At 35.1% G+C, this 52,929-nt stretch overlaps 4 protein-coding genes across 4 annotated transcripts; all 4 read right to left on the minus strand.

The window, feature by feature from the left end:
- Positions 1-2,533: 2,533 nt before the first annotated feature.
- On the minus strand, positions 2,534-14,629 carry LOC136799135 (uncharacterized). The gene is made up of 9 exons (XM_067055828.1): positions 12,974-14,629; positions 10,858-11,034; positions 10,113-10,278; positions 9,578-9,829; positions 9,220-9,347; positions 9,000-9,067; positions 8,544-8,704; positions 4,461-4,531; positions 2,534-3,735 (listed from the first exon to the last, which is right to left on the minus strand). Exons 1-9 carry the CDS (start codon positions 13,166-13,168, stop codon positions 3,523-3,525), a joined length of 1,431 nt encoding a protein of 476 aa, XP_066911929.1. The 5' UTR covers positions 13,169-14,629; the 3' UTR covers positions 2,534-3,522.
- On the minus strand, positions 13,749-14,627 carry LOC136799136 (glyoxal reductase-like). The gene has a single exon (XM_067055829.1). It carries the CDS (start codon positions 14,625-14,627, stop codon positions 13,749-13,751), a length of 879 nt encoding a protein of 292 aa, XP_066911930.1.
- A 246-nt stretch (positions 14,630-14,875) lies between the features above and the next one.
- Positions 14,876-15,397, minus strand: LOC136799044 (small ribosomal subunit protein mS23-like). Its single transcript, XM_067055722.1, has one exon. It carries the CDS (start codon positions 15,395-15,397, stop codon positions 14,876-14,878), a length of 522 nt encoding a protein of 173 aa, XP_066911823.1.
- A 12,554-nt stretch (positions 15,398-27,951) lies between these two features.
- LOC136799137 (endothelin-converting enzyme homolog) lies at positions 27,952-39,519 on the minus strand. Its single transcript, XM_067055830.1, has 13 exons — positions 38,631-39,519; positions 38,118-38,309; positions 35,886-35,975; positions 35,528-35,661; positions 33,257-33,479; positions 32,391-32,567; positions 31,839-32,001; positions 31,223-31,342; positions 30,265-30,392; positions 29,931-29,996; positions 29,454-29,549; positions 29,027-29,103; positions 27,952-28,601 (listed from the first exon to the last, which is right to left on the minus strand). Exons 1-13 carry the CDS (start codon positions 39,480-39,482, stop codon positions 28,502-28,504), a joined length of 2,418 nt encoding a protein of 805 aa, XP_066911931.1. The 5' UTR covers positions 39,483-39,519; the 3' UTR covers positions 27,952-28,501.
- Positions 39,520-52,929: the final 13,410 nt, after the last annotated feature.

Consider the following 52,929-nt stretch of genomic DNA (forward strand, 5'->3'; position numbering starts at 1 on the left):
TAAAGGATCCTAAAAAGCCCTAAATCTCGAAATTGATAAATTTTTCACCAAATTTCAAAATCTCATATGACTACCCCCTTAATGGTAAAAGTAATATCAATATCAAACTCGCCTATTTTAGATTCAAGATAGTATAAATGAAAACAGCTCTCAAGTTAAATTGTTGGCCTACCGAAACGTTTGTATAATTATATTGAGATATACAAAGCAAAGCGTGATTTAACGAACAACGAGACGCTGCTTTGACATACACAAATTAATTCACAAATGATCATTTAACAAACACTAAGGTTGCCCAGAATCTGATACAATTTACCCTCGATAATATGCTGCTCTTCAATTTTCGTTTTTTTTGTTTCGATTTTTCAAGGCCATTTAAGCACTTTAAATGGTATTTCGCATTAGCTGGCATTATGTCTCCTGAGCTGAATTCCACAATCTAGCACTCGTTATTGCTAAACATCAAAATCTGTTGAAAATCTACTGACAAAGTAAATACTGGTGCCTAAACAGCAAAGAACATACCTCTCTATTTTACTGGGTTAACCACTTCTTCCTTTTGAACTTTTTGACAAATCGCACAAAGCTTCCAATCAATAGCGCTCCGCAACGCATACATCATAATTATTACTTTTCACTTATTTTTGACATTTGTACGAGTTGCAATCCCACAATTCAATGCGGCTCAATTAAAGATACGTGCAAGGTGTTATATATCTTTTGTCAAAATGATGCAATTAACGTGCAAAAGAGCCGAAAGAGATTAACGCAGAGGTTGATGGGATTGGAACTCGTACAAACACATTGAATAAAATATATTTTTAGATTCAGCGCGGTGCGCTATTTCATCCAAATCGACTTTTGGTTCCACTAGCTCAAATTGGCTCATTTTGATATCTTATACCTTCTACATTATTTTCTAATATTTCAAAATTCTAAATGAATAGCATAAATAAAAGAAAGATTACATTCTAATACTATAATACTTCACATGTGCAAATTGGTTCCTTCCAAACAACAACAAACACTTTTTGAGGCAATGCAATGTCTTTTAATCTGTTCTGTTCTACAGCAATGTAATGTTTTTCTAACATTTTAGCAACAAAGCAAGTAAAGATGCATTTAAAAGCATCCTCTTTCGTCTTTATACGTCTATCAGTTTTGTACCCTAAATTTTTACGATTTTAACCATGTTACAAAACACACTCAATAGCTTTTATTGACATTATCTTCGTGACAAATTGTAAGCAAAAAGGTTGTTCAGGATGAAGTTTCCTTTCCAACGGTATATAATACTTGATGGTTTGTAACTATAAATTTTTTGAAAATTTTTGATGACGTCACAAGTCAACTTCAGAGGCTTCTAACTTTTATTGGCTTCGTTTTCAGCAAAAATTGTAGGCAAAAAAGTTTTTCAAAATTGAATTTCCTATCCAATGGTATATAATACTTGATGTTTTGGATACCTTCAAAAAATTTTCATGACGTCAGCAAAAAAGTGCTGACGTCAGCAGTCACGTGGTTTTCAGACGTGTCTCTGTCAATTTTTTTGTTCAGAATACAATTGTGCATGTCTGTGCAAAGTTTCATGCTTTTTTCACAAACTGAAGTATTGTTATGATATTCTGGTCTAACAGACTAAACCATCTCTATTGAATAGTAATATTTTCACACTTCACTGATACTGATTACTCAAATAAACGCAGCAATCATCTCGTTAAAAATTTCAAATTTGATGTAGAAAAAAACGAAATTTTACCACACCATACTACTTTAACGAAGTTAAAGTCACCCATAGCATTCAGATATCGACTTCATTCTTTTTTTATGAGATTCCCAAAAGATCAAACTTAAAAAGTGTCTGAGGATTTTATTTCTAACCGAGTTGTTTTTCCTCAATTTACAGATAACTGAAAAAATCACATTTAAATGTACTTTTTTATCGATATTTTTACAGAATTTAGGATTTAAAGAGTTAGAGTCAATCCGAAAAAAATCCCAAGACTCTTTTTTAGTTAAATCTATTGGGAACATAGTGTCGAAATTATTTTTTTCAAAATTCAAAAGCTATGGGTGACTTTAACTTCTTTGAAGTAGGTAAGGTTAAAATTCTTAAGATTCTAATTATATCCTGCCCAGTTTTTTAAATTCAGCTGAAACTTTTACCATTAGAAAGAGCAGAATATCATTGGCTTTCAGAGAATGAGAATGTGTCAAGAAAGGTGAACACCTTAAGGTGAATACCTTAAGGGTCAATGTAGTAAAAACTGGGTATAAAGCCTAAATATAATACCTCAATTTCACCCTATAATTGAGCAGTTTAAGAACAATTTGATACGAAGCTCAATGTGCCAAAAAATAAGAACAGCGGAGCCTCATCAAAATCATCTACTGGTTCTTATAAAAAACATATGTCGTTTTGTGACCTTTCTCGCTATCTTCGATCTTTAATATAAGGCAAAATGAATTATCATGAAAGTTATTTTAATGGTAGAACCAATCTAGGGTAACGCGGCATTAGCAATGTAAACGATTAAATTTCATTTTAAAATATTTCTTTGAACTGAATGAAATGGATACTTGTAGTAAGAATTCTTTATAAATACAAGGTATTGGTATATAATTTGAATTTGAAATTCTCTAAATTTAACAGAAAAATCTACACTAAATTTAAATTAAAAATATTTTATCATGGACTTTTCTGAAAAGGAATGATTGAAGTTTCAGCAAAGGGTCTAAAAACCAACAACTTTAGTAAAAAAAATTATAAAAAATTTATAAAAATTAAATGTTCCCGCCTGCGATCACATGTCCCTTGATTTGAAACCATAAAGACGAAAAGTTTAGCCCATAATTGGTTGCCATTTTTAGTGTTTGGATTCTCAAAAAGAGAGAAGTTCTTTTTAAAAATACTGGGCATCCTCGGAATATCAACTGTATGTATTTGAAGCTAAAAAAGACTCATTAAGGTACCCATCACTAGAGCATACAGTGAAAACCCTCCAAAAAATAAGAACATAGTACGTCTTCAAAATTACATCACGAACAACTCCTGATCTCGAAGAGTACCTAAGAATTTTTTAGAGGTACTTTTTCATTAAAGAGTGATGAGAAGTCTCTAAGAAGGCAATCAATCATTTTGATAAACGTTCAACGACGAGGCAGTAATAATAATTACTCAAAAACACGAATAAGTCATTTCCTACCAGCACGATTATAAAGCCAAAACATGGCGTAAATCGTACTCAATTTGACCAAAAATGAAAAAAGGGGAAAATTAAAAAGTTGATTCTCCCTTTTGATATGATTATAACGAATATTTAAACCTTGAAAGAAAATCAACTTTTTGTTGCAATAAGACTGTTCAATTCAGCCAATGTTTCACGACAGAAACAAGCATTTCGGTCACATTATAGCAAGTCAAGATAACATCATTTTTCAAATCGCGAACTCCAAAAAAAGTATTATCGAGTGTTTCGTAAGAGCAAAATGACGCGACCTTTGACTTACGTTGGCTGTTTCTTAGTGAGAGAAAACGTAAAGCACAGAATAAAGGTCCATCAAGTGAAACAATTTGCTTTTAGTGAAACACAGCAAATCTTCATCATCGATTTTCATCTCAACAAAACCTGCTTCTTTGAGTAACAGTTGAGCTGACGGTGTCGCAGTGAAGAACTTCTTGATCGGGCCACGGTCGTCCATACTGTTTTCTTTACCTTGGATTTCATTCAACACCTATGGGAATCGTGGTAGGATTTTGAAAAGAGGAAGAAAAAAAGTAACCAATTTAGGGAAATCATAGCTTCAACATACATGATACATGGCATATTTCCTTCATAAGTGCTGCTTGAAAGCGATGAAAGTTTTTTTCTTTACAAGCAAACTAGGTTGTTAACACGCAGCCATGGAATCAGCAAAATATTTTTTACAATAGACCTTTTCATAAATTACGTCACGAACATCACTTGACTCGTATTCAAACAATTACCATGGTGATTATGTCCCTTGAGACATTAAATGATTTTTTTGTAAATAGAAAGTAGTTCTAATAAAATCCACTGGGAGGTAATCACCTTGGCAATAACTTCAAAACGAGGCAAGTGATGTTCGTGACGTAATTTATGAAAAGGTCTATCCAGCTAACGAAAAGCTTTTCAGACAATGTATAGCTGAATCGCAGACCTCTACAAAACCGCAGGTAGCGTAGGACCACGAATCCGTTGGTGGATGCCAGTAGACTAAGCACAATACGGTATAATATTAGGCATGGTTATAGCAAATGTTTCAAAAAATTAGCTAGAATGCTAAGCAACCATAGACTTTAAGCTAAAAATTAATTTGCTTATTAAAAATGTGTTTTCAATTAACATGAAAATTCGAATGAGCGGGGCTTAAAATTTCCGAGAGTTCTAATTTGTTTAATTTGCCAGGTATGAAGAAAAAATGAAAGGCTGACTTACGATGTTCAAAATGGATTTAGTATCTGTCTGACTCAAGTTACCAAGTAAAGTTCTCACGTTCGCTTCGATATCTGAAGAAAGTAAAATCAAGAAATTATTGAACAAATGTCCTTGTTGCCAAATATTTTTTATAAAACCACCAATTTTTCAACAATGGCAAATTTAAAGCGGGCGAACTAAAGGTAACCTGATAACAGCTGTTCATAAATTTCTTACGTGCACGGTAAACCTCTGAAGACGCTTGAAAATTATACATCTGAAGAAAATAGTCCTCCCGCGGAAAATTCTACAACAAGAATCTTGTTGTGCGCCGGAAAATCAAAAACTGATATGGCGCACTATTCATAAACACAAACACGCAACTTTGTTGTCGTTCCTAGTCCTTTTAGACGAACGCGGTCCTTACAATTTCGAGATTGCATATTCGTCAGATTGTATGTTTCCACCCATTCCTTTAGAGCTTTAGTGTGGTGCGCAGAAAACATTCACAATCTGATCTCAGGTTAATTAAAGGTGTCTTATCAACTAAGGTTGTTATCCAACTTGGAATAAAGGTCCTAAATGTGACTTGAGACTAGCTGTGTTTTAATAGCTTGAATAAATTCTGATAAGAGCACAAAATATCACATTAAGGATATGAACATTGCTTTACACTTTTTAAACTAAACTTAATTTCTCGTAGATTCCCAAAATGCCCGCACCGAAACAAAACCTATTAGTCAAACCCAATACGTCAAGGACATTGCTCAAAGTTTTGCCACGAACTACTTTAAAACAAGTGAACCTGCCGATAATTACGGAACAAAAAAATATCAAAGATATCTATGAAAAAGGATTTCGAAACTTGCGACTTCGTTGCAGAGCTGATCTTTACGAGACCCCGTATAGTGATGACGATTCGAATCCAAGGTTTCGACAGTTTCTTGACAAGCTTGAAGAGGTAACTAGCTAGCTTCTCACTTAACATTGATTCACATTTCTTGGTATTTTTTCACCAGTTATTATCAAGAATCCATTATACCTAAGTTCGATTTGCATAATGCCTCCACTGTATATATATATATTAATGATTCCATCTAGGTAGTTGATGAATGTATTAAACAGAAAGTCCATCCAATAATATCATGGGTTCATCACGAAGCTGAAGCAAGAGCAACAAACACAGACAAAACAAATTATCTGAAATGGTGGCAATTGGTTGCTAAGAGACTCAACAAAAAGTTGTATATGCTGAGTTTCAACCTCTTCACAGAGCTTGGTATCGATAAGTGTAAAGATGAAGGGGACTGCAGTGAAAGTTTGAGAGGTAACAAAATTTTTGCTCAATCAATATAATTTTTTCAAATTAAGTTCACTCTGAAAATTTTTTTTAAACCGTATAGCCCAGAACCCGGAGCTTAACTTTTTTTTGCCTTTGATTATTCTGATGTCGATTTAATTTTTAATTACAGACAACCACGTATTTTGCGCAAATTTAAATTATTTCAAAACTTGATGCATGTGCTGACAAAATCAGAAAGCGAAGTTAGAGTCAGTTTTTTGACTATAAACCATACGCAAAATTAAAATTCCTCTGAAATCTTTTTCAAACAACCCGCCAAATTAAATTTGCTGTGGAAAATCTTTTTTAAGCCTAGAAAACTATAAACTCCTCTGAAAAATCTTTTTCGGCCATCCACCATATTAATTTGAAGCCTATTGAATAGTAGAATGTCAAATTCGAGAGCGTTAACTGCATTTTAATATGTCCCTTTGTACAAAAGTCAGTCCAGCAACAAGGATCGAAACTGAGCTACTTATATACCCTTACGTTTGGGAGAACGCCCTTCTTTGGACTGCTTGGTATGACCTACGGGCATGCCTACAGCACAGTTGTGTGCTCTACTAGTATCAGGTGTTCCCATGTTTTGTTCCGTAATTTCTTTTTGTTTTGCTTTTTGTCCTGAATAAACCAGAAGGGGACACGAGCATTTAATTTTCCGTTTTAATTTCCACTGCGTTTACTGTGCTAATTCGAAACCTTTTTTGTTTAATTTTTAGTTTTATTGTTTTCGACGATTATTCCCCACGGGGTTTTTTTCATCAATTTTATTGTACTGTTTTAACGTTGTAAATATTATCGCTACGCACCTATTTTTATTAAATCTTTTTAACATTTTCTTTGTTTCATTCCCTATAGAATTTTTTCCTTTGTTCATTAGAATTTTTTATTTCTCGCTTTTGATTTACGCATCACTGATTTTGTAGCATTTAAAAATGTGTTAACGCTTGTGCAGTACATGTTTTTTTTTTTATAAGCATAACGCTTATAAGCATACGAAGGCTCAGATTTGCAGAATTCCTAAGCATAACATGAGCATATATGTCAGCCTAAAATATTTTTCAAGTGGTCATTTTTATCTGTTTTTGTTTCATTTTTATCTGGTTTGGTAGAGGTCAAGTAAAAAATAAGACATTCCACGGCTAGCTACATTCCACTGCTCCCAAAATCTGAACAAATTTTTTACAAAATTTTTGAAATTTCATTTAAAAACTTGGCTCGGGGTGAATCATAAGCATAATTCTTAAGCATCTAATAAGCATAAACTATGCCTGGATGCTTTGAGAACTTAAGCATACACGAGCCTGACCAAGGGGCATACACTTGCTTATAAAAAAAAAAACATGTATCATACCTGATGAAGTTCTGAAAATAGAACGAAATATCGTAACAAACTGAGTTGATTTTACTTTTTGTTCACTTACCCTTACAATATTGGTATCAAATTTTTTCCTTGCATTGTTTTTTTTGTGTTCAGTTGTCATACATTTTCTTTTGGAAAGTGGATTTTGGTTTTCATCAACAGATCTATATTGCTTTTTTTCATACTTCAATTCCAAACAGAACATGGTAACGCTCATGCAATATTCTAGCAACTACACAGAGTTTTCAGACCTAATTAGCCTGCAAACCTTTAAATATTTTTCGATAAGTAAACGAGTAAAGGGTGAATCTTGCTGACGTCATCTTGTTTATTTTCTTCTTTCTCTTTAAACAGCGATTCCACGGTCAATGAATGTGCTGGAAAACTTTTACGATACCAAAAACAGCCAATGGAAGAACGAAGACGAAGAATTTACGAACAGCGAAGGCCAAAAAGTCACCATCAATTTTGGAAAAATTTTACAAACAATGATTAATAGCATAGCATGGCCAAAAACAGACTAGCTCACTACTTGGCTTTTCAGAAGAAAACCATGCCCCCTATTTTAAGGAAAGGGTTCAAGGGGGGGGGCTTAAACTTTCAAATATGGTGTAATTCTTTAGGGGTATCGAAACCCTGAAATACCGGTTGATTTTCTTGAATTCCATTTTTCGCGTATTTTGTGAAAAAAAACAAAACATTTTCATTGGTTATTGTAAAGGTCATAGTATTTTTTGCCTGTTTTTTAATCTCCTTAATTAAAAAAAAATACTCAAGCATACTTTGCTTTGGAATCTCCCACGTGTTAAAGTGAGTGTAAAAATCCAATCACAGACTTGTAACGAACACTTTTCACGGGAGGTCAGTTGATTTAGCGAAACCATAGTCCGTATAAAAAACCCTGGTCTGGGAGATTAACTTTTTGTTATCATCAAAAGATGAAAATCGATTTGCTCAGTTTTTGATCACGTTACCAAGTATTCCTCTTGGGATTGGTTTAAGATTGAAACGATTTTTAAAGATTTATACACCTTTTTACAGTTAGCTGCTTCGTATAAAGGGTCACCAAAATTTCGAGTAAACAAACCATCTCATTGGCTAAAAGCAAAAACATAAACAAAAACATGTCCGGAGTAAGAGCACAGAAAGCGCATTTTTCTCATACTTTGCACATTTTTTTGTTTATGTTTTTGCTTTTAGCCAATGGGATGATTTGTTTAATCGAAATTTTGTTGACTTTTTATATGCTGGGAACTCATTTTATGGTCGGAACCAACTTACACACCATGGTGTATGGAGGTATATCAGCTAAAAAGCTTGTTTCTATTAAAATTGAATGTAAAAATCAGTAAAGGTTAGATTAAATTCTTGAAATTGAGAAATAACAATAAGTACTTACCCATTAAGGCGTCCAGAAGGGAGATGACAGATTTAATAAGTTCATATTGAGCATCGGGGAAAGTGATAACACTTCCTTCATCCCAAGTCTCTGGCAAAGCGAATCCCAAATGTTGGAGAATGGCATTGAACTGTGCATCTTCGCCTTCTTGGAAAAGTTTCCTGTCAAGTGAAAGTAAAAAGCACTCCTTTTTGATTTCATGTGGAAACCATACTAGCAATCAGGCTGAATCCCTTGAGAGTGGTTCCCACAAAGAATTCGATATTTCATCGTACGCAGACTCTGATACACTTTCAAGTTTCTACAGAAAAGGCCGTTCTGGCCTTTCAGGGGAATTATTAGGCTATTTTTAAACGATAACCAGTTCTCCTCTCTCTCCTCTCCTCTCCTCTCCAGATTTGGCTGTTACATGTGATCATGAAATAGGAGGGTTTCTGTTTTTGATGCAATACTCACGTCAAAGTTGAAGTTGATAAAGTCTTTTCTTCACTTTTATTTTCAATCTTGAATTCTGCTGCTGCAAGCTAAGAAATAAGAATATAATGTGAAGAAAGTCTAATGGGACATGATGATAGATCGATAAAATCATAGTTTTCGCTTGACCATTCAAATTCACTGCGACTAAAACTTTCTCAAAACAGGCAAATCTTCCAAGATAATCATTTGATTATTATACCAGAAGATGCATGGATCCGATCAAATCATTGTCTGGGTTCTTCTCCAACAACATTTTCAACTCGATGCGAATGCGTTCAAACTTGTCACATTTTACCAGTGGTTGAAATTCCACGCGCACTGCATCCACTGAAAAAGAAGGGATTATCTATTAAATCAATATGATCTAACAGAAAGTTTTAACAAGTATTATACAGTTAGATGGTTCGAGATGTTTTCAACCTCTTAGCTACTTTATTGAGGCTATATTCAGATGATACTTACTGAGTATTTTCTCAAAAATTGGTGGGTAACACAATTATGCAGCTAAAATTTTGGTTTGAATTAATACTACGCATAAACAAAAAAAATAAACTAACCTGGGTCCGAGTCGCCACCATTTAAAGTAAACAATGGATCACCAGATGTATCATTAACATCAACAGCTGAATGAAGAGTGGCCATACCAGATGAATCAATGGAGAATTCATTACATGAATATGCTAGGACGGTTGCTGGTGGGATTTTGAATGAATTGGTGTGTTTACGCTCCACGTCTCCTTTACCGGTGACGTCTACAGAGATGATTGACACCTTCTTGCTTTCCATATCCCCTGTGTCGTCTGTTTTGACTGGAAAATGAAATCGATGAAGTTTCTAATAAGTTATTATCTGTAAAACCCATTGGTCAAAGCAAAGTTTTTGTCTAACACGGAAATAGAGTAGAACTCTTACACTTCGGAAAACTCCCATCAAAGAAAACAGATCCCAAATAGAAAGTTATATATGAAAGTTATCTTTTAATACCTAAAATTGTTTACAGGAATAGAAGAAGGATAGAAAATTTGGAGTAAAATTTACTATACTAATATTCCTTTCAATAAAGTGCAGCTTTAATATTGCATCATAGCCTACCTTCAATATCAGTGTCCTTGCTTAATTCTCCTTCACCTTTGGTGACCAGAGATTCAAGTACTACACACAGCGTGCTTCGTTTCGATTTCTTAGTTTCTTTTAATAAAGGATGATTGGTCTTGATCCTCTGTTTCTCCAAAGCTTCTTGGAGAGATTCCCAATCACACTAAAAAAGGAAATTTGTTTTCTTTACCCTTGATTGATTTTTTCGCAAGCTAGTATTGAAATCCATGAGAATTTCTAAAACATAGTTTCTAGAGGGGTCAAGACCCCCCCTTAGGTAAGAGGACCCCCCTTAAGTGCTAACCCCCCCTTAGGAAATTCATTTCAAATTTCACACCCCCCCCCTCAGAAAATCAGTATAAATGAAAAAATTGAAATTTCGCATAATTCAAGGAAGATCCCCCTTATCTAAGAAGACCCCGCTTAGGTAAGAAGACCCCCCCTTAACTGACAACCCCCCCTTAGGAAAGTCATACTTTTAACACCCCCCTTGCTTTTTAGTTCATCAAAACCCAAGACCCCCCCCCCCTAAATGTAGGGGGTGTAGTAACTATGTAAAAGTGGTCAAACCAGTGATTTTTTCTTGACTATTTCTTTGCAAAAAAAATAACGACATGGATGAAAATTTCTTAATAATGGGAACTCTGTGTTGGACAGAACTATAAACAAGCGTACGTGAAAAATTGTGTAAAATTCATACTACACTGCATCAAAAACTGACAAGAAATGAGAATGGTGATACCTCATTTTTGACGATATCTCCAAGCTTAATGGTCATAGTCATGGTGTCACTGCCAGACAAATTCAAGTTGAGTTCTTTAGCTATTTTGGTACCAATGCTACCGTTAACCTTTAGAGTTGGTGTCTCTGTAAAATCTTCCATAATGATTGACGATTTCGGTTTGGGAACTTTTAAATCCTACAAATAAAAATGTTAGATAATACTATTAGCAAAACATTGATGTCTATCAATAACGTTACGAGACGAATATGTGTTTGGTGCTTTCCATGCAGTTGCATATATCCCCAATTTAATGAGACAGAACTCCTTAAAATCTTATAAATTTGTGAATGCAGAGACGACCCGAAGGCACCTCCCTCGACAGCTACCTATCCAAAGGTAGGGGAGGGCGCCACACTTTCTCCCTGGATTGCTCCACTTGCTTCAATGATAAAAGAATCAAGGCCATAAAATTTGATATGATAGATAACAAGCTAGATGCTGAATGGACCTACCTGATGATGAAAGTTAGATAGCAATGCGAGGAGAAAAAAATCAGTCAGAAAATATATCGTTTAGCGAAAATGCATAACGCAATAAATTCATCATTGATTGTTGATGGGGGGAGAGGGAAGGGTTGTAGGGAAAAATTAATAGAAAGTTCTGGTCGCAAAAATCAGTTTTATTGACAATTGAATCATGCTTGATGGTGAGCATTGTTATCAATAATGTTTTTGTGTGAAGAACATAGAAATACAAGGAAAACATATAATGAAAATCTGCAAAGACGGCGATTTCCGGCATTTTCAACCGGAAAAAATTTTTTCTTAAAAATCGAACTCGGCCATGTTTTGAGCATTGCAAATACGCATCTTTCTGCAAAAAATCAGAAAAAGCTAAAGATGAAAATTCGAGAAAATGTAAAAAAAAAACGGTTTTCCGGCATATTTCTGGCATTTTCGGCCGGGAAAAAATATTTTTCGAAAATCGGGCTCCGTCACATTTTAGGTATTGTCATTTTGCATCAGTGTGCAAAATTTCATGAAAAAATATAAAGTACAGCTCGAGAAATTCAAGAAATACCGTTTTTCCGGCGAAAATAGGCTGTTCCGGCGATTTTTAGAAAGTTCCGGCTTCAAAAATCACTTTTATTGACAATTAAACCATGCTTGATGGTGGGCATTGCTATCAATAATGTTTTTGTGTGAAAAAACAACGAAATATAAGGAAAAAGTCCGATGAAAAATCTGCAAAAACGGCGATTTCCGGGATATTTCCGGCATTTTCAACCGGAATAGAATTTTTTCTCAAAAATCGGACTAGGCCATGTTTTAGACATTGTTAATACGCATTTTGTGCAAAAAATCAGAAAAAACTAATGATGAAATCTCGAGAAAAATGCCAAAAAAACGGTTTTTCCGGCATATTTCCGGCATTTTCGGCCGGAAAAGTACGTTATTGAAAATCAGGCTCTGTCATATTTTAGGTATTGCCATTTTGCATCAGTGTGCAAATTTCATGAAAAAATATAAAGTACAGCTCGAGAAATTCAAGAAAATACCGTTTTTTTCCCGGCGAAAATAGGCGGTTCCGGCGATTTTTAGAAAGTTCCGGCGGCTTCAAAAATCACTTTTATTGACAATTAAACCATGCTTGATGGTGGGCATTGCTACAAATAATGTTTTTGTGTGAAAAAACAACGAAATTTAAGGAAAAAGTCCAATGAAAATCTGCAAAAACGGCGATTTCCGGGATATTTCCGGCATTTTCAGCCGGAATAGAATTTTTCTCAAAAATCGGACTAGGCCATGTTTTAGGCATTGCTAATACACATCTTTGTGCAAAAAATCAGAAAAAACTAATGATGAAATCTCGAGAAAATGCCAAAAAACCGGTTTTTCCGGCATATTTCCGGCATTTTCGGCCGGAAATGAATTTTTTTCGAAAATCGGGCTCCGTCACATTTTGGGCATTACCATTTTGCATCTTTGTGCCAAAAATTAGGAAAAACTAATGAGCCAATCCCGAGAAAAGCTGGTAACGAACGGACGAACGGACGAACGGACGAACGAACGAACAGAGGTTAATTTATAGGACCTACAGCCCACCGGGGTAGGTCCAAAAAGTAGTGGCATACCTCTTCAAAAAGATCATTCAATCGAATCTGTGTTGCAACCATCTTTGGTTTCTTCCAAAACCACAGGCTAGTTTTACGTTTAACCAGACATAAGTTTTTAAAGTGATTTGCAGAATTCAAGTCTGGTACAGGATGAAGAGTGGCACTGCCTGAACTCTTTGCCACCTGTTTCACTGCAACTTCAAATAATGCCATTGTTAAAGATTTTATTCTATATATCTGTTCTTATTCTGTTCTACTCTACTAAAAAGAAAATTTCATAGAAGTATAGAATAAAAGCAGATCACACACAATCAGCATAGAAATTCTATCAAAAAGTCGTAGCTTTGATTTTTAAAATAAAATTAATTAATTCAAAGATGTACATCTTTTGAAAATAAAGAACAGTGGAAGTAATTATTTTATCTCGAGATTTCTTAACCAAAATTTAAGTAAATTATTATTTACAATATTATGAGAATCTATTTGTGTATATTGAAATTATTTGCTTATATTGTGATAAGAAATATATAGTTTAATAAGAATCAAAACCATTTTCTTGTGGCTGAAAATGATGTAAAAAAACTGCCGACTGGACTGGGCTGGAAAGAAAAGCCAAGGAACTTATAAAAAAAAGTTGATTATCATTAACTTTGGTTAAATTTTGAATGGCAAAGAATTACTATTAATATTACTAGAACAGCAACAAATTTGATACCAAGTATAAAAATTATTCGAAAATGAATCAAGATAATGTACGTAAAAATCAAGAGTGAAATCTTGTCATCTAAATATACTAGCCAGTCCATGGCTCATAGATAGAAGTTATTGCAGCAATCTGATGACCAGAATCCAATGTATCTATTGAATTCATCTCTTCCTCAGTCAAACAAAAATCAAAAATTTGAGAATTTTCAATTATCCTTGATGGTGTCGAAGATTTTGGTATGGTAACAACTTTACTCTGAATGGACCAGCGTAGAAGGATTTGAGCAAATGTCTTATTGTATTTCTTAGCAAAAGTATCAATAATTGGGTCTGTTAGTTGCATTCTCGCTAAAGGACAATATCCCATCACAGAGATATCTAACATCTTACAGTATTCCACTATTTTTCTATTCTGATTCCAAGGATGATATTCGATTTGGTTAATATCTGGTAAGGTTGATTCTCCAGAACTTAGTAAGCAATCTAAGTGATGAGTATTGAAATTCGATACCCCGATTTCTCTGCAATAACCATCATTTTTAAGCTCTTGAAATGCTTTCCAAGTTTCCATGATTTTTCCTCCACTTGGTGAATGAATTAAATACAAATCAACATAATCAAGTTGTAATTTTTCCAAACTCTCCATAAGGGCTGTTCTTGTTTGCTTATATCCATGGTCTTCTGTGACGAGTTTTGTTGAAATAAAAAACTTATCTCTTGGAACACTTAGATTCTGTATTGCTCTACCAATGAAAGATTCGTTTCCATAACTCTTGGCGATATCAAAAAGACGATAACCAGCCTTAATAGCTGTTGAAATTACTTTGTCAGCCTCATTTTCTTGGATTTTGTAGCACCCTATCCCAAATAAGGGTAGTTTTGTTTTATTGAAATGAGATGTTGTTGAAAGCTTTCTGTATTTTGAACATTGTGTAAAACACGCTTTAATTTTAGTAGTATGTGTCATGTTATTTGTTTCTTGGAATTCTTAGAAAACAATGAGAGGAGAGAATTTTTTTGGCTTTTCTGGATTAAAAGCAGAACCAGCAAACTATTAGTTTAAAAAAAATGGTTCAATGCACAACAACGATGATAGAGTAGAAATAAAAGGATACGCATAGTCTCATTTCTAATCTTATGTTATAACAATTTATAAAATTTCAAATTTACACTCAAATAAAAAATATGATCCAATTGCTACACAAAAGCTTTATGTTACTTTTGTTTGAAAATATCAAAAAATTCATTCAATGACAAGTCAGATGATTTCAAATCAGTATCATTAGAAGCAGACTCAAGTTGCTTGTTTTGTGCAGCAGCTTCTTGTTTTTCTTGTTTCTGTTCTCGAATTGAATCTAAATGGAGTTGAAATTTCTCTAGAGCTTCCGCCATTGCTTCATCCTCATTTCTGCCCTCATCTATCAACTCAGTATAAGTTCTCATAAACAGTTGTGTCTTTGTTTCTTCAACTTTAATGTCTTTAAATAAAGTATCAGGATCTCGAATAGCTCTATCAAAATTTTGATAAAATTTTCTTTTCACATCGTCCTCTTGATATGTAATTTTTGGGACCTCAGTTACATCTACTGTGTCAGCAAATGAAAGCAAACTATGTTTTGGCGGTGGGAATCTCTTGACAACATCAAACCATATGGGTGCTTTCTTCAAACTACCAGAATCAAGAAGATATTTCACTCTTGAGATAATTGTTCCCTGTAAATGTCTACTTCCAACCATGATTGTTCTAAATCAATGATTGTTCTAAATTAAAAAATCAATAAAAATTTCTTTTTCACCAAACTTTGATAGCATAATCATTAAAAAATAGCGCAACAATAGAGTGCAATATTGTAGACAGAAAACAGATAATTGAAAAATATGATCTATTTTTCACACACATTCAAACTTAAATAAAGCAGGCGGAATTGCGTAAAAGATTATGAAAACAAACCCAGGCAAAGTTTTAAAAACAAAGAAAATAACACTGGGAAATTCCTGAGATGTAAACGCACATTATATACATACCATCAACTGCTCTAACTTGGGACGATTGGTCGAAACATGGGACTGTATTTTCACTTACTGTTAAAAATCTCTTTGACAATAAATTTGTTTTGATAACTCCACCCAAGTTTATCAATCATACTTTCTGTCATAACATGTCACGATAACTTCCACTGATAACGCGCCCTTTTTAACTTTTTTGTTTTCATTCAAAATAACCAGACGCCGATTGGAGAATTACAGAACGCCCGTCGCCTAACCACCTAACGCCCAATGGGATTAACAAATAACGAGTGTGTAACTTGCCGTGCGAGGGACGTCAAACGCTCCATCGTTTTACCACTAATTTATGCTTCTTCATTCCAGACACTTGTGTGTGTTCCACTACCGAACAACTTTCATATTTCAATTTAAAAGCCTACTTGGTGCAAAAGAGAAATCGTGTATATTTTAATACGAATCAAATCAAATGACTTTTGAGGTTTGGTGAAATGGTGGTGGAATTGCCATCCCATGATTTGTCAGATAGTCCCAAGTTAGAGCAGTTGACAGTAACTATCAAAATTGTAGAATTTTTCAAGGATGCAATTACACCCTTTTATCACTACTCAAAGGGGCAGTAAGCGTGTATTTGCATCCTTAACTAGTCTATTAGGCGTAGTGGTGTAGTGGTTATCGTGCTTGACTTCTGTCCAGGAGGCTCGAGTTCGATACCCACCGTGGCACTACGATTCACTTGGCAAGTGAATGCTCCTTCGCCCGGGTCAACCCATGCCATGTGAGGGGAATTGGGTACCATAACTCTGATACAAGAGTATGGGTAGATATTTCAGACATTGTGGTGTGCCGTGACACTCAGGAGGTTCTACACCTGCGAGGACATCCGTTCTCCCGTGTAGTTCGAGTGTCGTGGTATATACCATGGCTCGGCAGCTCGCATCTGCAGGGTTGCAATGTCTGCTTGCGCTGTGATTCCTACTCCACCGTGGGTAGGACCCATTCCGATGCATCGGAGGGCATATCTACTAGTCTATTTAAAAATCTGGAGTCTAGGAGTCATTTGAAGGCCTAATCTCCATGAAACTTTGTGTGTGTTGTAAAATAAAGAATAATGACAACTCGCTTACATCAAATTTGGAAAGTGAATCTTACACTAAACTTGAAATCATCCAATTCCATCGGCCTTAACCACGTTGGTTTGCGTAGGGTAAAATGGCGAAATGCAAGATCGATTTAGGCAAGTTTTTTTTTTGAAAAATGACCCTACAAGATTTGACCATATCTTTTTATCCCATGAAGCAATTACTTTCAAATAAAAAATATATTGACAATGAATGGGTAAAGCTTTCTAGAAATCCAAACATGAATTGCATAGGTTTTCGTCGTGTCAGGTAATATGCATCAGTGGAGGGAAACTTGCATAGCCATCAAATGACTGACCAATCAAAGCAGCAAAATTTCAGAACACAAGAACTACCGTCAACTGCTCCAACTTGGGACGATTGGTCGAAACATGGGACTGGTTGATATCTGGCCTGTATTTTCACTTACTGTTAAATCTCTTTGACAACAAATTTGTTTTGATACTTCCACCAAGTTTATCAATCAAACTTTCTATCATAACATGTCACGATAACTTTCACTGATAGCGCGCCCTTTTTAACTTTTTTTTTTTTTGCCACTAATTTGTTCTTCTTTGTTCCAGACACTCGCGTGTGTTCTACTACGGATTTTTTTCATTATTCGATTTAAAAGCCTACTTGGTTCGAAAGAGAAATCATGTATTTTTTAATACGCCGTTCATTAACTCAAATCAAATGACTTTAGAGGTTTGGTGAAATGGTGGCCAAATTGCCGTCCCATGTTTTGTCAGATAGTCCTAAGTTAGAGCAGTTGACGGTAAGCAGCTCCGCTGGCAGCTCTACTTTTCCATTTTTGTTTTGATTTAACTTTGTATTTTAATGACCGACCAGGTCATTCATTTAAGGGCTATGCATATTAGCCTCCACACAAGGCGCTGTGGTATAGTGGTCATTTGACCTTGGTTGCTGCACAAGCGACTGAGGTTCGATTCCCACTCGCAGCGGTTCACTTGGCAAGTGAATGAATCTTTGCCCTGGTCAACCTATGCCATGTGAGGGGAACTAGGTAGTCAGTTTAAGGTGCTGACGGGGCGCTAATTAAAAGCGCCTATAGTTGTGAAAATGGCACATGCGTTTGCGTAGGGTAAAATGGCGAAATGCAAAAATCGATTTTGGCAAAAGATTTTTGAAAAATGACCCTACAAGATTTGACTACTGTATATCTTTTTATTCCCTTGTTTGTTTTAATCTGAAATTTTCAGTAGGGGTGGCCAACATGGTTCCCTCGCTCATATCAAGGAGGGGTGGGACGGGGGTAAGAGAATTAAAGTTTCTAAGTAAAATATTAATTATCACCTTATTGATTTGGGAACGCGAAACGCAAACGCGAACTACCGATATCTAAACTTTTCAATATATCTCCAGAACTAACAGATTTTTTGAAATTCTGTAAAAAGGTCCAAGTTCCTGAATAGTTTACTATGTTCTGTGAAAAAATCATAACCATCAGTAAAAGACTCGTTCATCTATTTAAGATAGACAAAAATTTGCAAAGAAAAATAAACCTTGAGCACAAAAGATGCTTTTTTAAACACTTTTTTCCACCGAAAAACAAATAACTTTTATAGACTTACCTTCCCTAAACATTGAAGAAGCCTCTACTAATTAAAGTAAATGAGATAAGATAAGATAAAACCTTAAAATCAACCAGAATTTACAACCTTTAGTCCAAAGCAAAAGACGTGCTTTTCACACCGCCATCTTGTTTTAGAGTGAGAATTATTTTAGTGTCAGTTCACATGGAAATTTTTTCATCCAATCAGATTGCGCGATTTCACTTTCGCTTTCTCTAGTCCAATAAGATGCGGGATTTGAGTCATATGAGATCTCTATTGAAAAACCCGCGCAAAATAAAATAGAAATACAGGGGGTCATACTACTGGCTACAGGAACTGAAAGCAAACAATTAAGGCAAATATTTTTGGTTTTTCTCAAGGACAAAAGGTATAGGGGGCTTTACTGAAGGAGGGATAAGGCTGGGATTATCTATTTAAAAGAAATGGACAAAAAAGGCACTTTTTTGAAATACAGGGGGTCACACTACTGGCTACAGGAACTGAAGTGAAAGCAAACAATTAAGGCCAATATGTTTGGTTTTTCTAAAGGACAAAAGGTATAGGAAGCTTCACTGAAGGAGGGATAATTCCAATTCACAAAGGAGGAAACAAACCCAGATCAACTGCTGAAAACTATCAACCAGTCAGCCTCACTTCTATTTCCTGCAAGATCATGGAGCACATCCTATTCAGCCATATCATGACCCATCTCGAGACGGTACACTTAGTGATGCTCAACACGGTTTTCGCAAACAATGCTCATGCGAAACACAATTACTAGCAACGGTTGATAAATTTGCAAAAGCCCTTAACAACAGTGAACAGATTGACTCAGTCCTTCTAGACTTGAGCAAGGCTTTCGATAAAGTTAACCACAGAAAGCTACTCATCAAATTACATCACTACGGCATTCGAAATGAAATATTATCGTGGATCATTGACTTTCTATCCAACAGAACCCAATGTGTTGTTGTCCGAGGATCTACGTCCCCACAATCAAAAGTTGAATCAGGAGTACCACAGGGATCTGTATTGGGCCCATTACTCTTTCTCATATATATTAACTATATGCCACTCACAATCGAATCCACACTTGCTTTATTTGCTGACGACTCACTCCTACACCGTATCATTCGTAGCCTATACGACACCACTATTCTCCAAAACGACCTTGACAAGTTACAAAAATGGGAAGACGATTGGTCCATGGAATTCCATCCCAAGAAATGTAAAGTTTTGCGAATAACAAATAAAGTAAAACCTACTGTCTGTGATTACTTCATTCACAATGAGAAACTAGAAACAGTCAGCAAAGCCAAATACTTAGGGGTAACCATCAACAAAAAGCTAAATTGGAAAGACCACGTTAACACGATTGTCTCTAAAGCTACCAATGTGAGACTTTTCCTGCAACGCAACCTTCAATCATGTCTTAAAGAGACCACCCTCGAATGCTACAAAATATTCATCCGCCCAATCCTCGAATATGCTAGCCCTGTCTGGTGCCCTCATAACAACACAACGTTATCTAGCAAGATCGAAATGGTCCAGCGCAAAGCTTGTAGATGGATTGAGAACAAATGGGCATACCATTACAGCCCAACAGCAATGGCTAAACGATTGAATCTCGATTCTCTTGAAATGCGAAGAGACTTATCTTGTTTGAAAATGTTATTTGATTGCGTAAATGGCTTTAAATACATGGAGAAGTCTTTACTACCAACAAGACAAAGGACTTCTAATGTAAGATATAACTTGATCCATGCAAAACTTAAAGTTTATGAAAACTCATTTTTTCCTTTTACTATCAAACTATGGAATAGCTTGGACAATGGAATTGTAAATTTAAAAGAAAGGGATGAATTTAGAAACTCTTTGACTATTAAATAAGTATTATAATCATATACACTTTTCAATTACTTAAGACAAAACACTTAAGCTTCTGTCTAATTTCCTAATTTCCAGTCATGTCTATAATCTACCTCGCGACAAACTTTTGCAAATTTTTGCCTTCGTTAAATTCCTAACTACTGTTAGTTTTTCTGGAAATACTATTTTTAACTTACTATTTAAACTTACTTATCAATTATTTATTATTTACTATTTTAATATTTTAACCATTATATGTACATTTTAAATAAACTTAATTTAATAGACTTAAATTTTTTTATTTTCCTAAAAAATTTTTTGTTAAATATTTGCGAAAGTAATTCTAATGAATTTATGCAAATAAATATATAGAAATAGAAATAGAAAGGCTGGGATTATCTATTTAAAAGAAATGGACAAAAAAAGGCACTTTTTCGGGTGATAATATCTCTTACCCCCGTCCCTGGCCGCCTTAATATGAGCAAGGGAACCATGTTGGCCACCCCTACTGAAAATTTCAGATCAAAACAAACAAGGAATTAATTCCTGTAACTTGATGAAAATTGGAAAAAGCTGGTTTTTGAATGTTTCTGATCCTAAAGTGCTATTTTTTGGTAAAAGCTAAGCAATTTATGTTTGGATTTCTAGAAAGCTTACCCATTCTCATTCATTGTCAATATATTTTTTATTTGAAAGTAATTGCTTCATGGAATAAAAAGATATCTTGTAGGGTCATTTTTCAAAAAAATTTGCCAAAATCGATTTTTGTATTTTGCCATTTTAACCTACGCAAACACACGTGAAACTGACCCCTCATCCCACAAAGTAGCCCCCTGTCATAACCTGAGATCAGATTGTGGTTGTTTTCTGCCCAACACGCTGAATCTCAAAAGGGATGGGTGAAAACATACAATCTGACGAATATGATATTTCAAAATCATAAGGACTGCGTTCGTCTAAAAGGACTGAGGATGACAACAAAGTTGCCACAAGTGTTTCAACCTGTATTCCAACGAAGCCATATTTTGGTTTTTACAGAAATTTCACCCGCTCAAATCTAAACAACAAAATGGTCAATCTCGCTAAAGCAAAACATTGCGGCCACGGCATTTCCCTGGATAAAAACTCTGGTCACGTGACCATCCGGGATTTTAGACCAATGAAAACGCTTCATTTCCCCGGATTAAAGTTGTGTCTACACTAACACGCGGGAAATGGCTAGAAAAAGAGAGAAAAAACCGGGGGTCAAATTAAATTTTTCTCCCTTCTTGCGGCAAACATAAAAGACTTTAAGAGGCCATTTATTTAAGAAAGGGGTGTTATATCATGAATAAATTATGTAAGTAAGTGATATTTTAAATAACAAGTTCATTAGCAATTTTATTTTGAAGTTTGTTTTTAAAAACAAAACCCCTGTGCTAGATGATAATCTCATTTTCTTAACTTATGGACCCATTTGGAAGTCTTTGTACCAGGCGTACCCAATCGATGAAATCGATACGGGAAATCAATCGATATTAATCGATTTTAATCGATAATAATCGATAGTGATCGATAACTAATCGATAAACAATCGATAGCCAATCGATACTAAGACTTTACGTTCTTATCGATTGGATTCGATTGTTATCGATTGCTATCGATTAATCGCTGATTGCTTTCGATTGTTATCGATTAATATCGATTTCTTTATATTCGCTAAAAACGCAACCCTACCGTGGTTTTTCTAATTTAACGCGTGGCAATAAATAATTATTTTCGACGCTACGCGTGAAAAGCTAGAGAACAATTAATTACGATATTCAAGTGTTTTAAGTACGCGTTAAAGGCTTGTGTAATATATATTACATATAGATCGTATAATTTATAAACTAAATACTTCAGTGCACTTTCGCTAATTCGCTAATTCTTTTATTTGAATCCCTCTTTAATTTGAATCAAATTTCAGTCGGAGAAGAAATACCGTAAAGAGATATCTTCGTAGAATGCTTTCGATAATTCGAATCTCTCCGTATTCGGACCAATCAGTCCGGACCGATGAGATTAGCACCGTTTGAATAGACCTTTTTTTAAAGAGGCAGCCATGCTGAATAATTATTTACTCCAGCATAAAAATAATGATACAGCTATGCTTTATTTTTCGAGTCCTCATTTTATCCCCTCTATTCTAAGGTCCCACCACCCCGCTTCTTAATTTCGGAATTTATGTTTGTGACCCCTAAGGCCGATGGTCGTCGATTAATGCTGAGTGGGTGACCTTTATAATCCCCGTATTGTTTTTTTGAAAAAAACTAGGTCCAATCGGGAAAATCCCTCATTTTACTCTAGCCTTTATTTTAGCCTTAATTCACATTATCAGGGGCTTTCATTGAGTTTCAAGCCCGAAGGGCTAGAGGCGAATCTTAAACCCTTCTCAGGCAACATAAATTGAACCACTTGTTATTTCCCATCCAAAACTCATCATTAAGACGGATTATATCTAGTGGTTCCTTTGTTTTAGAGGACTACGCTTGTTGAAATCTAGCGATAGATTTTAGTTTTAATCCGGCGTTTGTATGAAAACCACGCGCGGGCGTTTTGGATGGGAAATAAGTGGTTTCATTTCCCATCCAAGATTCTCGACTCTCCCTTTGGGCTAGAACTCAATGAATACCCAGCGTTCTAATTTGTTAAAAAAATTGGTACCCCTTTTATACATTTGTATACCTCTTCGGGTAGCTTATTCTCACATTCCGGGATTCACTGAGGAAACAAGACGCTAATTATAACCTCGAATAAGGACAAAACGATGATTTTTGGCACTGCAAGCGATCATATAGTCTGTACACAAACCCAATTTCTATGGATAATTTCAAAATTCATTGTCGTACTACCTTAAGGGAAGAAATTTTCACGGAACAAATTTTCACGGAATTTATTTTCGCGGTTTTTCGGCAAATCCGCGAAATTAAATTCCGCGAAACACGACTATTTTCAGGATTTAAAAAAATCACCCGATAATTGGTATTTTTAGGGCAAAATAGGCCATATTATGAACAGAAAATTCTCTCAACTGCGAAATTAAATTCCGCGAAAATTTCTTCCCGCGAAAATTTCTTCCCTTAAAGTACACTACGATATTATCGTGAGATACACTCTGGTACACAGAGTAACGATCATACATACAGAAAATTAGCACAATCGATCGCAATCGATCTTAATCGATAACAATCGAATTCAATCGATGGATAATCGATAATAATTGAATTTAATGGATGAAAATCGATACCAATCGATAATAAAATTTTACGTTCCTATCGATTGGCCATCGATTAGTAATCGATCGATCATCGATTACGAACGACTTTTATCGATTGACATAGATTAAATCGACAATCGATGTTATCGATTGGGTACGCCTGGTTTGTAATACAGATCATTTGGCAGTGTAGTTGCAGCCTATACAAGAATTGGAATCTAAAGTCTGAAGTTGTAACTCCTTTCCAGTGACCCCGCAGAGAAATTTTTAGTTGGCAGACACTGACTTTAGGTTGGTTTGGAAATCGTTTTATTTTGAAATGTAATCTTCACTTTAGATGAATACTTTTATTTATGTGGATTCATGAAAGGTTCATGGGCAATATGAAAATTGCGTAATCAGAGAACGTATGTCTCGCTCATTATAAAAAGGCCGACACAAACTTTCAATAATTGGATTGTAACATCGAGTTAAGTCTCTTTTGTTAAGTCACCAGGGGGTAAATAAAACAGACCTTGATACATTTATCGTTTGTTTCAACTTGACGATTCGTTTAAAACTCAGCCTCCTAAATATTTGGGGTAGGTAAAATATGTACAAAGAAATTCATACTTTTCCAACCCGGCGAATCTTTAAAAAAGAAGCGAACAATAAAATATAATTACCCTTTCCAAATAAACCTCTTCGGTGGCGAGCGTAGTCTACTCTGACGTAATTGTAAAATTTATGTGATGGGAGTTTGACATAGTAATGTAATGTTGTTTGGGGAATTATGAAGTTCTCTGGAATTTCGATTGCATTTATTCAGGATGATTTTTTATGACTTCTAATGGTACTTTTTCTAACGAGTTTGATTACTCTGTTCTCACACTCATGTCTTTTTTTTTGCGTCCTTTTCCGTGATTACTTTTATTTATATTTTTAAAGACAGGTAAGAAGGCATTTTGTGACTGACCCCTTACATCAAATTGATGTAAGGGGTCAGTCACAAATCGATTTTAGGTTAGAAGAACGTCAATTGACGTATATGGGTGGGTGGGTTAAAGGTTGTTGACGTTTTTCAGAAACATCGATTTTTCATTCCATGCCAAATATTACTTCTCGCCATGTTTCTGTTTGATCGCTTCGTTTGTTTTGAAAACCAAAACAAACGGCCCGATGTTTATGATTTTTCTTTGTTTGACGGCCCGAACGGCCCTTGAATTTTTGCAGATGGCCGTTCTTTCTGTCGCTACATACTACGGAGATAATTAATTACGGGAATTTTGTGAACAAGTTAAGAAATCATCTCCGTTTCTTTTTTTTTCAAATATAAACGATGCGAGCCGTATTGAAAATCAAGATGGCTGACGAAACAGCAATGAAGGCAGTTTTTATCGATTTTCGGGGATATCAAGGTGTTTGACGTTTTTGGGTGTGGGTGGGTGGGCCAGCTTTTAAAACGTCAATTGACGTTCTTCTAACCTAGAATCGATTTGTGACTGACCCCTAACTGCCAGCCACTTTTTATTAGTAGTTTGGAATGGACATTCAGAAAAAAAGCGAAAAAGTATCTCAAATTGTGTCATGTATACACAGTGAGAAAAGAGAATTTTCCGTACACTTACCATTACCATAATTATATGAAACAAATAAAATTATTTAAAAAAAAAACATAAAATATAAACCAACTCGACTCGACTTGCCTTGCGCTTGCCTGCTTGCCTTTCTGACCGTTGTTGAGAAGATCAAAGTGGGTGTATTATGAATTGATGATATTTCCAATCCTACACGAAGACACAATTGGATTGACCATTTTGCCTTTGTCTGAATCCGGGGGGGGTATTAGGGTTGGCGGATGAGGGGTTTGTGCGGACGGACCCCGGGGGGGGGGGGCAGCTGGGCAAAAGGACTGACGGGTATGTGCGGGTCCTAAGGGTACCTTTTCCAATATGTTTAAAATGCACTGTAAGGGTTGGAAAAACTAGAGACGCACTGTAAGGGTAGACATTTCAGAAAATTCTTGAAAAACCTAGATATTTTGACCAAAAATGCTAGAATTTTGACCATTTTTTGCACGAAAGGGATCGGAAATTTGGGGGAAAATGCACTCTAAGGGTATGATTTTCACTTATTTTTGCTGCACTGTAAGGGTGCAATCTAAAAAGCCAATTTTTGGCCCGCACATACCGTTAGTCCGCAAACCCAGTGCCCCCCCGGGGGACGGACCTCCGAAAACCGACCTTTTTGCTGAAAAGGTGACCCTTAGAGAGACTTTTTTGAACAATTTTCTTCGATTTTTGAAAAGAGTTTTACCAACTTTTTACTTTAGTTTAGTGAGACTTTTTTACAATTTTTTCTCTCAAAATCAAAAAAAAATTCCTATATCTTAAAAATCGGGAATTTTCCGCTTTTTTATAAGAATAGTGTATTTTGAATGAGGGTCAAGTATTCTTAAGAAAGTGCCAAAATTGAGGGTGAAATATTCTTAACGTATTCTACTTTTTTAGACTTGACTTTTTTACAAACATGATAAATGATAAATTTGAGAGTTTTGGAGTTTTTTCTGTTAACCAAATACAAAATGACTGTATTCTTATCAAATTCTGTGAAATTCACCCTAGAGGGTCCAATTTTCACCCTGATATTCTTATAAAAAAGCGTGTACTTTAAAACTTTCTGATTTTTCCGACCTTGGACGTTGGAGAGACTTTGAAAGGTGAAAAAACCGACCCTTACCGTCCGAACATACCCAGCAGCAGCACCCATTTTTGCCTAAGTACCCCCGGTCTGAATACATGTTTTTATAAGCAAGTGTCTGCCCCTTGTCCAGGCTCGTGTATGCTTAAGCTTTCAACACAATTTGGCATTGCATATGCTCATATGCTTATGAATTATAATTATTTATAGAAAAAGAAAACCCCGAGCCAAAATTTGATTCAAACAGCGCTCAGATTTAGGGCGCATGTGGAATTTGACTAGCCTTGGAATGTCTTTTTCAAAGATCACTTCTAACCCTTTTGAACAGAAAAAATCATTGACTTAAAATCATTGAAATATTTCAGACTGGCTTATATGCATATGTTTTGCTTATAAGGAAATCTGCAAATCTGATGAGCCTTATGCCCAGGGTACTACCCTTGCCGACCGACAGGGGTGTGCTGCTGAAGTTTGAAAAATAGGCCCTACGTGGGAGTCGTTTTTTGAAAAAAAGTGAACGTGAATGGGACTGAAATTCCAAAATTTTCCCCAAAAAGGTTTCCTAAGAGGCCCTTAAAAACAGGTATTTTGAATATCGCGAAAAGAGCTTTACAAATAAGCTGGAGGTAGCGGTTCTTGGGCAAAAAGGCGAGAAGCAGGAATATGCCACTGGCAAAGGTACTTTTCTTTCATCTACGAAAAGATAAGGTGTATTTACGAAAAAAACATTTGAGAATAATAAATTATTCGTTTTTTGGAAAGTTTTGGGAAAAAGCAGCATTTTGTTATTCCATGGGGGTTCGCTCGCTGTTAATGAAGTGTCCGCCTAGCGAGTCTTCATAGTTTTGTTGCAATAGCAAGTAGACTGAATAAAAGTTGTTCTTTAAAACTGAAAGGATCCTCGAACCGTTCTCGAATCATCGGAGAAAAAAATTATCTGTGTAGGTAAATTGGAGGGCGTAGTCGTATTACTGTATCATAAAAGGTGAAAAATAATGAATGGAAATAAAAAAAGAATTTATGAAAATAAAAACAACATTTACTTACAAAATAACACACAATATACGTTTTATCATATTTCTGTACAAACGAACTGAACTGAACTACGGTTATTAGAGTCTACTCCAGTCAGAAGAACATGGGATTTAAATTCCTTCTTCTTTTTCCTTACCATAAAATATTTCTTATCAAGCATAAATATCATAGTTGGCCTCGGTTTCAAAAAGATTCAATAAATAAAACTTAATATAAACGGTTTACTTACATGAATATTGAAAGGCAGTAAAATTCTGAAATCAATGATCAAGGGTCTAAAATCTCTCATACAAGTTTTAAAAACCCACTATTCTTATATAAAAGTAGTAAATCATATATTCTCTCTGGAGTATAGACCATATGAGGGTACAATAAAAACTCTGATATAAATTGTCATAAATATTTACAAAATGTTTGTTCAGTTTTAGCATCTACAATCAGTGACAAAAAATGTGGCAATTTCTTGAACAACTCCCTTCCCCCTAATATCAGTGTTGATGTGAGCTTTTTCTAGGACTGGTGGCAGCCTTTCCACCCATCAACATTGATACTAGGGGGGATTCTTACCACAATATTTAGTCACAGATTGTAGGGCAGCCCGAACCTGTCACCAAAATCAAAAAGATAGACAGCACTGTCCATGCGGATTCTTCTTTCTCTGGTTGCCAATATTCAATTTTCTTTGGATCAATGAACTTGGTTCTTCTCATTTCTCAAAGAAGAATTCTAATTCTAATTTTGTTTGGCGGGCGTCAACTAATTTTTGTTGTATGATGAGTTTCAAAACAAACATCGTTTTGTTACATTTACGCTTATTTCATTACATATCTGCATATAGAACACCAATTCAATCAAAATCTGGAAAAGGACTGAGTTCGAGTTTAACCAGCTCAAATTTTTATGATGCTGTTGTATTTGCGCGAATTATAGAGATAAAATTTCGGCGATTTGGCCTATTCGCAAATTTTCGCACAATTTAGAATTGATTTTTTAAAAATTAAGGAAATTTTTCCTTTTGGCAAAGGACCCGTCATTTTGTAAAAATTTTATCTGAAAAAAAAAAGAGTGTTTTTAGGGAAAATCTGAACCATTTTGAAAAATAATTAATTTGTCGAATGACTCAATTCGCCGAATTCACCGAATTCGCCATAATTTCTTCTTATTTCTTTCCCATAAGGTTTTTGCCATTAAAACGTGACGATTGGTAGATGTATCACGGAACTCAAAATTCCCGCCGAGGGTAGGTATTACCATCGAAAAATGATTCTTTGAAAAACAACTCATCCTGTTTACTCTGACCATCAACATCGACAATTCTTTACCATATTTCACATTTCTCTTTCGGATTCATATGTGAACCGACTGGACAATTAAATACTCTTGCAAAGTCGCGGTTGTTTTGTACCGAACCTCTCACCCTATGAAAATAAATTATAATTTAGTTTAAATGATAATCAATAGCCACTAAAAAGGGATACCCATCGACATACATTACTGGTGTTCCCATATTCATTCATATCTTAGAAATGGTTATACTTTATAAGATAAGGTCTTTCATCTGAGTTTACTTTTGTAAGGTCAAAAATCCGTCATATCAAAGAATCGTCCAAATTAAAAAATCTCGCAAAAATGCAAAATTTGATCTCGCAGAATCTAATCACATTAAAAGAAAGCAACTCATCTCAATTTTGAAAACTTGCATTGCAACAGGTGAATGTTTTCTAGACCAATTCCAAATTTGAGAATTTCAACTTAAGTTCTGATCATAATTGCGATTTATGATGATCTCATAAGGGTTCTAAAATTATGACGATTGGTTTGAAAATGATCATAAACCCCTTACCTCTCGATAGCCGGACTATGAACATCAGTTTCGACTTGATGAATGAGAACTTGGTTCAATTCTTCTGTGCACCACGACTAAAAGAGAGAAGAGAGATTCTATTTATTTTTGACTCGCCATATGGAAGGCTTTAGAGAGCTTTCTTTAAGACTGAGGCTAGCTAGTCTAAAAATCTTTTTTTATAACAGCTTTAAACTTACACTGGTGCCAGTAGTGTAGTAAAATAACCCGGTAAAAAATGTTTACTTTGTCTTGGCCCGCACCCAGGCTCTCAAAGTCTCAAGTGGCCTTATGGGGTAGTAAATAATAAAAAATATCAAAATCCTGGTAAAAGGGTACATTACAACCAAATTCCAGCTTTTATAAAATTAAATCAACAATGTCTGAATTAAAACCTAACAACAGATTGAAATAAGTTGGGCCTTACCTGAGCAAAAGAGACGAAGAAGGCTTGGTCGTTGTTCAGGTTAACACCAGGTAATCTTTTCTCGTCACCACTTGAACGAGTGTACTCTTTGTAAGCCTAAACAGAATTGGAAAATTGAAATATATAAAAAGATATCAATATCCAAAAGTAGCCAAGAGTGGCAAATACAAAACGGATTGCACTACGAAACGCTATTCAGCTTTTCTATTGGATGGTTAGAAAAGGGGAATGTTTCTCGAGTGGGAGTACAGTTGACTCGCCATAAATTGAGCTTCTTTACTAGAAATGTGTTCGTGGTTGCGAAACACAGTCTAATCTCGAGTTCGCCTTGGACTTTCTAATTCTTGAAAGCCTACTGATTCTCTCTTTCACTATTTCAATGTTTCAAGTTGCTCGTGTACAAGTTATTGGAATCGAGACTTTTCATCATAGACATGTTTGAAAAAATCATGTCTGTCCTCGGGAAATTCTACTCACCCTATAAGCGGCTTTCAAACCACCGTTATCAGCAATATTCTCACCTAACGTTTCATTACCTCTGATCTGCAAATAATAACAAAAACATACAGTCACATATAAAATCTCTTCCGTCCAGAAATTCAAAAACAAAGTATCAATTCTAATTTTTTTGACCACGTACTAAAAAACTTATTCTTTAAAATCAAACCCATTAAGAATGTATTTAGTCTGTTCATGTCTATAAGGTATGCACAGGAGAATTCTTTTTCAAAGGTATGGCGTACATTGTAAACGTAATGGCGGATACGTTTTGGCGGAATTGGCTGTTTTTCGGTAAAATCAAAAATCATACATTTTTTCCAGCTTCTTTGAACTTGGAGTATTCATCAACAAAGCATTTGGCTTTCTTTTTATATTCATCAACGACCGAAGCTGACCACCATGAAGAAACAAAATTACCATGCTTATCGTACTGACGTCCTAATGAAACAAAATTTTAAAAAATGAGAAACTGCTCTACAGTGGTGAAAGCGAGAGTTTTCGTCCGAGACTGGAAATGGATTTTACACAGCAGAGTGGCACATACTCTTGAAATCTCATGCACATTATTCAGAATTTTGAGACGTTAAAGCCTCTTTATATACTTCACTCAGACGGGAATCCGTTTGAGACGGAACAATTTTTAACAGTGTATCTACTCTTAGGTTTCAAATAAACGGAAGGTAGGGGGGGGGGGGGTTCGAATAAACTGGGGGGGGGGTGGAAAATTTTCGAGATTTAATAAAACGGGCGGGGGACCTAATTGCCGGGGGGTTGGAAATTGTACTTCTGAAAACCCAAAAATAAGATAAATATATTAGGCTATTTAGAGAAAAAATTTTGACAGCTGAAGATATTCTTAAAAATTAATAAACGGAAGGTCCTAATAAGTTCCAGGAGGGGGGGGAGTTGAAAATTTTCGAAAAATTAACAAGCGGGGGGGGGGGGCGCTTATTTGGAACCTAAGAGTAGAGATTCTAAATTTTCAGGTTCTAGTGAAACACGATCGCTAAACCATTTTCTTTAAATTCATATAAATTCACCAGAAGCGCTTTTTAATCATCCGTAATTTCCAGCCTTAGATTTTATTTTCCAAACCCTAGAACTGTTCCTGTTCATCAGAGACCACTGCTGATGTGAAGATATGAAAACATGTAAGAAAATTGTTGACAGTAAAGTTCCGAGATGAAGATTTCTCACATCAAAAGTTATAGAAGATCGTACTTCAGATAATTTTTGTAAAAGGCACTCTGTAAGTCGTTTAATCTTACCATTGTTGTCAAAGCCGTGAGTGATTTCGTGTCCGATGATAGACCCCATCATACCAAAGTTAACAGATTTCGGATAGTTCGATTGGAAGTATGGTGGCTGAAGGATGCCAGCTGGAAATACTAAATCAACAAAAGTATTGTTTGTTAACAAAAAGGATACAATTGACACTCTTTAACTCGATGTCGGAAAGTCACCGTCAACAAGAAACTCTCATGAACGACGCCCTACTATTCAATATGCTTCTTTATTGGATGAAAATCAATTCCCCTTGAAAGTCGAATTAGTGAGCGTCAACTGTAAGTATAACAAAATCAAAACCTCACTTTGATTATCATCACAAAAGCAAAATTCAACTTCTTGTAGAACTCTAGAAAGTGGCGACCTTCCAAAAATGAACTTATCATCATGGGCATAATTGTTTTCCTGGCGGGGTCATCGATATGGTACGTACGTAAAAACTATCCAAACATTTGACATCTACCCCTTGAACGCAGAGAAAAATGACGTCATTCGAATAATAGACGTACGCTTTTGCCTCACTGCGAACGTATTATATGAATGGCGTAATGGACGAATCTGAAAGGTCCAGAAGGTATTGATAGTAATAAAACAAACCTATCTCGTTTTCAGTTGGTTCATAGTAGGCGTTAACGGTGGGCGGCGTCATGTACCATTTCCTTACGTCGACTGGCTTACGTAATTGCGTTAACGAATTATGAATGCTCCATCGCTGATCGGTCAAAACGTTCAGGAAATAGTCTGTTTCACTGAAATCCAGCTAGAAAAGAGAATCACCAGGTTAGATTAAAATGCGGAAAACGGGAGAACATCCGCACAGTGGTTTACAAACCATCTCGGGAAAATCAAGTCAAATGGCAAAAATTAAAAGTTAACCATTAAATAAAAATCAATTAAGGCTTAAAACAAAATAAAATGACCGATTGCTAACGTGCAGTACCAGCAGCCAGCTAATCAACCAACTAAAATTTGTAGGGCTTGATTACACGCTAACCACATATCAAAGAAATAAAGCTATGGAAATATTGCGAGAAATAAAGGATTGAACGAAAATCTTTCCCTGTGAAATATTCCCAACTGATAATTATCTGACTTGAATAGTTTTATGGTTAAAATAATCTTAGAAAAATAACTAATTCATTCATTTACCCCTTTATACGATTCATCTAATTCCTTGGGCTTTAAAATATACTCTGGATATCCAATCTTCTGAATGATGGCTTCTGCTTTGTGTTGTGCTGACATTTTGGTGATGTCGTCCATCCAGTTGATGTCTTTTAAGCCGTCGATGAACGATTTCCGTACGCGCTCCACAAGATCGAACGCCTTAAAGGGAGTCGTTTGAAATATAGTCAGTCAACCCTCCGTAATTCAAATCTTCATTATTCGAATTTTTCTGTAATTCGAACTAAAATATTGGTCCCCTCACTTTAAAATGAGGTTTAAATCACTCTCTGTAATTTCGTTCCCCTGAAGATCGAATTATAGATAGTCAGCTATAAGTCATTTCCAAACTGTATGTGAAGGCTATTATATAAACAGGCTAGAATCTGGGACGATTAAAATTCTATAATTCTTGATCAAGAATCTCAGTTTTTCAGTTTAAAACTTCTAAAAATCCGATGAACTTTGAGTCCATTGGGAGCCCAGTTTGAAGCTTTCTACGTATAGGGCCTTATATTATATTATGTATATTATACACAAATATATTTGAAAAAGAAAGAAAACAGATAGCATAAATCAGAGAAAGATAGACCATTTCACGGTCGCAATGAATCATGGGTAATCAGGTCAAACAACATATTTCAATTAGCTGGATTACTTTAATGATATTCATGACGTCATGTTTTCTACGGAAACATCCCAGTTTTGCCAGTAGTGACAAATTTTAAACAATTTTCTAAAGCTTAGATTTGCCACCACTGGCCCGTAGAAAACATTACGTTATGAATATAATGAATTATGGCACAATCAGTCCTGACTACACATAATGCTTTTCGACTAATATTACATACCATGTCATGACTATCGTCCTTGAAACTCTTTTTCACGAACAGCGACCCCAAAGCAAAGCCTACAGCTGAGTCGGTTACAGATACGCAACGTTTCCACCGTTCCAACTTTTTGTACGTCCCTCGTGACGCGATTGTGAGGTTCTTTCGTAGCGCGATTATATCTTCCGTGAGGAATGAAGAGTAGGCACTGAGTACGTGGAACACTACATAGTTGTTGACGGTCCTGTAAAGAAAGACCAGGAAAAATAGACATGCAACCTGGAGGCATAATTGCAATTCTTTAAATTAATGGTCTACATAAGTAATTTTGAAACAGAAGACATTCTTTTGAAAATTAGAATAATCAACTGACGTAATGATAGTCTGAATTGCAGACCTCTACAAAGCCGCAGGTAGTATAAGGAGTACCAATCCGTTAGTGGATGCAAGCAGCCTAACGCAACGAAGGGTATTTCGTTTTCATGATTGGTTTTAACGTATTGATGGGTCCGATGGGGAAATAGCAGCGTTAGAATTTTAGCTCTCCCTGGATCTCCATCTTGCTTCACTTCTGTTTCTTTAAAGCTACTTGCGAGTTATTTTTTTGCTTTATACCCAATTTCAATTACCATCATTTATGAAAAAGACGACATATTGAACATATTGATAACATTGAGCTTATTATTTTTATATTGAAATACATTACAAGGGGATGAATTATTTGGGGTGTATATCTGACATTTGGACCCATTCTGAATGCGTCTTTTAAAAATGTAGGGTCTAATGTCAGTCAACCGTTGAGTCAGTCCCGTCGGTCGGCAAAGTTAACAGAAGGAAACAAAAACAAATAAACATGGCGTTCGTGTGACGGTTTACTTATATCAATAAAAGATTACGAAATTGTCAACTTTTTAGGTTTTAATTCAAAATATTTTGAAAGAATTAAAAAATTTCTAATCTAATCCTGTTGTGGATAGCATAGTCTTGAAAAAGGAATTCTTTATATGGATTCTCGTTTTGAGAAAGCGTTATTTTTAATACACAGACAACCCATCTTAGAAAGCATAACCCCTTCTTCTATATACGGTATGTCGGCACAAACAGTTTTTCCATTCGAGATTAAATTACGGATTAAGTTACGATCAAAACTGGGGTTATTCACTGTTAGTAGTTTGAAGTTCAAGTCTTGTTGCACATTGTCATCATTATTTACCGATTATTAAAACGAGCCTATAAGCTTTATGCTAGTAAATTTTTGATGATAGGATGTTCTTATTTTTTGACACTTTGAAATTGTTCTCAGCTGTTCTTATTTCCAGGGAAATTGCCTTACCACTTGCCAAGTGAAGCCACGGTCCTTGAGCTATCGACCGCAAGAGTCTATGCGATACATGTTACGTGATAATATCAAATTTGTAGAATAATGTTCTCTAGTTTTCCTTACGTACTAGCGCCGTAAATAATTCATTTTGAGATTGATCATCTAGCAGGGAATTTTGTTACGACTTTCGATAACATCAGGAAAGTATGTGAAGGAGGCACTTAAGAAATCAATCAAACAACTCATTTTTGAGCAGTAGCTGCTAATCACCATTAAACTAATTAATATCTCGTTAAGGCTGAGAGATCTTAATCCCGTACTAAAAGATTAGGTCCTAGCTAATAATCAATGTTTTTTAAATGGCGGATGGCTTTAACTAATTTTGTCGGAAATGTTTCATCAGAAAAAGTATGCACTAGATCGAAACTTGGACTTATAAGCCATGGTCGAAAAAATCAGAACCCGTCAATTTAAGCCAACAAAAAGGTTGAGTCAAAACATGGCCTTCCAATAATTGAGAAAATGATTTAGACTTTGTTAAAACTTGATCGATATCAAGATATTACTATGCTCTTTCTTTAATTAAAAGTAAGCGATTTTAAACGAGCCAGGGTTCCGTCGGAACCGATCATAAAAAGTATTGAGATATGTGGTATGGCAATACCTTGGTGACCGTAGTGCAATGGTAGAGTATCTAACTATAATGCGCAAGGTTGTGGGTTCAATCCCCAGCCGGGTCATACAAAAAATTCCCAAAATGGTACTTGATGCCTCTCTGCTTGATGCTCAGCAATTAAGAGAAGGATCAAGGGTAGGTGGAGCAATCCAGGGAGAAAGAGTGGCGCCCTCCCCTACCTTCGGGTAGATAGCTATCGAAAGTGGAGCCTTCGGGTCGTCTCCGGACTGCGGTCACAAACTTTACTTAATACCTTCCTCAAATAAAAACAATTAAAACTTCACTCTTTACTTACTTTAAGTCGATGTTATCAGTGAAATTCTTCAAACGTTTGAAATAGTCAAGATGGTAGACAACTATAGGTTCGTCTTCCGTAATTTTGACACCTGTATCACGATACATGTATTTCACGTAGTCTAACCAGTTGATCTGAAGAAAATGAACAAAAAGTTAACATGACGTTAAATTGCAACAAATCTACCCTTTTTGAAAACAACAGAAAATAGAAATAGCATCTGAAAATGATCAATCGAAACATGAAAAGTAAAAAATACTACTTTAACAGAATTGGATCACAGCTCCTTTTTATCATTATGTGAATTTCACTGTCCAACAAATAAGAGCAAACTAGGCCAGATTTAAAGGATCTTTACCTTATCCGAGGAAATCTTTTGTAACTCCTTGAGTGTCGTTTTATGATACATTTGGTCGATGGTCACCAATTTCTCAGGTGGAACGTATATCTGTAGAAAGATTTGTTGAAAATGAAATTGAAGAAATCTCGAAACAAAATGGAAGTAGGAGGATCATAATATTCATTTTATGATTTGTGTATTAATTCTATGTCTGTTTTCAATGGGCAGTTAATTGCATTTGAATTTAATTTTTGAGCTCTTTTCAATCTTTTCAAAATTGCACAAACGTTCTCAGACACTTCCTCGTTTCAAGGCCGGTGGGAAAATTCTTTCATAATATAAAAGTCCGTAGTTTTACAAAAAGGGATCAAAGGTATTCTCGACGCGATCTTAAAAAGAAGGGGTCGCGTGGCACTATTTTATGTACACAAATAGTCGAAATGAAGGACCTATACACTCGGAATTAATGAAATTTCAGCCAAAAGATTAAAAAAGGTTGTTTACTCGAAAAAAGGAGGGTCTCTGACAAAGTTAATTTAAAATATGAAAACACGTTAAAAATAGCCTTCCCAGTTAAAGAAATACTTATTTCCAGAACTACTAGATATATTTATAGTGAATTCATATGGCACATCATTAATCAGGCTTAATAAGTCTTAATTACTCTTAATGAGACGTGATAAAGGAAGGTATTTGAGATGCTTATCACTGTCTTTTGATTGACGGATGAGTCAGCTTGTGATCTCATAATTTGTCTCTATGTACATAATGTCACTGACAACGGAGTTAAATGTTGTACATGAAATGCTTAACAAGAATATTTAACTTCATAGGGTCACCCCATGTCTAGGCCCCAGGCAAAAAAATAGGACCCCCGCAAAGATTTAGGTCCCCCAAATATTAAAAGTTTTTTAAGCAGCTCCAGTCCTATATCTAGTATAAAACATGTGTTGATTTAATATCGTTTTTAGGAAAATCACATTTATATTCTATTGACTATAATAGTTAATTCAAAATGGTAGACATAAGTGAAAACAAACAGAATTAATAGACTGTAAAATGAAAGGTTTTTGGATAAAAATGTGGTAATATAAAGAAAAATAATAGAAGAAATAGTCAGCCCCAGCCTTGCCATTAAAATTCCAGCCCCCCACCCAAATATTTGGCTGTATTTTAGCTCCCAGTTTACGTTTGTAATTTTTTGGGTGACATTTGGGGGGAGGGTTGCGCTATGTAACTTTGATTGATGTCTAGTATTCCAGTGCAAAGTGATATTTATATCCAGGAGCCGAGCCAAGTTTCTACAAGCAGAGTTAACGAAAGTTTCATGTTTTTGACACTAAAAAAAGTGGTGATTTCCAGCCTAAGTTATGACTGATAGCACCTCCAGTTTACAGAACTCTCTTATTAACCATTGTAAAAGAACATTGAATTTGATAAAAACAGGGCTGACTAGGGGCCTATTCCTCTTTATAGATGCCGCATGCGAGCAGCAAGTCACTTTAAAAAGCAGAATGTGTCACGGCTTAAGTAAAATAACATAGTTGACGCTCTCTGATTTGATTTTTAAGGGGAATTATGGAGCGTATCGAATTATGAATGTCGAATTAGAGAGCACCAGCTGTATATTCTCATAAACGCGTAAACAACGATTTTAGACAACCTGACAATTTGAAGGGATGAGCTGACAGACTCCTCGCAGATGAACGAAGGATAATCCGTTCTATTTAGCATACTAATTACGAGATAATGATACTGTACACCTTCGACAAAACAACTTTGCAAAGTCAACAACTATGATATGGGAAAAATACAATTTTCTGTAGAGACTCGTAGAAATGCTAACATGACTCCCAATGTAGTGCTTCAGCAAGTTTAAGATTATGAAGCAAAACGGAGGACTACCCTAGGTACGATGCTCACAGAAAAACAATTTCCTATAGAGACTCGATGAAATGCTATTGGATGCAAACATGATTCCCAGTGTAGTGAATCATTAGGCTTAGCAATATGAAGCGGAACGGAGAACTACCCTAGGGACGATTCTAACAGAAAAACAATTTCCTATAGAGACTCGATGAAATGCTATTGGGTGCAGACATGATTCCCAGTGTAGTGAATCATTAGGCTTAGCAATATGAAGCGGAGCGGAGAACTACCCTAGGGACGATACTCATAAATTACTAAAAAGAATATATAGGCCAATGTCAGAGAAAATCAAAATTTCGATGCAAAATAAACAAATCTTACCTGTTTCAAGCTCTTCTCAAATTCATACACATCGTTGGCCATCTCGCGGAGTTCTTCCACCGTCGCGAAATCATGATCAATCTTTGATCCCAATGCTACCATATATTTGATGGATTCTTCAACGATCTGTTTACTTTGGTTCGTTTTTTCGTCATAAATGTAAGGCGCCATTGTGATACCAGATTGGTAAAACTATTAAGAGAGAGAGAAATTTTTCGACTTTAAAAATTGCACAGATCGCAAGCTATAAGATCCTCGAAGGTTTAAGAGAAACAATGGTTGATTAAGTTCTCAAAAGTTCAAAAAGATTGGCAAGTCCAAAATTAAAGCCAAAACGTAAGTATTATTATTAGAACAAACGTTATAATGGAAAGTTGTACAGCTCTTGGTGAAGTGGTGAAAATACCCAAAAGCAGTAAAATTAGGATTAAAGTATTTTGAAAGACCTTTTTCTAAGATAAAGCCTTTTACGACTGTTTAGACAAAGTAGATTTTTACCAAAATGTTAATTACCTGTAAAATATTTTTGGAAGAGTCTTTATCATCATGACCGACTGAGATACTGAAGAACGGTTGCATACGAGTTTGTTTGTAAAGGGTTGTGAACAAACTCATCAAAGTCTTATGCCGTAACGTGTCTGTAGAGTTTAGCGTGACGAAATTTGTAACGTCGTTCATTAGAGATACGAGAGGCTGTATACCCTGTTTATTTATACGTTTCAAGTTCTTACAGCTACGGAAGATTTTATATGCGTTGTGTTCGGCAACGCTAGTAACGTCTGTCGCCTTCTTAACGCGTGGATCTTCTAAAATGTCTTTAAGTATACGTTGGTTACGCTTCATTACCACCGATATCGTATCCCAAGCCGACTCGCCGTCCGGAATCGGGTTACGTTTTATCCATCCGGCGCAAGAATATAAATAAAAATCGTCACACGGATTTATCGTAGTGTCCATGGCAGCCTGCATAAAAGCAGCCGCTTCAACGCAGCCCGGCGTCACGCAAACATTGTCCGTACAGTTCGGTGCATGCGTCGGCTTAACGTGCGACGACGACGACTTCTCCTTATTCTTGTAAAAGTCTAATAAATCTTTTTGATGGAAATATAAACATATAAACACAACGGCTATTAATAAAAACACAATCGATAAAACCAGGAACGATACGTTAACGGTTTTCTTACGCCACGGTCGATTATACGTATTGTCTCTTGGGATTTTGATATCAATAGATGTATCATTATCATCAATATTTAAACGTTGTCTATCACCACTATCATTCTGTTTGGAGATCAAATCCTCAGTCGAATCCTCAGTAGACATCCTTCTTGAACCTCGACCTCCTCGCCAAGGTTTACTATTCATTATGAATATTTTTTGTTTCGATCACCTATTTGAATAAAAAAACAACGATTCACGAGATAGAGAGACAGACAATACAAAAGAAAACTAAAAATGAACTTTTCTAATCTGAACGGCTAATCTAGTACAAACAATAAAAAATTCTAATTACTTTAGATCTTTTCCCGTATCGAAGCGCGCGCTCTTTTTTTATTGTATTCTCGTTTTTAAAGATGTGATTAAAATTCTTCTAACAAAAAATCTACAGAATATTTATGACACCAGACGGAATGGAGTGGAATGGAGTAAAACAACGGAAATCATGGACAACAATCTTTCCTGAGTTTAGTTTTTTTTAACTCGAAAACAGATCTTCGTAAATTTCTAGCCCTTTACATGGTTGAAACTTAATCTGATAACAGATCGTCCATTCTGACGCATACCCCGTTCTTATTCAAAGGGTTATGGTTTGGTTGCTCAGCCAAAACATTCAGAAGCGCGTCAACTTTTTCTTGAAAGCGAAAGCGAAAGTGACTGGGTTCTTATGTTTATGTATGTACTATTTATTAACAGTTGATTTTGGTGCAATTTTGAGCCAATCAGCACGCTCAAAAGGTCAATATAGTATTCATCCCAAATGGGATTAAAACCTTGGCAGATTCTCTTACGGAGCCATGGCCTGTAGAGTGAATTCGTGCCATGCGGGGAGTATCAGAAAAGTTTGAAACGTGGAGGCATGGACAAAAGTTACTTTCAAAGCGTAAAGGGAACCCGTATGGGAATATCTTCAAATGTTATTCTCTACACGATGTTATTTTCTGGGAAAAATGACCTCTTCTAAAAAACTATTATTTGATCCTTAAAAATGAGAAGCAAATAAAGTCGCCAAGAAATTTCGCTCATCGAATTACTCGAATCTTTATAAACAAATTATAAGCTTTCCTATCGCTTCCTCTTCTCTTAGAGTCTGACTGTTGACTTGTTCGATTAAAAGTATTTCCTCAATAAAATTTTTCTTCCTTGAAACCATTACAGGAATTTTTGATTGATTTTATAAATGACGTAATCGAACACTACATCATCAGAATGATGCTTATCTAGCAATAGCAAGAATGTCCCTTTGGCTACAGGAAAGGACATACACTCATTTTGTTTTATAAGCATACGCTAAATTTCGGCTGAAGCTCAATATGCTTAAGTAAAGCTCAATTTTGAGCCTCGACTATGCTTAACCCTATGCTTGGTAAAAAAATTATGAAGGGGGGGGGTAAGATTTTTCGCGCATTTTCCCCTCTCTTTAATCTTGAGAGAAATGAAGACATTCTATTGTTTTCGAATGTTTACCATATGATATATGATATATTCTTTCTTCTGTTATTTTCTGAAGTTTTGGTAATTATGATTCTAAAAATTTCTTTGGCTGAGCCTCAAGGCATGCTTAGCATATGCTTAATTTTTCTAGAAATTTGAGCTTCAGTATGCTTATAAACGTTATGCTTATAAAACAAAATGAGTGTAGATGAATAACAGCGGTTAATGTTTTCAAGGTTGGAAACAATAGAGATTTAACTTGAAACCCTTTCGGGTTTTTTTAAAGCCAATGAGACAGTTTGTTTGTAAATACCTAGGTGTCGAAATGATGTTCATTGTGATTCCAAGTAACTTACACCGAACAGAGCCGGATATTTCTATGATAAGTTTGCCAGAGAACCTTATAGCTTCCCTTTATGAGTTCAAAACCTGACATACTAAAGACGTTCAAATTAGAGCGTGCTAAGGTCGTAGACACAGGTAATTAGCGTCAAAAGGCTTCCTAATTTTTAAGCAAATTCAAACACTGGGTCAAAAAGGATCTTCTTTTGAAAATCTTGTAACTCCCAAATCAAATTATTTTTGTTAATAGCGTCATTGTTTTAGTTTCAAATCCACAGTGAAGTCTTATCCTGTCTTTACTTTTGCTTAAAAATTAAGGTGTAAAGTGATTTCTCTCATACAATACATTTACTATGTTAAATCCCAAGTGGGCAATAGAATCTGCAACCTATCCTAAGCAAAGAAAAGTGAAGCTTTGCGCCGCATCTAGAATGATGGCGTATCGAATTAAGCGCTTATTTTATTTTCACTTGGCAAATTTTTCAAAATCTGGTGATGAATTTTACTTTCAATCCGGTATTTGTGTGAAAGCCACGCGAGTCTCGCATTTCGGATGGGAAATATGTGGCTTCATTTCCCATCTAGAAGAGGTCTTTTAGCCCTTCAGTGCTTAGAATTCAATGTGTTGTTGCACACACAGATGTTCACCCCAATTTGTAGAAGGAAAATCGGAGAATCTCCATAAAGCAAAAATCAGCCACCCAGGTAGCAATTAGTAAAGATTTAAACTTCTGCTAACATTTAAGATTATCAAAATTCACAAAAAAATTATTTGTGAAAAAGTGTCCAATTATCACAGGTTATTACTTACGGTAGCAAAGCAAAGAATCTCGAGGAAAATAAATACAGCAAACAGCTGTTTCCATGAATCTACGAGTGTTGTTTACTTTACTTAACGAAAAAAATGATATAGTATGTCGCAATCTTCTAATAGAATTTCGATTGAAAACTCGAAAATGAGGCTGGGAAATGAGAAAAAAATTCTTCCAAAAAAATTTCTTCCAAAAAAGATTCTTCCAAAAAAAGATTCTTCCAAAACATAAAATTCGAATTATATGAAGCATGCCATATATGAAGCATTATCCACCTGCCCTGGAATATTTTATTTCTTGTTTCCAAAACCCTGGAATCTAAATAAAAAACAAGTGAAAAGAAAACCACCCCGGATTATTCATCCCAGATCAAACTCGCCCAAAGCCCCAAAATAAAACCCTCAGAAAATGACCGAAGGAACCAGTGTGCAAAAGTTAAGCCAAAAGGTGGGGCGGGATATCTTTTTCTGGGGAGGGGGAAATAGATTGAAATCTGAAATAATAGTGAAGAGATAAAATACTTCCGATTTTACTAAGATTCAATGGTTTATTCAAACCCTTTGAAAACGAAAGATTTTTATCAAGCATGAAGCAATCTACTATTTTATAGTATTGCTATCTAATAGTGACCTTACAGAGCTTTATCTCAAGATGTAAATCGCCTTAAAAATGCTCTACTACAGATAATACCCTAATGATTTTCAAATAAAACATTTCAGTAAATATGTATAAAGTAATTGAGCATTAATCATTAATGAAAATCAGATTTTATAGAGGATTGCATAGACTATAAATCATGAAAATTGGAATGCAGATGGAATTTCGAAAATCGGAATGCCGATAATTTCGAAAATTGCAATTAGAGGATGTCATAATGAATGTGTCACCATGAATTTGAATAGCTTTCTTCGCCAAAGGGACAAATATTGAAATATTAAAATTAAGACTCTCCCACCACCAAAGGACCAAAGGACCAAACCAAACGTTTCGTAAGATGAGAGAAAGATTCAAATTGTAGAACTTGTTCTATATGCTTTAGTTCGAGTTGAAGATTCGAAATATTTATTTAATTTAAAAGAACAAAAATTAAAATCCTCAATGCTTCTTTTAAACATGTACGATAGACGATAGACATCAATTCAAAATATACAACTAAAACAAGACTTCTCTTCTTTAACTATTTCAGCAAGTTATGTGACTGAAGTAACATGTTTCAAATACAATTCTTTATCCTATTTTAATTTTATTCGTGAGAGAGTAGTTCGTGAGAAGTCAAATATTGAGCAAAAAAAATTAGATAATCAAATTTATCAGATTAATTTGAGAAAACATAAACAGCAAACAATGATAATTGAAAAGACCTGTAAAACACAAAGAGAAAGACGTACATATTATATCAAAAGAAAACAAACGATTAAGAAAAAAAGCTAGTATATGAATTAATCCAGTCTTCTTTTTCTCTCACAAAAGTATTTAATCCAAGAAAGCTTGAAATTCCGCGAAACCAAACGAATATTTCGAACCATTTTAAGATGTAAAGTAGCCTTGAAAAGCACCAAGCGGACGAAGACGATTTCAAAAAACGACAAAGAAAATAGAAAAAAATCATAGCTTTCAGTAGCAAACAGCAGAAAACGTAAAATTGATGAGAGACCTCTTTAGAAATTGATAAAGTAGTAGAAATATTTGAGACTCTTAAACACGTTATAACAATAGACCTTTGAATAATCTTGATTATGATGACTGGTAGCCGCCTCAAACACTCGACATCATACTTGAACATAAAACGAAATTCAATCATGAAAAATAATATTCTTCATGAATAAGAATTTTCATTCCGTTTATCATAATAATAAAACAAAACAAAAGCAAAAAGACTACAGAAGAAACCTTTCTCTCTACAGCCTGACCTCAGCAAAATGAAATTACATTACAACTTTGACTTTATCTTCGAGATATCTGGTTAAAAAGGAGAAAATTTAACCATATTTAGGGTTAGCAGATTCAAGAAAATAAGAAAAGACTTGTTTTTAAAATGTCGAAATCCCCTTCCATCTTTTTTTTTGACAGGGTACAATTTTTCTTGATTCCCTAGAGCAGCATTAGTCTAGTAGCCCATTCTTAAATTAATTTTAATATTATGCTTTTTATAAGAACAGACTTAATAATATAAACGAAACATTAATGGAGCAAAACGGGAACAAAATACCAGGAGTTATTCAGTCTGCATGAAATCAAGCTGTTGGTATTCTTTAACTATATAAAATTAAACAGAAGGTCCAATCTTTGAATAAAATTGTCCTAGATTTGTAAAAATCGTCTTATAAAGTTAAAGACACAAGGTTTGCACAAAAAAAGAGTCGTTTTCAAGTAGATAGACTTACAGTTTAACATAAAAATGGGGAAAAAATGGGGAAGGACTTTCCAAAGTTAAGGAAGGTAGACTAAACAGTAGTAGAACTGGCAAAAAGCAAAAATAACCCCTATTTTACTCGATTTTCATTTACATAATAAACAAACCAGAGATTGTCTTTCTACAATATAAAGACTCAAATGGCAATAAATCTTCCCTTGCCTTCGTTGAAGAAAACATAAAGTACTTTGTTCTTATTCTGTGAAAAAAAGCTCAAAGCTTAGCAGGAACAGACTACAGTACATCTGCTTACTCGTGTGTGGGCTGTAATAGTGAGTTCATAGCGAGAAAAACCATCTTGTTGTGAGAGAAGTTATGATAAAGGAATGTTTCTGTCTTTCTAGCTGTCGAAAAAAAATAGAGAATTAAAGAAGAACAGAGAAGAGCAGACAGTGAAAACGAAAAGAAAGATAAGAAAGTCTACATTATAAAGCCAATGAAAAGAATAGAAAAATGCCAAATCAAAAAATTTAAAGGTTCACTCCCATTCATTACCTTTAACACCTCTTAATTTTTGGAAAAGACTTTTAAAGTGCTCTTCAGATCTGAGATGAAGACTTTCTTGTCAGGGAAAATGAACATCTTTTAGCCTGGTGAAAATAGAACATAAAAGATTTATTTTAATACCCTAATGACAATATTGCACTCCTATAACTTCAAGTTTAAAAAAATTTCTATTCCTGTGAAATTTAAGAATATGCGACTTTTATAAGACAAGGGCACTATCTAGGCAAATGGAGGATAATGATTATGTCTTATATCAGGCAAACCTAGTACCCAGCCTTGAAGATTTTACAAGGTCAACCCTTTCAGACAGAAAAATGATAAAAAGATATTCCTGAAAATATTTGAAAGGCCAGGAAAGGCAGCTTTTTTGTTATTACAATCACCCCAGGATCTACACCCCCCCTCGACAGTCAAAGTCTTGATTGGATGACCTTCTTTGATCAATTGACAATTCGGCAGGATGGTCTCGATGTCATTAGTTGAACGATCACCTGACCCTTCCGTCACCAAATTGTTGTTACATGATTGAACACAATCGAAGTGAATGACCACCACGTAAAACACAAAAACAAAACTGTTCATTGTCTTCATTTTTCACCCCTAAAAACATGAATATAAAGATGATTGATAGCTCAAGAATGCCCCTTTTAATAAAAAAGATCGATAGAGCGATGAATAGAGAAGTCATTTCGGCTTGCACTCAGTCAATGCAGAGTTGAATGTTCAATGTATGTTTGGAGCACTTTGTATACGTGACATCAAAATACAATACATAAGAAAAACCTTTAAAAAAGTCTAAACCATTGACAATTATTTTGTTGAAGACCCATAGCTTTATTATGTAAACTTTTCAGAAAACAGGAATTTGAGCCACCCACGATCATTTCAAAATATTTATCAGGTTTCCGACAGTATAAATTTTTTTTTTAAATGGGTTCCTGGAAACCTATGCAATGTTTTGAAATTTTAAACTTTTTTCAATTTTAAACAATTTTGCAAATATTAATAAAAGAGTCTCCAGATTATTATACAATATTAACCACCATCAGCCAAGCCTATGATTTCCTTTTATTCAACTTTTTTGTCGATAAAAAAGTCTTCTAAATCAAAACTTCAAAGAACTATATTTATTCTACTCTTAGACTTACAGACAATCTATTCATACAAAGGGTAAAACTAATTTTCCTATGAGTATTGCTATTCAACGTAACATTAAATTTCAATACCATTTTAGTTTTTTAAAAATGAAAATTTGGATATACTTAGTCTTTAATCTGAGATCAAAGATCAGCAGGAGCAATAAAAATGATGAAATATGAGAAAATGGCCAATTGGGTTTACAAATCGAATGCCTTTGCAGTATATAATACTCATTCAAATCAAAGCAGTTTTCATTTGAAATACAAGTAACCAAGGCTAATGAAGAATGATCCTAGATAAAACCCCAGGTAGTATTTCTTGATATTTCACAATTTCATCAAAAAGACAGAAAAGCCTTCTGCATGATTATACTAAAAATGATGCAATAACAATAAAATTTGTAAGAATATGTTTTGCATTGGTTTTGAAAAATATCCATATGGAATAAGTCTTCCTAATTATTATTCATTACACGTAATGAACGATTTTTCACATTATTGGTCCTAATAAAGCAACCCAAAAGGTTATTTGTGTCCACCTATTTTGCCCAAAAGAAACCTTTCTGGGATACAAACATGGTTATAAATAGGGTTATAGTAAAATGGTCATTGTAGCTGTTATTTTCTTTATGCTCGCAAAATTGAGATTCTAAAGCCAAATTCTTTAGTTTCTAAAATCTCCTTCACTCTATTCGAGGTATAGTAGCATGTTGAAGAAGAATTTCAAAAATAGAACTTTTGGTGACTCAAGTTTTTAAAATCACAGCAAGTAAAGCCAGCCAAAGATGTTTGGATAATTTTTCCATCATGTTATTTTAATGTTTGCTTGCGCTAACTATATGAGGGTTTTTTCAATTTTAGTTTAGATTCTATATATACTTATAATGTAAAGCTTTGTATTTTACTTAGAAAATGTATATATATTATCATAAATGTATATATTAGTTTACAAAATATATTTTTGTATTGTATATATACAGTATAGAAGAAAGGGCAACTTAAATTTTGGTATATATGAATGTGACCTCCCAAGGGATTTAAAGTACCGGAAAATTGGATTGGTAATGGTAATTTTTGTTTTAAATTGGCTTTCATACCTTTTGGAAAATCTGATTTCAAATGGTCCTGGCCCCGTGTAGACGCTTGTTAGACTGGTCCTAGCCACTTGTTAGACTAGAGCGGTTTTGACCCCAAGTTAGTATTTGCTAGTAGTAACAATTTCATTCAAAATTGATATGAAAGAATGTATACCGCTTGATCTATCGTTCTTGGACCTTGAAGTGGTTGCTAAATTATATAACTGGACTCATAGCAGCCTTAGAGTAAATTTCAACCGGTCATTTACCCTCCCTTAAAAGAACGTATACAGACTGGTGTGATTTTCAGGTACTTAAAATTGCTTGGGGAGAAAGGTTGTGCTAAAATTAACTTAAATTTTGACATATCTAAAAATGTCAAAATTTAATTCATCAAAAACAGTACTGTAATCAAAATTTAGATGAAGAATATCAACACTTTTATGAATAAATTTAAAAACAGCTGTGTTTGTACAAACTAAAAACTAGACTATAGGAGAAAATCACAAAATCAGAGTGCTTGTTTTGAGCTCCAACCCTAACCCTAACTGATAATAACCCAATTCCTAGCCAATCTGATATAACCACATCTAAACCACAAACATACCTAACCCTACATACTAGGTTGCCTGCAGGTCCTTACACTATCCCTGCATGCCAGTTCCAAAAGGTTTTGTGACTTTTGCTTTTACAAAGAAGCCATTACCAGTCTTTAGGTACCGCAAGTTGGTCTAATGTTGACATCCCTCCTCTAATTTTGGCACCCTCTCGATGGAAACTAATATCTTTTGCTTAGATTTTGTTATCTATCTGGACGCAACACAAGTAAGTAGTCACAATTAGGGCTACCATTTCTTTTTTTCTGCGTCATGTGGGGTTAGTTAAAAATAAATCATGCCAGATGACATAATTCTAATCTAAACATGGTGTAAATTCAGACTGCTAGATGGTTTTCAGACGTGAAATCTCAAATTTATTATAAATTCGGAATCGAATAATGCCTACCGTAAGTTGGTCTAATGTCAACATCCCTCCTCTAATTCCGACACCCTTTTTATCAGCTGAAATTGATAGAAAGGTTAAAACTGTTTTTCTTTGCTTAGCGATCAGAGAGGAATAATCCTTTTTCAATCAGTAATTTGGTAATAGAGTTATCCCTCATTTATAAAAAAGTACCTCTAAAACAAAAGTAGGGTATTAGGACAACTTAGCCTTTCATTCCAGGGGAACTTTCAAATCCAACTTAATCGAACCATGATCGAACCAATATTACACCTTGCGTTTGACAATCCAATTTCAATCTTCAGTCGATTGGTTGATTGCCAATCCCCCATTCGCCAATTGAGATTGTCTGGCTATTATTTCTAACTAAGACAGATTGTTGGAATTGTAAGAGGGATGTTGCCATAACTTATATAACTTAGAGTAATAGATGTTTTGGCGAACGCGACAGTCTTTTGAATAACTAACTACTCCACATACATTACTTTCCCTCAGCCAATAAAAACATGATAAATTATCTTGCAGTCTAAGCTTAAACTCCTATATCAGGATTAGAAACTAGGCTAGTCTTACCTCTTTTATCTTTCCCTTGACAACAATACAATGCTGACAAGTTGGTACAACATAAGACAACACATTGACAAGTAATCCCTGAGAGAAATTTATATTTGAAGCTCCTTCGCAGCTGTTTATCAAATTCCCACCAATGAAATTGCCGCATTTCACACGGCCCTTATTTTTGGCACCCGTGGCCTCTCAATGCCTTGCAAGACAGGCGGCTGTAAAATCTCACCCTTATATATATATTTGTTTCAATCTGTGATCCTAAGGCTTACCGTAGGTTTTTTCTCATCTTTAATTTTCTGAAGAAAGCCGGAATTCGATGCGAGAATTAGATTGTCAATAAAGTGTCGTAAAAAATCATTGAATAAAAGAAGAACTTTAAATCTTAAATTTTGTTTTTGAAGCATTGGTGCAAAAAAGTGAAACATGGAAAAGCTTTTTTTTTATTGGTTCAATCGAAATAGGGGATTTGGAAAACTTTCTATGTTTAGTTTTTTGCACAAACCTCTGTAACTAAGGGCAAGCATCTTATTGCTAACAGTCAGGGAAATCCTTCAATTGCGGTAGTAATTTTTTACTGCAATTGCGGTATAAATGTCACTTTTACATTTTTCATTTACCGCAATTGCAGTACCGTCAACTGCTCTAACTTGGGACAATTGGTCGATCCATGGGACTGTTGATAATCCAGATGTATTTTCACTTACTGTTAAATCTCTTTGTCAACAAATTTGTTTTGATAACTCCACCAAGTTTATCAATCATACTTTCTGCCATAACATGTCACGATAAATTTCACTGATAGCGCGCCCTTTTTAACTTTTTGTTTTCATTCAAAATGACTGGATGCCGATTGGAGAATTAAGAACACCCACCACCCGTAACCGTCTATTGCAGTCAACAGCCGATGTTTGTTTATCTTTGTTGACCAGCACTATATGTAGCCGTTATAAGCTTTTGTAGACTACAGTAACCACAAATGAAAACTACCGCAATTATTGCAGTATACCGCAATTGAGGGATTTCCCTGACTGGCTAAGATGTTGGCTTGAAATCGAAAGTGAAACCACTGAAAACGAAAGTAAAATCGACCCGCACTCCAAATCCCGTAATCTCGATGTAGGAGTTTTGGTTGGTTTATATATATTGTCTTTTCTCTAGGTAACTGCTGTGGAGAGTAATTAGTTATTCAAAAGACCCGTTGTGTTTGCCAAAACAACTATGTTTTCATTGTTAATTTACTATCTGTTTACAGTCAGGACCTCTTTGGTCTTTTTTAACATTAGTTCGGATAGAATAAAAACATACCTGATCAACACAACTAAACCTTCTGTCTTGCGTTTACTCTTTCCTTCCCAACAACTTTCGTTTTTGCTTATGTAGGTTTTAAAATCCACAAGTAATGAACCTCTTATAGTTTTATCTGAATAAATCTGGTTGAAAACCTTCTGTCAGGTTTCATTCCGTAAGTTTTTTATCCACGTGGTGAACCGGTTTCCCCGATTTCCCGATAATTAAAAATTGGAACTTTCCCATGGGCGCGATTGGGCGTACCGCCATCGCGAAATATTTTTCGTGAAAATTTACCGTATTCTCTAACGCTAATATAATCTAGATAGGAAACAAATATAAATTTGATTCTTTTTTTGTTCGTATTTCTAAATCTCAAGATAAAAAGAACTAATCTACAAATTATTTTCTTTAACGGGCGTTGAATCGACATTGACATATTTAATGATGTCATAATCAATGCTGTGCATATTTTGTCAGCGCCGTGCATATTTTGTCAACATTCTTTTCATTGGATAAATACCACTAAAATATACAAGATAAGTAAACATAAATTTATCGCCCGCGAGCACGGCTTAGCTAAGCGCACCTCTCTTATTCATTATCTAAGAATTGAAGCGGGTAAAGATTACCGCGCGGGCTGATAGCGGACAAAGGTTTTTTGAAGATATTTTCAGTTATAATCCAAGGTAGAACAAACTAAACATAGAAAGGGGGTATTTTTTAGTGCTTTATACGATGATCGGTATTTTTTTTGAATTCTATGTTTAGATTTTTCTACCCAGCCCCGTTGCTATGTCCGCGCGCCCTGTTGCTAAGACCTTTGCTTGAAATCGAAAGCGAAACCAAGATTATTTAGCGCACCGTTTGCGTAATATCGATAAAGTGAAATGAGGTCCTGACTGGTTTATTACCGTAAGTTGTTCTAATCTCGACATACGTCTTCCAATCTTGACACTGGATCTGTAAAATAATCAAAACAAACCTTGAATGAAATTCTTGATATCATTCTTATCAAACAAGTTCATCCATCAAACTAGAAGTTCAGTAAACATTGCAATCCTTTCAATTAAAAAAACAGCCAAATTATAAGCAGTTTTACACAACACACGAAATGCATGCAAACTTCCTCGTAACTTTCTCGTGTCCATCATTAAAATTTTACAACTTTATACGCTTCAAGTCACGTGATAAAAATAATTTGCGCGCTTAGTCGACCTGGTTTCCATTTCCTTATTATTTATTGCAAGCACACGCTCTAGGCGCTAGGAGGCAGCGTTAAACTTCTAGGCGCTGCACCTAGCACACCCGGTCCCTTTTCAAATTCATAAGGAAACCAGGTACTTTTAAATATTTTCGGTTCACGGTAAAAAGGTCTACTAAAAAAATGCCTCGCGTGTAAAATGTTGTTGTGATTTGGGCATCTTTGTTGAAAACATGCCAATTAGTTTTTTAGTGATTACTACATCGTTAAAGTGTTCTTTTCAAAGTAATAACAGTTTACATTTCTCATATTATATTAACAATCTGTGACGTGATAGAGAGAGAGTACAATTTAGTGATTGATGATTGATAACTTTGGTATGTATTTGTTTATGTTTGATTTTTTATTTCGAAGACCAGCCTACAGCTATGTCGAGATTAGAAGACGTATGTCGAGATTAGACCAACTTACGGTATGGAGTATTATGGAGTATCATCAAAATGGCATACAGAGCTACATAATGCCTAATGGCTAATGGTGCATATATATCAACCAGTCTGGTGGAAATTGCGGCTTGTGCGCCGGATATCTCCGGCGTTGATTTGAGGTTTGAGATCTGCTGCCTTTAACTTTTCCCAGTTAAGTTGGCAAAGCTCTGGCGCGTAACGTTTCCCTCCTTATTTCCAGATGACTCTGGCTTATATCGAGGCTTAAGACTAAGTTAAGATGATTAAAGTGCTAGCTATAAAAAAATTATTTTGATGTGGGCGACGCAATCACAACATATTATTGTTGGTCACCCAAAGCACAGCAGGACAGAGCCTAGAAGAGCCTGTTGTGGTGCAAGTCTGTCATCTATGCTGTGTGAGAGAGACAGCATCCCTTTTTTTAGATGTGCGTCGTGACACAGACAGTCCGTCCACAGCACAGTTTAAAAGATCAAAGCAGAAAGGATACTTACTGTACCCAATACTTACCATCAGAACAGAAGTGGTAGATAGTCGTGATTACAATGTATAAAAAAATTGGTAAAGTAGAGTAAAATGGATCATGTGACTCAGCAGTATGGCGCGCCAAAAGGCTTTTTAATACTAACTTTTTTTTATAATATCAACTTTCTTTTATAATACTAAATTTTTTTTATAATACCAACTTTCACTTTTATAATACCAACTTTCATTTTTATAGTATCAACTTTTTTTTATAATACCAACTTTTTATTATAATACAAACTTTCATTTTTATAATATCAGATTTTTTTTTTAAATAGCAACTTTTTTTTATAATACCAACTTTTTTTATAATATCAACTTTTTTTTATAACACTAACTTTCATTTTTATAATATCAATTTTTTTTGTCTCGCTTAGTCAATTTTCTTTTTTCACCATGTAGACGGGCCTTTACAGTTCTTCACTGGAAAATCTACATGAGGCACATGGTCATGGACTGATGGATGTCCTGTCCTTGACTTGGCTTCTATTTCTTGGCTTCATCCAGTCTATCAAAAAACCTTAAGTGGTCTCCAGGCTAGGTGTAATCGCGCTAAGACTCTTTCTACACTTGATCGATTAGTAAGCGAGACAAAAATTGGTGTTATGAAAACTAAAAAAAAAGTGGGTTAAGGTGAAGTAAGTAAAGAAGCAATCTGATTGGCTGATAAAGAACTGGTAATTCAGGCTAAAAATGTTCATAGGCTAGTTTCATCATCAGGCTTGACACTCTCAGCCTAGATTCGTCATTTTTTTATGGGAAAAATAAATTTTAAAATAGTAAGACAGAATCTTGTGTTCTCTGTGTTCTTGTGTCCAC

Source organism: Clytia hemisphaerica, unplaced genomic scaffold (genome assembly GCF_902728285.1).
Source record: "Clytia hemisphaerica strain Z4C2 unplaced genomic scaffold, Clytia hemisphaerica genome assembly, whole genome shotgun sequence".
Classification (NCBI taxonomy): Eukaryota; Metazoa; Cnidaria; class Hydrozoa; order Leptothecata; family Clytiidae; genus Clytia; species Clytia hemisphaerica.

Bases quoted from the DNA above. Each gene is read 5' to 3' on its own strand.
- LOC136799135 (XM_067055828.1), bottom strand. From the start codon at position 13,168: ATGGCATTATTTGAAGTTGCAGTGAAACAGGTGGCAAAGAGTTCAGGC. The intron at 9,830-10,112 runs GTAGGCTATGAT...TTCATTTTCCAG, and splicing joins CAAGGACACTGATATTGAAG to TCAAAACAGACGACACAGGG. The intron at 3,736-4,460 runs GTAAGTCAGCCT...CGATTCCCATAG, and splicing joins CTAAATCCATTTTGAACATC to GTGTTGAATGAAATCCAAGG.
- LOC136799137 (XM_067055830.1), bottom strand. From the start codon at position 39,482: ATGAATAGTAAACCTTGGCGAGGAGGTCGAGGTTCAAGAAGGATGTCT. The intron at 35,976-38,117 runs GTAAGATTTGTT...ATCTTTCTACAG, and splicing joins TTGAGAAGAGCTTGAAACAG to ATATACGTTCCACCTGAGAA. The intron at 35,662-35,885 runs GTAAAGATCCTT...CATTTTCTTCAG, and splicing joins AAAAGATTTCCTCGGATAAG to ATCAACTGGTTAGACTACGT.
- LOC136799136 (XM_067055829.1), bottom strand. From the start codon at position 14,627: ATGACACATACTACTAAAATTAAAGCGTGTTTTACACAATGTTCAAAA.
- LOC136799044 (XM_067055722.1), bottom strand. From the start codon at position 15,397: ATGGTTGGAAGTAGACATTTACAGGGAACAATTATCTCAAGAGTGAAA.